This window comes from Panicum virgatum, chromosome 6K (genome assembly GCF_016808335.1).
Source record: "Panicum virgatum strain AP13 chromosome 6K, P.virgatum_v5, whole genome shotgun sequence".
NCBI classification, from domain to species: domain Eukaryota; kingdom Viridiplantae; phylum Streptophyta; class Magnoliopsida; order Poales; family Poaceae; genus Panicum; species Panicum virgatum.
Window position 1 is genome coordinate 14,698,890 of NC_053141.1, and position 72,089 is coordinate 14,770,978.

General features: G+C 45.5%; 3 protein-coding genes and 1 pseudogene across 5 annotated transcripts in view; 3 read left to right on the forward strand and 1 right to left on the reverse strand.

Annotated features, from left to right (window-relative positions):
* The window catches only part of LOC120711843, a 4,210-nt gene extending 3,127 nt beyond the window's left edge, over positions 1–1,083 (forward strand). For both annotated transcript variants that reach the window (XM_039997503.1, XM_039997502.1), the window contains exon 3: positions 576–1,083. The gene's annotated coding sequence lies outside the window, so the exon portion shown is untranslated. The remainder of the gene's footprint in view (positions 1–575) is intronic.
* Positions 1,084–6,161: 5,078 nt separating this feature from the next.
* Positions 6,162–12,266, forward strand: LOC120711845 (uncharacterized membrane protein At1g16860-like). 2 transcript variants are annotated; one of them, XM_039997504.1, is made up of 5 exons: positions 6,162–6,369; positions 9,461–10,426; positions 11,058–11,213; positions 11,306–11,517; positions 11,603–12,266. In XM_039997504.1, exons 2-5 carry the CDS (start codon positions 9,551–9,553, stop codon positions 11,793–11,795), a joined length of 1,437 nt encoding a protein of 478 aa, XP_039853438.1. In that variant the 5' UTR covers positions 6,162–6,369; positions 9,461–9,550; the 3' UTR covers positions 11,796–12,266. The 2 variants fall into 2 exon arrangements, with proteins under 2 accessions (XP_039853438.1, XP_039853439.1); XM_039997505.1 differs by lacking the exon at positions 6,162–6,369 and adding an exon at positions 8,711–8,732.
* Positions 12,267–20,672: 8,406 nt separating this feature from the next.
* On the reverse strand, positions 20,673–25,885 carry LOC120711846 (F-box/kelch-repeat protein At1g51550-like). The gene is made up of 2 exons (XM_039997507.1): positions 25,215–25,885; positions 20,673–21,817 (listed from the first exon to the last, which is right to left on the reverse strand). Exons 1-2 carry the CDS (start codon positions 25,783–25,785, stop codon positions 20,847–20,849), a joined length of 1,542 nt encoding a protein of 513 aa, XP_039853441.1. The 5' UTR covers positions 25,786–25,885; the 3' UTR covers positions 20,673–20,846.
* Positions 25,886–28,654: 2,769 nt separating this feature from the next.
* Positions 28,655–49,571, forward strand: LOC120711847 (annotated as a pseudogene).
* The last annotated feature ends 22,518 nt before the right edge of the window (positions 49,572–72,089 follow it).

Consider the following 72,089-nt stretch of genomic DNA (forward strand, 5'->3'; position numbering starts at 1 on the left):
CACCCTAGGTTTCCTATGATATTTTTTGACATCGTAATTAAACTGTTGGCCTACAGGAATAGGCCTCATGTGTAGTAACATAGTATGTCTTGCATGGATTTTACAGATTAGATATGGAAATATTCTCTTTTTATCTATACGATATGATTCTGCCAGAACCTCATCATGCAACATGGCTGGAGCAAGAATGGCTGCTCCTACATGCTTGGATATATTGGGACAAACATTTTGTCTTACTAGGAACATCGAAACCATGCAAACAGTGAGGTTCTGATCATCAATGCCATGGATTGCAGAGGTGTAGTTATACTTTGCTGGTGACCTGTCGTTGCATGTGAGGTACACCACCAGTAGGATCTTGTTATTGTTGGTGCCTGGGATGCACATTGTGATATTCTCTTACATTTCTTTAACTTCATCCCTGGAGCATTGAGAGCATAATTCTTTAAGAAATGCTGACTGTTTGTCGACTGATTCAGTAGTTGATAGTATGTTACACACCCATGTGCAGTTCCCATTTATTGCTATTTACACAATAAGAATGATATTTCACCCCATAACACCCCATTGTGCAGGGTCCTACAAGAAAAGGCAGTGCAGAGTTTCATGACTCTGCCATAACCAATGTACATATGGATGGCAAGGACCCCATTGCTGATAAACCACTGCAACTGCTACCATTGATGTTGCTGTCCCATCCGTCCTGGAAGATAAACCATTGAAACCACTAATGAGTCGGTTGCAATGCTGTAAATCTGGTCCGAAGCTCATGCGCCAAAGGTTCTGTTTGTTATAATAAGCATGGAGAGGGATGCTAAATGTGTGCTTAGTAGTCCAGTAGGTGGACTCCAGCATAGGCTCTAGTTCTGCTTTAGCCATCCTACGAGGAACAATGTTTGTAAAATTGGTGTAAGCATCCTGCCCTCCTCTGATCTTGAACTGTTTACATGTAAAACATTTTGAAAGTGCTACAAACTGTATTGTTGTGTGGACGGGTATAGTATACGATTATCCCTGTTTCTTTTGTGCCGGCTCTGTACCTGGGTGGCGTTTTCATGTTTGAAACATTGTTTGGAGAGCTCATTCTTTTTTATTGATATCAAAATTCTTGCGCTGTTTTTGATGATAGGGAAACTCGTTGGACTGCTGTTAAAATCATACTGATTTGTGCAGAGCGTGTTGTTGGTGTTGGTTGGTGTAAAAAGGAAACTTCGTAGGATTTCAGGAACGTCGAATGACATTTGCACTATGGAAGAAGCGCGTTCCTTCTGGACTCTGGAGGGAGCTTCTCCCAGACCTGAATGCACCACCCTTTGTTTGCTTGTGGCGATCCATTGCTCATTCCCAGCTTTTATTTGTGGAATCTTGCTCTCAGTGCACACTACCTTATCCCACGAACTATCAATCGCTGTCGCTAACTGAATGCTCGGCTGAGCTCGTGATAGAGGGAGGGAGCTGTCTGTGTGGTGGTCGTCTCCGGTGGCGGACACAGCAACTGGAGTCCTGCAGGCTCATATTACCGAGCGACAGGGTTCTAGCTTGGAGTTCACCAGTCCCACAGGTGCAGTACTAGCATCGTGAAGGTGGCGTTAGGCTGGAGTACTGTTGCGCTCACATACAAACCAAGTCTTGTGATTGGGTGCCAGAACATTTCACATGAGGAAGAAGCTTGCGTTAACAACCTACTCCCTCTGTTCCAAATTATAGGTCGTTTTGGTAAATCTAAATATATAATTTTTGCTACGTATCTGGACATAGTGTATGTATAGATGCATAATAAAAAAGTAGGAGGGAGTGCTAAGGTAAACTGACATTTCACGAACCCGGTCCAGATTCTAAGCTAAACTCTAAACGAGGCCTGGGTCCTGAATCGAATATGTTCATCAAGCTAGCAGCTAGGAACAGAGAATAGCAATCCCTACACATTACCATTATCAGAATCAAACGAGTTTAGGGGGTGTTTAGAAACAGGGACTTCAAAAAAGTCCTAGGGACTTTTTAGTATTTAAAAGTATTAAATAAATATTAATTATAAAACTAACTGCAGAACCCTGGGGCTAAACTGCGAGACGAATCTAATGAGGTATCTTAATCTATGATTAGCGAATGGTTACTGTAGCATCACTGTAGCAAATTATGAATTAATTAGGCTCGTTAGATTCGTCTCGCGAAAAAGCACTCAGCTGTCAAAAAACATTTATAAACAGATTTTATTTAATACTATAAAATAGTAAGATTCCTTTTGATGTGATAGGGACTTCTGAAAAAAGTCCTGGAACCAAACAAGACCTTAGTATACCATACACATGTCATATGCTGCTCCCCCTGCTCGTCACACAACATCCATTTCCAGAAAAGTAAAAGAGATGACAAGGAAACAAAGGACGATGCTTGTGAAGCATAAAGAGCAGTTAGTACCGTCCTGAGTGCACCAAGACCCATCAAATCACCATGTGCCGTGTACTTAAAGAAACAAAAGAGCTCATTAAGTTGTCCAGGAAAAAAACAGGACCATCATGGAGAGTGATCAGCAGCATTATCATCTTCATTCGCTAGAGTCCGTTCGTCAAGCCCGCAACTCCTCATGATTTCAGACCATCGCTTGTAATCTTTGATCCTCCAAATCGAGAAGCCAAAGCCAAAGTTCAAAGATCTTCTTGTTCTTTCTTAACACTCAAGATTGTCCTTTCTTCCTTCTTTCCCCCCTCCTTTTTCTTGGGAATACATGCATATCTTCTGCACTTTACGAGAGTATGTATCTAGTTTGTTGCGGTTGGCATAAGTTGATGCCAAATTAGGTGGCTCCAACCAAAGGCGCATGAGGGAGGGTAGTGTAGGTGGCCCCACACCTAAAGCCATGTGATCCCAAGAACCCTGACCTAATGGCAGCTTGGAACTACCTCCTATTCCTTCTTTTATCCGCTGGTGTGTACATTACATATAGCCAACTGAATGAGTCACAAAGGAAAAGTGTAGATATGTCTGACTAAATGAGAACATGATCTTGGCATTTTTTTAGCTTTGTAGTTAGAAAAGTGTATGGGTCTTAGTAGTTGTGTTGTCCAACTTGTGATTCGGACAAAGGTATATCGTCCCCACAATCTCCCAGTGATATTTACTGGTAGCCTACTCCTTTTTAAAAAAAATATGATATTCCGTTCATTCATGCAATTTATTGCAATAGTTATATGCAGCTGGCAGCCATTATACTAACTAGAATAAATGTGCTAGTGTACCTTGCAACGGTTTGCAAAAACAGAAAACTAGGAAATAGAAATTATATTTTATTATCTAGAGCTGAATTTGCTTTTTTAATTTAAAATGGAAAGCACTGCTAAATTTTTTTTAGGAATGCTCCATTTTTTATTCCAAGGGCGGGTTAAAAGATAACTCGCTCATACAAAAGAGGCGAGGTTTTTGTGGCAATATTGACCTGCCTCTAAAAAATATTTTTAGGGATTGGTGACGTCATCACCCGCCCTAGAAAATGCCCGACAAAAATGTGGCTGCCACCTTCTTCTTCCTCCAGACAACACATTGCTTGCTCAGGGAAGGTGCTGCCCGAGCTGCAAACAACATTTGTAGTTGAAAGAAGCAGGGGCGGGTACTGCATGCACCCCTACAAAGAGGTTTTCACCCGCTCCTAAAAATTGTTTTCGTACTAGTGAAGTTCGGTAGAGTCTAGGCTCTGGTGTGTATCTTTGACCACTATTTTCAATTGAAATATATTAATAAGATCCAATAGTTTTATGAGATTTTGACAATATATTTCAAGAAAATACATGTATGTGATTTGCATGTTTTGAAACAAAATACTTTAATGTCACTCATAGTCAAATTTTTAAATGCTTGTCCAAAACTATTCCAAAACACAAGTATTTTTTTTGTCTAGAGCAAGTAATTCTGTAAAAGGTTTTAAATGGATTTTTACTTCAAGTATGAATTTTGGTTCATTGGATGAACGAGATGATACAACTTTAAGGTTCCCTTTTCTAGTTCAATTTTATAGTAAGAACACTGAACTCCAAGCAACTAATAATTATTTTCCCAGGCAAGTATTATACTTTGAAAATCCAGCATGGACTTATATATGCACCTTTAATTTCTTAATTTAGTACAATGCAGACTATAGGACATCTAATAGTATTTTGTACCTCCTGGGTTTTTTTTCCTCCCCCGGGACATCTCACCTAACTGTTAAAGTTACGGTACTTGTTATTGGACCGAGGTAGACTAGTAGTCGATAAAGAGTGGCCCAACATTTACCTTCACATCCCACTTTCCCTTTAAACCAAATACAACACTATGCTTTACAAATGGATGTCCAAGGATTAGAATTAACAAATTGTCCTTTAGTACTACAACAACATTAAGGCCTATTTGGTCCATGCCCATACATTGTCACAAAGCTCTTTTCCAAACTATGCTTAAGGTAACCAAAAATTACCATGCGGAAGCTTGGTAAATTAAAGGTATGTGTTAGTGTATATGATAAGGGGTGCATATATATATATATATATATATATATATATATATATATATATATATATATAGAGAGAGAGAGAGAGAGAGAGAGAGAGAGAGAGAGAAAATTGTGGCAAGACCTGGTAGTAAAAGAGAACGAAACGAAATGCTCCATTTTGAAAACGTGGGCGCCTAACTTATGGAGTCATAGATTATGGATATGAATCAAATATACTTTAATAGCACATACAAGCATGAGCACCCAAAGAAGTAAAAGAAAAGACTATATCTCTAATCTTTGTTACTAAAGAAGTGAGCAAAAGTTTGTTTGGCCTCATATCCCTAAGTGACGATAAATATTTGAATATTTCACTTGGCAACACAAAATATTTTTTACTGATGTGGACACCGCAGTTGGCCACGCCAGCGGCGCCGTTCCTTTGTTAGAAATAGGCAATAAGTCACATGTATGAAGCACTATCAGCTCGTACCGTTACTAAATTTGACAGGCTAATGCGTCGGTTACTTATCAACATATCAACACGGATGCTTCTTACTTTGTTGTGACAGCATCCGCCATCCGGGGCAGTGGTGTGGTGATCAGGGAGAAGTTTTGGCAGCAGCAGCTCGCGCCTATACCAACATTGCAGATGTGACTATGGCTGAAGGTTTGGCGGCAAGGGACGGTATGCTGCTTGCTACTGAGCAGGGAGCAACAAAAGGTGATACTGGAGGTGGATAATCTGTCGTTGGCAAGAAGAAGGGATTAGAAGCACTATCTTCGGAATTTCGCACAAAATCAGAGAGCTTAGCAATGTGTTTGTTTCTTTAGATGTTTCTTTTGTTCCTAGGAAGGTAATGAGGTTGCTCACAGGTGTGCGAGTATTCCATCGGAAACCATCTCTTTTCTTTCCTGGCACGGTGGAGATTGCTGACCGAGATTGTAATGATTCCATAATTGAATGAAAGCTCTCGTGATTTGCCCTAAAAAACATATCAGCTGGCGATAAGCGAGTCATCCACTACGTTAAGCATTACTTGCATGCATTGCGCAAACAATATGACCTACAACTACTATATACATACAAACAATATATATTCCTTTAAGATCCAAATACAACCTGTGATATCCAAATCAAAATGCAAAACTCATAGTGCATATATTCACTCTATTCGACTGGCGGCTGGTGTTGATTTATTGTGAGAGAAAAATATTACTGGCTGGCTGGTGGCTGGTGCTGTTTGATGTGAAAGAAAAACATTGCTGGTTGGTTGCGGCGAGTGATTTTTATAGAAGCAAATATCTCCACACACCAAAGGAATTGAGCAAAATTTGGAAGGTGATAGATAATTCCTTTCCTAACCCTCTCCCCTCATTGATACAGTTATCAGCTTCTCTAAATCTCCGGGGTTATAAATAGTAATTTTCAAGATTAGCGGGCAGTGAGCCGTTGCAGCGCTGTAACAGCCATGGAATCAGCATTATCTGACAGACGAGCACGAGGGGGTGGAGAGAGAAAATGACTGCAGCGCTAGGATGACCATGTTGGACTGCTAGTGATAGAGAGAGAAAGAGGTCTCCTGCAGTGCTGCAGCTTCCCCCCTCTCTCTCCTACTGTATCCCAATTTATCATTGTTTATGGTGAGAAGCTAAACGAGGATAGTTTTCGATATTTCTTGCCGGTCTCCACCTCCTCTTTACTCTCTCTCTCTCTCCTCTACTCTGGCTGTTTGTTGCGCCTGCCTCTGCGTGTGGGGGGAGCCGAGCGGCGAGCGCCCTTCTCTCTCTATCCCCCCGCCCTCTCGCTTCCCCTACCCCATTCTGCCATTCCACAGCCCAAACCCACCGTCTTGGAGTGGGGGGAGGAGGAAGGGGATAGCGCCGCCGGCTGCCGCTTGCCGCAGGTGAGCGCCGGAGCCCGCACTGTTTCTTTCTTCCTGGTGCTGCCGATGCGATGGACTGCCATTGCTGGGGTCGCTGGGATCTGGGCCGGGCAGCTTGTTCCGCCGGCGCGGTTTGGTTGCCTAGTGCCGTTCGCCGGTCTTGGCGTGTGCGCCGGGATCCGGAGGCCGGTTCTTGATATTTCTTGGTGCGAAGGAGGGAGTGGTGGAGCAGGCGGGGGGGGGGGGGGGGGCGAGTTTGGATGGGTTCCGCCCGTTTCGCTGCGTTTCTTGGGATCTAGGCGTTCTTGGTTCTTGCTCTCCGCGGTGCGCAGCGGTGTGGTGCGAGGGTTTTGCAATGTCGGTGGGATTCGGGGGGAAGATGAGATCCCCAACGGATTTGTCCCCTCGCAGTGGCTAGATCTGTGCAAAGCGTGCGACTTCAATTGCTGCAAATTTTCGATGGGTGTTTCAGGTTCTTCCGACGGTTCACCTTCTGCTGTGTTGGAGTTAGTTGTCCCTTCCGATTGCCGTGGAGAGTTAGGGGCTCCTTTCTTTTTCTCTAAAAAAAATAGAGTTTCGAACTCGGTGTTCTTCGTATGAGTCATGTGCCTGGATCTGGTGCTGGTTTCTGGATCTGGAATGGTGGCATTGCTGCGTGTATGGTGTGATTCCGCTCATGGCAGAACGGAAGCTTGTTTATCTCAGTTCAGTGAGTGTGCAGGATGTGTGCTTGCTTTGCGCATAGATTTTTAGCTCCAGGTTGAGGCTGAAAGCCTGGAGAAATTGGGCTTTTGGCGAGTGGTAGAATTTTCTCCGAGGAGGTGGTGGTGGGGCCCTGGGAGTGGGTTGTAGGTTGTGCATGTGCTGCTGAGTTTGCTTCATGTTGAGATTATGTTGGCATGTACCTGTCAAGTTCTTTGCCCAAGCTTTAAGCTATGCTCGTGATCTAATGGTGTCGGTGGCCTGGTTGTTGTTTAATCCACTGTCTGTGCTGGTTGAAATCATTTGGTAGGCACGGTGTGCTCTTAGCGTGGCATGCACTTTGAGTAACTATCGCTTTCAATTATTTTTTTCGCAGGACATTTAGATGCTTGACTGCGATTAAGGCTGCGCCTTTTCCATTGATTTTGCATGGTTTGGGGTGTTTGTCTGTACTCGTTCTCTTCTTTTGGAGGGAGGTGGATTACTTCATCACAATGATGCGCGTTACCCCGTACTTGTTGCTGAAACCTGTAACAGTGCTGTCAAAGCTATATATTTATCTCAATAAGTGTTTGTTGTGTCTACTTGAGTCTATTTATCTCAATGAGGTGGAAGTAAGGTTTGGGGGTCAAGTGTGTATTTTTCACACCTTTATCTACACATTGAAGAATCTCATTGGCAGCACAACTATACTTTTCCATTATTGCAAAATGCAATCCGCAAAATTATGTCATTGCTGGCACTTAAAATGTATTAATCAATTATCCAATTTTTTTAGGCCTGCTAAAACTCCAATGAGTTAACCAGAGTATTACCCAGTCAAAGCCTTTTAGTGCTCCTAAGTCCTAACCGACAATTGTGCTAGGCTCACACACAACTTTTTCTATTGTTAGCCCAGTTAACACCACCAAATATAGCCAAACAGTAGCTCATTTAAGCTAATCCAGCTTGGAGCCAGACGCAGAGGGAATCAGCACATAGTCACAAAGTTCCCGGGTCGAACGGGTCGAGGAACGGGGTCGAGGGTCGAGACTTTGTAAAATTGTGGTACGAGGGGGTATTATCCCTTTGGAACGAGAACCCGAATTTTGGTACGTGAATCCGTGGCTAATGGGTCGATAACCCTGGGACGGTCCTAAGAGTTGAGGGTCCCGACCCTAATCGATGCCTAGTTTTTGCATCTCTCTTTTGGTCGTGGGTTCGATGCCTAGTTTTTACATCTTTTTTTTTACATATTAGGGAACGAATCACGGAAGGAATAAATGGTAAGCAATTTTTTGCAATTCTTTTGGGGAGATACGGAGGAAAAATCTCCCGCCTGCGGTAGCAAAATTTTTCCAAAAAATAATAGGTACATACAGATACATATTACAGACTACAGAGACCTAGCGTCCTAGCCTCCTCCATACGAAAGAACAGAGAGTAAAAAGAAAAAAAATCAAAACTCAGTAGTCAAGCAGGGGAGCCGTCCGCCGTCCACAAGATCCCCTGGCCGGACTCCGCACTTCGCAGCAATACGGCCAGCGGCTCGTCACTGGCGGGTCGCGGAGGCCTTCCGCCGGCAGGGAATCGACGGCTCGCCGCCGCCGCCGTTCCTGTCGGGGAACCTCGGAGATGCAGGCGAGGGCTGCCGCCGTGGTGGTGGCGGAGGACGGGAGGACTACGATTCCAGCAGCTTTTCCGTAAGCCTACCATCTCATCTGCATCTCGTCCGATTTGAGACCCTGCGAAAACAATCAAGCGAGATCCATCTTAGTTGGGACGGGATCCATCAAATGGGGCGGCGACCCGACTCGCCCCATCCTGAACCTGTGCGGCGACAGGGCGGCGACCCACCATGAATCGGGACGTCGACCCATGTCGCCCTGGACCCGCGAATTGGGACGACGATCCGGGGTCACGGGACGCAGCATCGACCCCGAATTCTGTGACTATGAATCAGTAACGGACTTTTCGATTTGCTATCACACATAGAAAAGTTCTACTGTGCTAGTGCTCTTTTTTTGCCCTTCGTTGTAAACATGGTAATATTTAGCTTAGCTACTTTATATAATATTTGTCACCTACTTAGCTGCAACATGTTTTGGTAGTATTTGTGCTGGCCAGCTTTACGTTACTTATGTAACTGCTGACTCCCAGTTAAGGCTAATTTATATTCTATAAAGCGTGACATCTATGCCATCAGTTGATTTGCACCTTGTACTTCTTGGTAGAACACCATGAGAAGCATCTTCTAAGATCGCTTTAATCTTTGGTAACCCTTCTATGCAGGATGATATTTGCGTCTTCAATTTTTTTTGTGCATTTTGTTGAAGCTGTTCGATCTGGAAGTGTTGTGCTGAAACTGTTGTGCAAATCCCTTTTTTGTGATCAGCGATTTCATCTAGTTACTTTCATTTCCTGTTTTCAGGTGCTGATGCAAGGCTTTCAAAAGTTCAACAATCTCACTTGACGCAACACAATCACTCTGAAGGTATAGTTGGATCTGTCATTTCAGAACATGGGTTCACGGTTTCCATCTCACCAGCTAAGCAATGGCCTCTATGTCTCGGGCCGACCTGAGCAACCCAAGGAGAAGGCCCCAGTCATGAGCTCCTCAGCTATGCCATACACTGGTGGGGACTTGAAGAAATCTGGAGAGCTTGGAAAGATGTTTGATCTCCATAGAAAATCTGGTCCTTTGGGTAATCAACCTTCAAGGAATACTTCATTTGGTGGTGCTGCCTCCAACTCTGGACCAGTTTCTAATGCCGTTGGTCGCTCCAACTACTCTGGTTCCATTTCATCGGCAGTTCCTGGCACTGGAGGATCTTCAAGGACAAAATCTAATTCTGGATCTCTCAATAAGCATGGAGAACCGACAAAGAGGTTGTCTGGCCCCCAATCAGGTGGAGTAACCCCCATGGCCCGCCAGAACTCTGGCCCTCTACCTCCTGTTCTTCCTACAACTGGGCTAATTACATCAGGTCCAATCACCTCGGGTCAGATGAATTCATCCGGTGCTCAAAGGAAAGTATCAGGCCCTCTTGATCCTAGTGTATCAATGAAGATGCGTACTGCCTCTTTCGCACACAACCCAGCTGTCACAAATCTCAATGCAGAAGATGGTTACTCGATTAAGGGCAGCATTCCAACTGCAATAATGTGGTTGGTTGCGTTGCTTTTTGTGGTTGGGTTCGTGGCAGGTGGCTTCATTCTTGCTGCTATTCATAATCCAATCTTGCTCATAGTTGTTGTGGTGATATTTGGTTTTGTTGCTGCACTTATCACCTGGAACATCTGCTGGGGAACAAAAGGTGTGACTAGGTTTGTCAGTCGCTATCCTGATGCAGATCTTAGAACTGCAAAAGATGGGGAGTATGTGAAGGTTACTGGGGTATGTAAAGTACTGATCACTTTGTTTTAATGATATTCAGTTATTCTGTTCATTCATCAGCCTCTACTGTTTTCTATGCAGTTTAGATGTTATCCTATATATGTTTCCTTATGCTACAATTTATTTCCAAAGTAAACTGTTTCTAGTTGGCTTTGCAGTTTGCACACAATAGATTGTTTATATTTTTACTAGTCCTGTACTCTTGTTGCGATTGCATCTCTGGCTAGTTCTGTAAAGCAATGCTTCTCAACTGCACTGACAACTATATTGTAATGTAATGTTACAACCTGTTTCAGTGTAAAGGTATTTTCTATGTAGCCGCAACACTTTAGATTGTTTTCTTTTTTATTTAAGAAATAATTTAGGTGCAAAGAAAACAGAAATGCTACTTTACTCCCTCCCACAGGTTTGATGACTATCAGTGGCAAATAACTTTACTAATACCAACGTGATATGTTTTCCTGTACAAGAACAAGTAAATCATGTTGCAGCGTGTTATGTAATAAGTTTTTCCTATGCATTGATTTTCTAGTTGTTATTGTTAGAAACACCGAATGGCTTTTATGAAATAGCACCTTTTTCCCAATCATTAGTAACAGCCAGTCCTCACCCACCATATTGAACATTACAGGTTGTTACTTGTGGAAATTTGCCCCTTGAATCCTCATTCCAACGGGTTCCGAGATGTGTTTACACTTCCACTTGCTTGTATGAGTATAGGGGTTGGGATTCAAAAGCTGCCAACACTACACATCGCCGATTTACTTGGGGACTCAGGTCAATGGAGGTGAGTTTACTTGTAACTTGAAGTATTGAACAATGCTGACACTCATCACCTTAATCCTCCCTCACCATTTCCCCCCTATGCAACAATGGCAGCGACATGCAGTGGATTTCTACATCTCTGATTTTCAATCGGGGCTGCGTGCACTGGTCAGAACAGGATTTGGTGCGCGTGTAACCCCATATGTTGATGAGTCTGTCGTTATTGACATAAACCCAGACAACAAGGACATGTCGCCAGAGTTCCTAAGGTGGCTGCGGGGAAGGAACCTCTCGAGCGATGATCGGATCATGCGCCTGAAAGAAGGGTACTTTTTTTTGCGTCATTTGCATCCTTAGATCTTATCAAGCAATGGCTATCCATTTCATTTGACATGGCTGTTTGTGCTGCAGGTACATCAAGGAGGGCAGCACTGTTAGCGTGATGGGTGTTGTCCAAAGGAACGATAATGTGCTGATGATCGTTGCTCCCGCTGAACCCATCTCCACTGGCTGCCAGTGGGCCAAGTGCATGCTTCCAACCAGCCTCGACGACCTGGTTCTGAGGTGCGAAGATACATCCGACATGGATGTGATACCAGTCTAGGTAGGGTGCTTGGCTATGCTGATTCTCTGGTTCGGGGAAAGGAAAAAAAAAGATGCCTTGACTTTTGATTTGGTTTTCAGTGGGATGTTAGGATTGAAAGAATGTGCAAATGCAGGGTGTGGTTATATGGGCTAAGTAAGTACAACAATATCAGTGGATGGTCAGTTTACCTGGGGCTTGGTTGTATATTATATTATATGTAATTTTCTCTTCTCTTTTTTGGTTGAGCCATGGGTGATACTTGTAACATGGATGGCTTGATGTCAGTACTACCTACCTACCTACCTACCATGGAGCCTGTTTGGAGATTCAGTGGCTTCTAGTTTATATTATGTTTTTTTCCCTTTCTGTTGTAGGGTTCCAGCAACATCATGAAGCCTGCAATTTCCAGTTTGTACCTATGATCTCCACAAAACAAGGTTCTCTTCACATGGTAGGTATATTTGCAATGTTAAGAAGTCATGTATGTAATTGATTCCTATCTGTGTTGATGTCATGGAGGCAGGATTCCAGTATGATGTGCATGGTACCTGCATATGACATGAGGTATGAGATCGTCTTCGTTGTGAGCTCATAAAAGTGAGCAGCTGGCTTCATTATTTCTGTGAATCTCGAAGGACATCTCTGCACCTTTCTGTGCCGTAACGACCGGCTGGTGTACCACTCACTGTCAACGTTTGGTTAGGGGTTAACAGCACAAGTTGCATTTGATTACCGTTGGACAGGAATAAGGAAACAACCCCGGCTGGTGTACTGCTCACTGTCAACGTTTGGTTAGGGGTTAACAGCACAAGCTGCATTTGATTACCGTTGGACAGGAATAAGGAAACAACCGGGGGTTGCCGAGCACGTAGCTGCTCTGGTCCCCTTTCTGTCGCATCCTGTGCTGCTGTAGCGTCACTCACTGTCACCACCTACCAACCACAACCACAGTTTACAAGGCAAGTCTCAACAAATCTCGGAACAAAAACGATGTGCAAACGGTGTATTTTACTTTAATCAACGAAAGCGACACAGTTTGGTATGGTTGCTTTTTAGGGGGTATACAGTACAAATGGCTCACTTGCTCTTAGAAGTTATCATAATCACGTCATTGTTTACCGGCACGTCACCTTGGATTGAAAGTATAAATACGAAATCGTATGCTAAGTCAAAAATTTAACCCAGGTGAAGAAACTTGACCAACTCATGGTTGCTCCAATGTGGAAGACAAGCTAGGAGAAAAAAGTATCATCAACGGTAAAACCAAATTGACAGGGTTGCATAATTGAACTTTGGACCTTCATCTTAATCCAACAATCTATATCAGCATCAAGTACAAAAAAAAAAATTCTAACATTCCTTTTGTATCCGCCATTTGTCGGTGACATATCTCCTGAGGTAGCCTTTTTTCTGTTCTCTGTGTCTCTAGCTAGACACCTGTCACATTGTCCCCTCCTCTCGGGACTTTTTTAGTGGCTTCACCTCTTTGCTATAGTCCTTCGAGGAGCTGGAGCTGATGACTCAAAAAAAAAAAAGCTTCACCGATCCACGTTGATTCTTAGAAGAGAGAAAAAAAAGTTTCAAGCTACAATAGTGTGAACAGTGCTGGAGCAGGCAGAGCCAGAGCTCCTCAAAGCCGCATCAAGCGTGCCCTTAATTTGCTATCGAAATAGAGGTTTACCTCACATGGCACCCTCTCTGCCCCGCCTCACAACCACCTACCCATCCATCATCCATTTCTCAGCCACCACCTTAACCGGCACCGGTCGCACTTGCCGTTACTACTAGGCCCCTCCAAGTCTAAGTTTAGGAGTTCTCTACAGCTAAATTCTTGTTGGAGAATGTTTTTAAACACAGTATGACCGTACATGCGCACATATATATGTATGCATAACCATCTCAATGAATACACATACAATCCTATTTCTATGAGCACCTCCAAGAGAGGATGAACTGGCAGATCTTGAGATAACATCACCACAGCTGAAAGAATAGGCACCATTAATTCCTAGAATAAATCAAAAAAATACTTCGAGCACTTGTACGAGGAAACCCGAATGGGCAAGTTTCAACGCAAGGAATCTAACCAACTGTGCTATGCCCAGGTAGCAAATAATGGATCAATCCAAACACCTATTATTTATAAATAATTTTATGGATTTTTTTACTTTAAGTAGCTCAAATTACATGATTGTGTAGTTAAAACTTAAGCTAAGGATTTTTTTAGTTTAATTAACTCAGATTACATGAATTTGTAATTGAAATATTTAGTTATCTTACTAGCAAAAATAATTTTTAACCATTGTACATATTTTTAATTTTTTTCCCAAAAAGCCAATGGGAATAAATTGTTTAATATCTTGGTATAACATTTGAACTGAACTAGTTTGTTTCAGTTTGGATTTGATGGATTGCTAATACAGTTATCAGAATTTTATTTAATCCTGTGCAAAAACCCCACTTTCTAGAAACTGTTGTATCCATCCTATAAGGGACCGATGAAATTATGCTCCGTCCACCCTGATCTGCGTCCCCCGCTGAGAGTGTCGGCATGCAGTGCACCCACAGATTTGTACCCAAAATTTCCACTCTGTACAAATCGACGACTCAAAATACGTCTAGCAGATCTACAACTCCATCCAACGGATCGGAATCGTCTGCTTCAACGCGTTGAAGCGCCCACGCCCGCCCCGTCGTCCGCGCGGCTCCAATTCCGAATCCCCCCACCCTCCGTCCGCCTCGGTTCGAAACGACGCCCACCAAACTCGCGAGAGAAAAAAAAAGGCCCGCTTCCTCCGTCTCCGCCTCCGTCGGCTGGGCACACCGCCGCCGCCTCCGCCTCTGCCGGCTGGGCACACCGCCGCCGCCTCCTCCTCTGCCGGCCGGGCGCGCCGCCGGCGCCTCCTCCTCCGCCGGCGCCTCCCCCATCCATCCGCCCTCCTCTGAGCAATCGCCCCCGCCCCTATCTCTGCACCGCGCGCTGCCGCAGTCGCTGCCGCAGATCCGGCCACCGCCGCTGCGCCTCCCTGCCTCCCAACGACCGCCGGAGTTCCACGTGCCGACGGGATGCGCAGCGTCAGGCCCCGACACGCCAAACCCTAGATCTGCGTGGGCGCAGCGGCGACAGCGGCGACAGCGGCAACGCGAAACACAGGGCGACGGGCCGACGGCGTGGAGCAAGCGACTAGGCAGGGCGACGGCGCGGATCTCGACGGCCCCGGCTGGCGGCGAGCTCGGCTCGCCTCCGGTGCGGCCCGCACCTCCATCTTCCCTCCTCCCAGTCCCAGGCCGTGAACGAGCCGGCCGCCGCACCCGCGATCTGGGACCTACTCCCAGTCCCAGGCATCCTCCTTCGATGCGTCCGGTGGAAGACGGTGCCACCGATTCGGATCTTGCTGCCCCTGGCCATCTGCACTGCGCTCCGAGAGGTAACGAGGTGCTTACCTTTGGCAGCTACTTTTGCCTCCCCGTACGATATCTCATAATCGTGCCTTTTCTTTTTCGTCCAATATTCAAACCCTAGCTCGAAATCTATTAAATCTGAACCTGTTGCTGGTCCTCAATCAAGGTGTGGCTCTCTGCCAGCTGCCATGCTGTTGTTGCTGCTCTCTACTTGCCGACACAACCAAGGTGAGTTTGGAAAATACAGAATGTATTTCCAGGTAGCAAAAGAAGGAACCGAAATACAATTACCATGTAGTATTTCAATATCACTGCATCAGCCATTCTATTCTCAATCAATCTGAACTTCAGCATTACTTGTATGGGATCCGCCGATTATTGTGTGACCAGAGCTTACAGCCGTATGAACAGAGCTATATGTTGGTTTCAGGCTTGCTTCATCAAACTGAAAGATACTGCGTGAGATACTGACATTTATTTGTGCTGTTGTTGATACTGACAACAAAATTCATACCAAGCAAAAAATAACTAAAAATATTTGGATTGCATTTCGTAGGAATTTTCTGGTGGATATCACCCTAAACTTTGTGATTCAGAATAATCCCATGTGCTGTTGCTGAGTATATCAAGTGGGACCTGGGTCCAGGGCTCAATCTCAGTGAGTCATTTAGAGCGTTCTTCTGGAGCGCATGTCTTGGGTTGGCATTTAGCAAAAAGCTGGAAGCTTTGCTTTCTTTAAGCCTAGATTTACTTAGCATATACTATGTATCTTTACTCAATGTGTATGAGCCTGTGTTTTTTTGTTGCTTGTTTTTGTCACTAGAACTGGAATCTCAACGTGTCACTCTTATATTCTTGCTGAATTCTGTTGCATCTCATGGAACAAGCAAGTCTTGATGGACCTTGGCGTCATGTTTATTGAAACCAGTGCTAAAGCTGGATGTAACATTAAGATATGCTTCAGAATATAAACTGCTTACATGTCTCCTTTCAGAGTAGTGTGTTTTTGTTTAGGAAGGCCTTTATTTTTCTGCCAGTCACTGACCATCACAAACTTGTGAGCATGTGCTGTTCTGTAAAATTGCTGCTGCACTTCTGGAATGGAGACACTCTCATCAGCGAAGCAGGAAGGCATGGTTGATGTGAACTTGAGGTCCGGCAATGCAAACTCGTCCCATTCTCAGGTAATTTAGGAAGGCATTTTAAAAAAGCATTGTATCCATGTTCTGGAATGCACGCAATTTAGTTTCCATTGATGCTTGGTACTACTTTTTTTTGGCACGCAATTCATAGCTTTGCTTTTTAGTCAATTTTGTCTTGCAGATTTTTTTATTATATGTATGATAATTCTACTTTAATACTGGTTGTAACGAGCAGGTGCATTCTCTTATGGGAGGTGCATTCTCTTATGGGAGGGTCGATTTTAAATATATTAATAGTTGCATAGAGTTTGCAAACCTATGTTTATCAGTTCTTCTTTTGATTTGTTGAATGGATCTGCAATAGGTGTTCTTCATAATAGCCCTATGACATATGTTATGTTTTGGTTGTTTTCATGTGCATGCTTCAAATGACACACATGTTAGCTTTGTGTTCTTTTCAGTAATGCAATGATGGTCCGCATAATGAAAGAATAGATTAGGCTATCCATGTTCTTTTCAGTAATTGTCTTTGCTAAACATTTTTGAGTGGATTAGTTGTGTATTTCCATGTGGAGCTTACCGAGAAGCAATGCGTCTGGGCAGGAAGTCCCCCGATGATGTGGTGCTCAACAACATGCCTTCCAGGAGTCATGCACAGGTATATGCTTTTTTGCCGACCCAAGACCAATCCTGCCTGCCTCTACCTGCCATTCAGATTGGTTATCCCATCCCATATGTTTCATATTTCCTCTTTGATTTGGGTGTAGTACATGTCCACCGTTGTCTGTGGTGATCTACCTAAGGCTCTAAGCACTCAAGGCAAGAGAGGTTGGGCTACCATATTTTCACTTCAGAATAAATCAGGTTAGTGGGTTGTATTTCGATTTTCTCATTGTGCTCTAATTTAATATGCATAATAGGTCTCCAAATTTTCACTTCTGAATTTTTTAGGCGCATTGGCTTTTCCAGGCTTTTATGTGTAATTGGACTGAGATGTAGTAAACTGTTGATTTTGTGCCAGAAACACATGGCAAAGACTGAAGAGGAAATGAGTATAGCAGTAATATTGCTAGAGTTAGTCATGGTATATATTTAAATACTTCACAGGCAGTTCTCTGAATTATTCTTTCCTTGACATCGTATGGTAAAACTTATCACATGTCTGCTCACTATTTGAACAAATGGTTCCAGTACATGTTTTGTTTCCCGTGGCCCAAACCCTAAAACTACCCACATTTTTGGAGATCATGTTTTTAAGCTTCAAGCTGAGCACCTGATGCCTGGTGAAAATAAGGATAAAGAGAACATGCCTCCTCTTGTGAAAGAGGGTGCCATGAGCTTCTGTAGTTTTTGCAGTGAGAAGCTGAAATAAGGGACTAAGGGAGAGATATCTACATCTATCAGTAAGTGATCAAGTGTGGTAAATGTGTGCGTGTCTGAACTTGAGTTTGGCTGTTTGGACCTCATTTTCAGTGGCTGTCGGATGTTCGACACTTGTGTTACTATCATGTATCTGAACCTATGTTTTCAGTATGTATTTCGGAAAGGAAATGGTAAACTATGATATCAATAAATGTTTATTTTGTAAGTCTGCAATTTATCCGTGGCGTTAGCACGGGCACCTTACTAGTTGTATATAGTTCGAGAATTTCTCTGGGAACTTTCTTTAGGATTATTATCAGCACTAGATACATACTCACTTTCAGAATAATGTATAGACTGCTAGCTTCAAGAGAAGTTACTTTGTTTGATAGATTGCCTTGCTCTGTTTTGACATCTACTTGGTTTGAATGGTGCACAATTGTTATTTTAAGAAAATTAGAATGCCTAAGAGGAACAAGGTATCTTTACAACATGAAGTATAAAGGTATCCACTCACATCTTCTATCGACCGAGCTAGGCTCGATTCATAGGTTTTGTCACAATCACATCCATTATGTTTTGTTGTGCCAGAATGGTGTATAAATATAGCAATTGGATCTGTGATGGCATAACTGGAAATGCCCAGCATTGATAATGTCTTGGTGATCGATCTTCTCACCTGAAATTACAGTAACCAAAGGGTGGATGTGAATGCAGAAGTAATAGAAAGCATGGCAAGGGTGTTCTGTCTCACACTAAACCTGCAACAATCAGATTCAAATTCAGTAAAGCATGAGTTACATTGGGTTCAGACATTCGGACAGCATCTCAGGCAAAATATAATTTATCAAGAATGTTACAGAATCACACGGACAAGCTGAGCGCAGGCCTGAGTACAACATTTCCAGAGGATCTGCCTTGCTTTGCTATCGCAAAGTGGATCTGAACATGAGCTCCATATTTTTCTCCGTATGCATGATCGAGCAATCATACTGCAAATGGTCCCTAATCTGAAACAATGCAAACAAATCTCGGTCCCGTTATCGCAGAATTAATGCGCACGACATAGCCTGCATACTGATACACCGTTACAAGTTGGAAAACATCTAGCGGTGGACCCAAGATCAAACCATCCGTGTCTCGCAAAAAAATTGTGCTGTGTGGTGTTGCCAGTGTGACCCATACAGCACCATTAGATCATTACAAATGTCAGTTTCCGTGCATGTGATGACCTAAGGGTTGAACGAGAGAAATGGTCCTCCTGCAGTGCGCCAACTCGTGACTGGGATGCAAAGATCAGAGCAGCTTCAGATGGTCCTGAGCAATCCTCGCGCATTGGACTGTTATGGGCAAAAACATTTATCCCTCTTGTCATGACCATATGAGAGCCCATCAGGTGCACAACAACCATCTACTCCAGATGCTATTGACAGACATTCTTTGGAACGTATGAATCTGACAAAGGAATAAAGATTCAAACCACATATACAGACAGATCGGTCCTTAATGGAAAAGATTACAATGGATCACTGTTCCTTTTACAGATCAGTGACAGGTATGGGCGTGCGCCCATGAGCAATTGACAGTCAGGCACCATTTGGAGCAGGAAAAAAGTCCATTTTTGACCATCCAACTATTGCCCGAGTTTGATTTTGGCCATTGAACTCCAAAACCGGGTATCTTCGACCATCCAACTATCAAAACCGTTCACTTTTGGCCATCCGGCGGTTTTGCAGGGCGGTTTCGCTGACGTGGACGCCACGTGGAGGTGGGGCCCACTTGTCAGCCATCCTCTCTCCTCTTTCTCTTTATTTTCTCCCCCCTCTCTCTCCTCTCTCCCGGTCCCTCTGCTCGGCGGCCCCCTGCTGCCTGCTGCCGCCGGCGCGCCGTCGCCCCCTGCTCGAGCAGTGACGCCGCCCCTGCTGCCGCCAGCGCGCCGTCGCCCCCTGCTCGAGCAGTGCCGCCGCCCCTGCTGCTTGTGCTGCCTGCTGCTACCGCCGCTCCTTGTTGCAGCAGGCACCGCCACCACGTACTATAGCCGGCGCCACCTGCCGCAGCCGCCGCCCCTTGCGGGCCACTCTGCTGCAGCAACGGTGCTGGAGAGGAAGGAGGGAGCAGCGCTGGGGCCGCCGGGTCAGGAGAGGAAGGAGGGAGCGGCGGTGGCGGCCGCCGGGGCAGGGGACGAAGGAGGGAGCGGCGGTGGCGGCCGCCGGGGTAGGGGAGGAAGGAGGGAGCAGCGCTGGGGGCCGCCGGGGCAGGGGGTGCGGCAGCAGTGGGGAGGAAGGAGGAAGCGGCGGGAGGGAGCCGCCGGGGCAAGAGAGCTGTGGCGGTGGTGCCCAGGGGAGGTGCGGCGGGTGCGAGGACGAGCACCGCTGCTGGCTCGCCTGCACGCCGCCGCGGACCACGCCTGCGACGTGGAGCACGCCTCGCCGCGGCGCCCAGCCCCGGCCGCCGTGCCGGCTCCGCGCAGTCCCCGCTGCCCGATTCGCGCGGCCCCTGCACCGGCTGCTGCTCAAGCCCGCCGCCGCCGCCGCCCAGCTCCCTACCACCCCTGCTACGGCTCGCCGCCGTCCAGCTCCGCGCTGCCCCTGCACGGCTCGCCGTGGCCCAGCCACTGCCTGCTGCTCCCTCGTCCTCACGTTCACCGTGCGCGGCCGCGGCTTCCTGGCGGCGCCGCTCGCGCCAGTTGCCCGGCGTCAGGCTGCTGCGCGGCACCACAACGGCCTCGACGCCAGTCCCTGCTCCGCCCGCCGCCGGCCGTCTGAAGGGAGGAGAGAGATGAGAGAGGAGAGAAAGAGGGAGACAGAGAAAAGAGAGAGAGTGGGGGTACCACTGACAAGTGGGCCCACCTCCACGTGGCGTCCACGTCAGCAAAACCACCCTGCAAAACCGCCGAATGGCCAAAAGTGAACGGTTTTGATAGTTGGATGGTCGAAGATACCCGGTTTTGGAGTTCAATGGCCAAAATCAAACTCGGGCAATAGTTGGATGGTCAAAAATGGACTTTTTCCTTTGGAGCATCCTTACATTGTTGAAAAGCTGGGTGACATGGTAGTGGTACTGGTCATTTCAATATTAACATGAAGTTTTTACAAACTACACAAGATGCTAAAGATGAAACCTAGGAAATTTCTCAGATTTACAAGGGAACAACATACACATTCTAAAGATGCAGCACAAGCTCCACTTGATACAGCTGCCCATCAAATCTCAGACCCAAGGCTTCTGCAGGGTGAACAAGGCCATCAACCATTCCACCAAAAATATACACATAACAACCAGAAGTATCTACACATGCCCCATGGAAGGATCGGTAATTTGGGCACTGACCATCGATTCTTAGCCTTTTCCACATCCTTTTAGTCATTTTCTTGGAACCTGACTCGTATTGAAGTAGAGCTGGCGTATCTAAGATCCAAAAGTCATCCTTCCGTCGCCTTTGCGAGTCCTCTCCGCCATACACAAGGACCTTGCCTCCCAAGGCAAGTATTGCTGAATGCCCAACCCGTGGAAAAGGCATTTCACCAAGAGCACTAGACAAGTCATACTTTAGCTCCTTCCATTTTGGGCAATGATCACTAATATCAAACAACCAGACATCATTAAGAACCTCAAATTCTGATCCTCTACCACCAAACAGCACCATGCGTGTCCCACCAATCCAAGTTAAAGAGTGGCCAGAACGAGGTGGAGGCAAAGGCCATGTGTTCCCTATTTGATGCCAACTGCCGGATCGGAGGCCATTTGAGAGATCAAGAAGCCATGTATCACCAAGCCGGCTACCATAGAGCCCTATCCCTCCATGAATCACAATGAACTTATCATCAACGCCGCAGGCTGCATGGGCTCCACGTGGAGGTGGTGCAAGCAGACCCACCTCCAGCAGTCTCCATGAGATCCGCATCCTTCGAGGTTCTTCAGAAATAACTTGACCTATCCATGTATCATTCAAACGCTGGCCCCAGTCAGTGATTCCACCAAACAAGACTAACGTGTCCCCAACTTGAGTGCATGAATGACTGAAGCGCCCACTTGGAATGCCAGAGGCTAATTGCTGCCAGCTAAGTACAGTAGGCGGTCTATTTCCAGCTCCAGTTCCAGCATAAGCCACCCAAGTATCATCAAGGTGGTGACCTAACTAGAGCAATAGAGAACATCAGAAAACTAGTCAGAAACAGAAGACTGGGATAAAACACAATGAAAAAGGTTTTCATAATGGTAAGTGGTAACAAAAGCAGAGAATCATAGCATGTAATAATCCTAATTCCTATCACATAGGAGGAAGAAGAAAAAAAAGGAAAAGAGAACAATAACTACATATATATATATGTATGAAATGTTATGCTTTGATACCACCTGTTAGGTGTAGCGGCCCTAGGACAGATCTTGTATCGTTGAACAGAACATAAGGTTTTATATTGTGAAAACTATCAGGCAGAAGAAAAGGATTGGTAGCACATAGGAGGTAAGATCATTGAAAGTAGAGCTAGAACATAGATAAGAGAATATCAGAAAATGAATAGACTAATTTTCTCCTTTTCTTCTCCTCCGGACATGATACCTGCCCCTTTTATGGGGATGGACCAATGGACTCTAACCCAATTGACATAACTCTTCTGTGCAATCAAATAGAAACCAGGCTCAATCATAGGCCTGGACATCTTATTATAAAACTGATCACAACTAAGAGTTATCTAACTTATCTTCTTATACTTCCTGAACTTCTTGTGATGCTAACATCAGATTCCTGCATACAAACATATCTGTCACCGCCACCATGCTGCTGCATGCCTACATGTTGCCTCATACCTGCCATTACGAGCCAAGCCTTCATCCTCAACATTCCAACCTTTGGAACAAGCAGCTCATCCTCAACATATAGTTGACGCAGTCCTTGGTTGCCCCACATTGAGAAGGCATTGATGGTGAGCAACCCTGGTGTGGCACTGTGGTTATACATCATGGAAGCTATCAGTGACTTGGGCAGGGTCAGCAGTGGCACAATAACATTGTTGTCCCAACGTGTGGTGATCGATCAACAGAGCAACATAGACAGCTCCACAATAACAGAGAGAACATGGCGACGGAACAATGCAGGGGTGGACCTAGCCAAGAAAATGGGGGGCGACCTGCTAGTATAGAAGACTATAACTTCACCGAATACAGCATTTGTCCATTGAAACAAAAAAACTGAGTGGCAGCCTATGCCCTCACTCAGCCCAACGTAGGTCCGCCCCTGGAACAATAACAGCATTTTTTTTTCCTGTCTGGTAGCGATGCAGATGAAGATAGCGCACTGGAATCAACAGTTGCATAGTTTGTGTTGGTCCCTTGGTCAATTTAGTAACATGGTAGGTGCAGCATCATGCTGTCCCTCCTTCAACTTGTTGCTTTGCACTGCATAAACTTCACACCCATAGTTCTCATCCAGTGAGTTCCTTTTTTGAGTTAAGCGGGATTCCTCCCGTGTCTTGATCATGGAAGAGAAAGCAGCACCTCAATGTCAAGCTTCCAGAAGGCATCATAGAAATGTTAGCCTTGGGGCCTTCCTGAAGCTTGTGCCTCATCAAGGAACAAAATATTTAATGAAGGTTGCAACCCTTGACCTCTCATGACATGTTTCAGTGGTCCCCATATAACCATAAGAACTAAAGATTTAATGACGCACACTCATCGTCATAGCACATGTAGATCTTAACGCAGAGAGTACCATGTCCACCTCTTGCAGAATCCACATAGTATGCATAGTGTCGAATATTTGCGGATTGTCAACATCTACTCTGTAGCAAAAGCAATGGTGTTTGATACCAAATGATGTGAACCTTTCTCATAAGGGTTACTCCCGTGCAAAGCATAAGTGTCGTGATTTGAAGGAGCAGCAGGTGGAGCATGTGATAGCTTGACCGAAATGCATAGACAGGCACCATGAGAGAGCAACAACAACCACAGCGAAATGCAGACAGATGCAAATGGTACTGGATTTGGATCTAGGCAGTTAAGGCCAGGGTTAGTATTGGTTTTGTACCAATATATTGAATCTAGGGAGAATAATTTTCCTTGAAGCACCATTCTTATTTCTACAGCTATTATTAGGATCTTGACTCTTAGATCAGAAGACTACTGTCACAGGATCAGGGACTCAGACTCCTTTTAGACCAACGGGCACTATTTCTTTCATATTGGTTGGAAATGGTCTTAATCTTATAGCACAAAAGGTTTCTCTTTCAGAGTAAAATAAAATTGTATCTACATTTTTCTTTAACCTACTTGACAAAGCTACAAAGATTGTATTCAACCTACATGTCAACACCAACAACCAATCAGGAGTTCAGGACGACAGAAGTAGTGCTCACATTTAAGTAGAAAGAGCAACCTAAATTTTCAATCTGGAATAACCAATGCAAACTCAAAAAGTAAGCTTAAACAATAGCCAAAAGGACCACAAAACACAATCAGTGCATCAATGTTGAAAAGTATAGCTTCCAGCTAGATAGAACTAAAAGTAGCCATTTCAGGTAATGCATATGAAGTACTACTCTGCTACAAATCTTGAATACTGATTTCCTATACCCACACGGTTCATGTATTACATACCATAGTCTTAACTAGATTAACAATTAGACTTTTAAACTAATTATAATAATTAGGTAAAAGATAATATCCTCCAAATCATCAAAAGTTCCTTCAAGTCCATTATTTCTGAGCCCTACTTCATCAAAGATAGGTAGATAACTAACCTTGACGAAAGAGGAAAAGAGGTTTTAAAAGGGTGGAACATTAGGAGGAGACAATATAGGTTATGGAGAATTCAACATTTTTTTTCTTGCTTGCTCTTGAATATAGGTTAATAACCAATGCTGTCACTCAAACAAAATACTCTGAAGGAAAGAAACCAACTTGATTTGTAAGATATATAGTTCCAGCTAATGGACTATTTGTATTTGATCCTTAGGATTCAATTGAAACATGAAAATAAACTCCTAAATTTTCCAAAATATCTTCTTCCTACAATTATGATGTACAAGCCTGTTGGTGAAGTTCTGCCTGACGTGCTACACTACTGCATATACCATGATATGTTACAGTAACAGGATACATGATACGTTGCATGAAGGCTCTCTAAACAATTGCAAGTTTACCATAACTATCAGAATTGTGCGAGTTTCATAATTGATGAAGCAATTTTTTTTTTGGAGATACCAGTGCAAAATTCAGTACTACATGTTGTACTTTCTCTGAACAGATCCCATGCCATTTTTTTAAGAAGGAAAAATGAATCAAGCAAATTGAAGCACGAACTAAACACCTGCAACACATACAAAGATTCTGCATATAATTTGCAGACTATAAGTAATCACAGCCGAGTCACCAGCAGTTCATCATGCCCAACCTAGTACTCTGCCCCAGTGATCGAATTTCTCCTAGTGAATCGATTCACAGAGCGCGCGCACAAAGCAATCACCGTTTCGACCTTAATGAACCAATTATGTAACAAGAACGAAGTGGTGAAATGATTTGGGATGCAAATTACCTCCCTCGCAGCCACCGCCGAAGAGCACAAGCCATCCAGCGACGAGGTTGAGCGAGTGCGACGCGCGGGGTCGCGGCGAGGCGCCCCTCACGGGGACGCGGCGCGCGGACAGGGCGCCTAGCCTGGCGACCTCGGCGTAGACCCTCCTCCAGGGCGCCGGGGGCACCCCGCCACCGCCACGCTCGCGCTCGCGCCGGCGCTCGGCTAGCGCGGCGGCCGTGCGGGCGCCCCAGTCGCGGCGGCACAGCGCCTCCCAGAGCGCGTCGGAGGAGGCCCAGGCCCGGAACGCGCGGCAGGTGGCGGCGAAGGAGAGCACGGCCTCGGGCGGGAGCAGGCGGAGGACGGACAGCAGCTGGTCGTAGCCCAGCTGCGCGACGGGCGGCGGCGGCGGCGAGGATGATGATGATGATGGTGCCCCCGCCTCCTCGTCCTCCATGCGGTCAGCGCCGCCGCAAGCCGCCTCTATGCCCCCACCGCATCCCATCGCCGGCCATGGTTGTCGCCATTTCTTGGCCCTTCCCCTCTTACGGCGCCATGATTCTTGGCTTGCTGGTTCGACTCTATACGCCATGGTTATCGACTTGTTTTGTGCTCGACTCTGCTTGGATCCTGTGAGAGCCGAGAAGTGGGTCTGTGGTGCCTTGGCTAGTGGAGGAGAAGCTGATTGCCAGGAGGAGAAGCCGGCTTGCGCTTGTGGTGGTGGTCATCACCTGGGCCATGGGGACAAAATGTCCACATGCTAATTGGTTGTTTTCAGAAGATTAATAAGGTTCCTAATTGTAGTTAATCATCTTGTTAGGTCATGCTGATTGAATGCTATGCCGCGTTTAGTCCTATCATATTCAAAATTCCACCAACACATAAAAATTGATTTTTGGGGTTCCCAATTGAGATCCAGGCACCAACCAGTTTTAGTTTTAGAATCTGTAGAATACTAGAATCCTTTGATGCTAGAATTGTAAGGTGTGGTGTTACGCTCGCCGGTGTCAGTTCGTGACTCTGCGATTCCTTCTAAATTGAGCTTGAAATCCGATGGCGATGGTTTTAGTTTGGAGGAGGAAATAATTTGGCGGAATTTGGCGCGTTCCGGTGGCAGCCAGTGAGGATGGGACAGATTTCTTGTTTCTAGAGGGAGGCGTGGGGCATGGCGTTGATGGCTTGATGCATGCCCTTGTGATAACGAAGCTTTCATCTCCATCTGAGGACGGCATTTTCTTCTGCTCTTATCACAAGGCTGAGGCAGCAAACGGTCAATCAGACATCACCCTCTATCTAACCCCCCCCCCCCCCCCGAAGTTCAGAAACGTGTTTGTTTTACAAGCTAATCCTGACCAATTCCTACACCCACAACAGAAGAACCCCATACTTGAATATACTGACAAACACAGAGTTTACACAGTCACTGGCCAAACGTTGTTATCAAGCGAGCAGAATCACGTGTCTTGCAGAGAAACCAGGCATTACTGAACTTTCTCTCACATTGGTATGCTCAACAAGCAAGCAATGGTACTGTAACAGATGTTACATCTGGTGCTTGCTTGTCCAAATTGATCTTCTTCGCCGTTACTAGATGCTGAGTGTTCTGTGACAGGGAGAGCTTGACTTGAACTCTTGTCAAAGTTTCAGGCTTTCAGCTCTTTGGGTATAGCCTATTTTGCAGAGAGGGCCTGGCCTAAGCCTCGGCCCATGGGGTAGATTAGGCCCATGATGCCAAGATTTGCTCAAATTTAATGAGATATATGACATGTCATTTGTTACTATTATTAAAATATTTTGAAAAAGTTATTTTTACCTCCTGAATTTTGAGCTGAGTCTGCATTTCCTTCCAAGACAATTAAACCGTCCTAAACTCATCGGTCACGTGACCTGGCTGTTTTCTCGATCGTTTTCTCTTTTGCTTTTGTATTTTTTTTACTGAATCTTTCAAAAATTATAGTAATAAAAAAATTATAAAATTAAAAATTCAATTTTGTTGGACTAATAAAGTAAATCTATGCAGTGAACATATGATATGATATAATTTAGTAAAATATATTATTATACTTTTAGATATATATACTTTTATATAATTAATTTATAGCACAGTTTCCGTGGTCCATGAAATTTTTATGGTGGGCTAATAATTATATGCTTGAGCTTTAATAAAAAAAATTATGCTCATTGAATCATTATATACTTGAGCAAGTGAAGAGTCTCCGATATAGTTTGAAATTAAACTCCTGGATCTATAACTTAGGCGTACATAATCCAATAGGCATAAAATTTTTATTACAGCTCAAAGTTCAAGCATATAATGATTATCCCACCATAATCGAACCATGAAAACTACAGCTATGAATTAATTATAGAAAACTATACTCCCTCCGTTCCAAATTATAAATCATTCCAAGAATCTTGGAGAGTTAAAGATTTTCAAGTTTGACCAAATTTATATAACAAGATAATAACATTTATGATACCAATTAAGTATCATTAGATTCTTTGTTAGCTATATTTTCATAGTGTACCTATTTGATGTTATAAATCTTTATATTTGTCTCTATAATTTTGGTCAAACTTTGAGATGGTTTGACTCTTCAAGATTCTTAGAATGATTTATAATTTGGAACGGAGGGAGTACATATCTAAAACTATAATTTTTACTAAATTGTATCATATCATATCATATGTTCATTGTATAGATCTAATTATGCGGAGTCCAATAAAATTGGATTTCCCATTTTTTAATGTTTTGTCATTTACTATGATTTTTAGAAATTCAGTCAAAATAAATATAAAAAAAGGTGAAAAACCATCCAGAGAAGGTCACATGTCCGATATTATGAGGCAGAGGAGTCCAGTTAGACGGTTTCATTAGAAAACGCGGATTCAACCCAAAGTTTACGGATGTAAAATAAACTTTTTCCAAGTATTTTCGTTAGCAAGAATAATTGGGTGAATAAATTAACTGCAAACTTAATTTGATAATTAGCAAGAAAAGTATACGCGAACGGATAAAATTTGTTTCAATATTGACCATTGTCCTCATGTTGTTTAGGTCACAAATCGTTTCTTCTCTTCCTTCCAATGTATTTTACCACTAGTTGTGTCACTCTCGAGTGGTTCCCGGCCCCTGGACTCACTGAGCAATGCCATGAACTAATTTTATTTTATTTTCTCATTTTCTTTTCGTAGATATTACAGTAATTTGAGCAGAAATTACTTAGTACAGCATTACCGCATCACGATTTTCCGTCCAGGCGGAGGAAGTCGGCGACATATGATATACAAATCATCTTTGTATTCAAACTATATTCAAACTAAAGAAAGTCCAATTCAGACCACCGGATCAAAATCCAGAAGACATGACGGGGAATTTAATTTTACAATTAACCGTCCGCTTTTAAATTCACACTTTTGCGAATCCCCTCTCACACCCACCCCTGTGCCCCTTATCTTAATCCGGTGGTCCAGTACGGAGATGGTTGCCGAGAAAGTCCGGCACCTTTAGGCTCCCAATTTCGCCGGAGGCGGGCAGGCAGCGTCCCGGCGATCCCCGTAGACCGGTCCAGCCATGGGCCGGCGGTCGCAATCGTCGTCGTCGTCCAGGGCGTGGCGCCATCTGAGCCCGTGGTACTACCTCAAGCGGCCGGCGCGCCTCGCCTTCCTCGTCGTCGGCCGTCGCCGCCACTTTCGCCGCCTGGGACCGCCTCTCCCTCGTCCGTGACTACGAGGTGCGGATGATGCCCGCGCCCAACTCGATCCGAGCTTTACCGGCGGGGATCTGGCTGGTTCCCGTGCGAGCTCCTTGGTACCTGAAACGCGAAAGGTTTACTGATAGGTGAAGGCATTGGTTAAAGATTGGATTTTGTTGGTTAAAGACTCATTAGGGTGTATATTTGGCATTGACTGCTTACAATTTCAATCAGCATGATCTTCTGTTTCATCAGCTGTTGTACAGTTGCATTATTTTGATACATGGTGCTTTGGAGTGAAGTAATGCATAGTCCTGTGTTAGTATTTCTTCCCATTATGCAGTGAAACGTAGGAACATGTGAACTTGCCAATGTCTATTTGGAATGATAGTTATGATCTTTTAGTTTGCTTGCAGGCTGAGATATCCCAGTTGGACGAGGAGGTAAATCGGTTGCATGACCAGGTACATATATGTGCACATTTAGCTACAAATTGATATGCGCTTTATGAGTGAATTATATCAATTCTTTTGTGGTGAGGTCAACCCTTTTAGTCTGATGCCACTTTTATGTAGTTAAGAATGGCGGGAATTTATCTGAATGAAAATCCAAATATTGAAAACATCATCAAGAAACATCATCTACAAGATGACCCTGTCAATAATGCGAGGAGAGAAAAGGTTAAGGAAGCTATGCTTCACGCTTGGAACTCATATGTAACGTATGCGTGGGGACAGGATGAGCTCCAGGTTTTTCTTTTTCACCTGTACTTACTCGGATATCTGCTTCCTTTTATGTTCTACTCAAATGAGCTTTTAAATTATTCTAATTTTTTCCTTTTTTTCCTTTTTGTACTCAATTGTTCAGCCGCAATTGAAGAGTGGTCTCAATAGTTTTGGTGGTCTTGGGGCTACTCTTGTGGACTCACTTGATACACTATATATAATGGGATTGAAAGAGGAATTCAAGAAGGCTAGAGAGTAAGCTCCTTTTATTCCTGCCATTTATAACTATAAACAGAACACAGCTTCATCTCGTCCATGTACAGGAAAGTAGATTGAGTTTTAATCTTTTCTGCGTGGCTAAGTATGTTATGCTTCGTCTTTTTGGTACCACATTGTCAGTTTACCCATGAATTATACTAGAATATAAGTTTTGCTGGCCCAACATGTGGTACAGCTAAGCAAGTTCTGCACACTGGAAAATACATTCCTTGTTCGAGAGTTCTCCATGCAACCGATGTTTCTAGTGGTATCCAAGCTGCCAACACATGACCTTGCGTTATTGGTTATCACTTGCTTGGATGGGTAAGACAACCAATCTTGTATGTGGTACTGTGCGTGAAGATTTTAAGACCAAGTCATTTAATCTACATCTGCTGCATTGCATTCCGATTGAATTTTAACTGCAGGATTCAAGAATACAGATTTTGCAAAGTGGATTAATGTGTGCACTTTTATTCTGCACTTCCTTGGACTGGACAAATAATTTCTTGTGGAGTTTTGATTTGGTGTATCATCTCTTTCATTGTGAATGTGTGCATAGCATGGTGGTAGATCCTCCAGTTGGGAGGCTACCGACTAGCTCTTGAACCCTCAGTTTTCGCATAAAAAGAGTTCCTTCACTGTGTAACAGCTTTCAGAGTTATACCCGACCGCGTTCTGGGCTGCTGGCCTTTGGGACCTTTCTCAGCCCTTGTAGTGGGTCTTTCCTATGTCCAATGCATCAGGGGGAGCTGGGGAGGTCTTTTACCCTGGGAGGTTGAGGGGTTTTTTACCATCTCTTTCATTTTTATTCAGTAGTCTAACTCTGTTGCTTGTTTTAGGAGGCATATCAGATTGCTGTAGTGCAAAGTGTGATCACAAACATTCCAGGCCATTAGATTCACAAACACCTAGAAAGTTATCAGCCTCTTGAGCAACTGTTCACATGGTGCAAAGTTTTATGCTTCTTTTTGCAGTATTATTATGTAAATCAGTAAATAGCATCAATCCTAAGGCCCTGCTGCCTTATTGTTTTTTAATAGTGTTCTTATGGATTGCAACCTTTGTAGGCCGTGCATAAGTCTCCCTTCATGGTCTATGTATGACTCTTTTCTTCTTCTATCAATACAATGATACGCAGCTCGTATTCGAGAAAAAAATAAATCTCCCTTCATGGAACAGGACGCTCTAAATGTGGAAGTACTCTATTGTGTTATGCATCCTAGCATTTAATTTAGTATTGGGCCAGATGTTACCATTGTTCACTTTTATCATGGTCAGTAATTATGGCAATAACTCTAAAATAAGTACATATGGGCATACATCAATATCCCCTGCTAGTATGTGCATGCATTTATTATTGAAAGTAGGCAACACTCGCATGTTATGTTACTTATCAGTTATCACATATTTATAATCTAATTAGGATCTCTTGGTTATGACAGCTGGGTTGCAGAATCATTAGACTTCGACAAGGATTACGAAGCAAGTGTGTTTGAAACAATAATAAGGTGATGTGTTTGAAACAGCAAGGATTACGAAGCATGTTTCCATAATCTTTTGTTTTTGGATCTTAGCGTGCTTGTATATTTATTTTGGGCTAAGTAACTTGTGTTATTAATTTGTCAAAGCTTGTACTCTTGTTGATTTATGTTCAGAGTTGTTGGAGGTCTCCTCAGTGCATATGATCTGTCAGCTGATAAAATATTTCTCGAGAAGGCAAGAGACATCACTGATCGACTGTTACCTGCCTGGGATACATCATCTGGTATCCCATACAATAGAATCAACCTAGCTCAAGGCAAAGCCAGTAATCCTGGATGGAATGGTGTAAGGCACTACTTTTCCATTTTCTCATTGCTGTAGTAGTTTATAAGAACTGCATTGTAATAGCAATATGCTTTTACATAACTGGTGTAAGTTAATGCTTTTCTTTCTGCGTTTCTCTTTATTGTATATATTTTCATTTATTCAAGTTTACCTGTTGTACCAATATTATTAGGAACTGATGTTATCATTTAGTTATGGAATTTCAGCTTGCCTTTTTGGGTGTTGGTGGATAAATTAATTTCACCTATTTTACAGGGCAACAGTATACTTGCAGATTCAGGCACAGAACAACTTGAATTTATAACCTTATCTCAGAGGACTGGAGATCAAAAGTATCAGCAAAAGGTTTTTTGCACTGCCATCACATCTGGATTGTACAGGAAAATCATAGGAATCATGCTTAGTTTCTTCATTTTGTTCTTGCTAGTTGTAGTAAAAGTACTAGATACCTATTATGAAGGACATAATGATTAATGATAGACTTTGTGGTCAGATACTGTATTCATGGCCTTGTTTTGCTGAGTGCTATTTACATCAGGAGTTGGTACATATGGAGCTAGAGTGCAAGCCAGTTTGGCTAGTACATTCGGAAAGAGGAAGAGTCCAATTAAGTCAAGTTAAATTAGGGGTCAATTAAGTTATGTTGACCTCTGGACGTATTGGTCATTTTATATGTGTCAACTGTGCAATAGATTAAATCAAGCCAGAAAGGAACTGTTTTCTTGTACTCTTCAAATTTTATTACAGTCCTTTTTATCTCTCCTCTACCCCATTACCCTTTTCGAATTACTGGTTATGTACCAACTCTCAGGCCTAAGCCCTAAGCAGTCAATGAACATTGACATCAGTATCAAGCACACCAAACAGCAAAAGATGGCATGATCATATGTTTTATGTTGTTTCAGCTTTAGCCTACCAATTGTATACCAACATCATATTTATACTTGGAAGTTTCTCAAGCTATTTTTTTCCATCTGCACAATTTATAACACTTGGCCAGATATGCATGCCACTGCCATCGTCATTTCGTTGAATTCTACAACGAACAGTACAGTTACTCTGTGCATAGTGAAACACTAACCGATGATGGTTCTCAACTAGTGTTTATATGACCTTCATTTTTCATTCATTGCAATTCGGTTGATATGCTTAATAATCATCCATGGCTGTTATTAATCTTATTATGGAAATTTCATTGGGAGCTATGTCAAACTTTAGGTGGAGAATGTAATAAGGCAATTTCAGAAAATATTCCCCAGTGATGGTTTACTTCCTATTAATATAAATCCTCATTCGGGGGCTGTGAAATCATACTCAAAGATCACGTTTGGTTCTATGGGGGATAGGTATATGATCATTTGTCTCAACTCATTGTCATCGTTCTATATATTTTCTAAAACTTGAACGTTTGCTTTACAGATTTCTTTTATATCTAGGCAGTTTCACATTTTCTAACTAGATTAGTGTGGAGTTGATTTTATATCTAACTACCTTATGCATGTTGCAGTTTTTATGAATACTTGCTCAAGGTCTGGATACAGGGTAACAAAACTGAAAGTGTCAAACATTACAGGTTCATTATTATGATCATCCTGAATTCACATAGTTTATTATCAGTTATGTTGGTCGAAGATTTACAAATTCTGACTTGTGCAACCATGTTTTGTACCATTGCTATCATAGGCAAATGTGGGAAACATCAATGGAAGGCCTGATAAGTTTGACAAGGAAAACTTCTCCTTCTAACTTCTACTATGTGTGTGAGAAGAATGGTGATTCATTATCTGAGAAGGTAAAGAGTCTCCTAGTCACTGGGTGTCTGGGTTGTTCTTAATAGTTATCTTATGTGTCTCTCTGAAGTTCTGATTTGTTCAGCCTATATAACTAGAACAGATGGATGAACTTGCGTGCTTTGTGCCTGGTATGCTGGCATTGGGAGCATCAGGCTATAGACTGGAAAAAGCAGAGAAAATTATGAATCTTGCAGAAGAGGTGATCTTGCTTTCATCACCATATGCATTTCATCCTGAATTTTTAATGACATATTTCGAACAGTTCTACAAATTTTGCCATACAATCCAACATATTTCTCTCTGCTTTTCTTCTTTTTGCCATAGGAGCCTTTTGCCTATTCATAATCATATCGCTGTTCCTAATCATTCTGTTACTGCAACTCCTGTCAGCATCAGTTTACTTCTAACTGTAAAAAAGTTCCTGAAATTGACCTAGGATGACGCAGTGCACTTGAGCTTAGACCTTAGAGGCTTCACCAAAATTTTATTACTTTTTAGATGAATGTAATGCAATGAAACTACTGCTGCCAGCTTTATACTGAGTTAGCCTGCTAAAGATGTTAGTAGTGTATATACTATATTCTACTGCTCAAAGTATACTACCATTTTTCGCGAACGTGCCTGAGCACGTATTTCATTAAGAGGAAAGCAATACGACCATTACAGACCTTAATAGACAGAGGCTAGGCTATTAAGGTGGAAACAAAGCCACCACCAAGCAAGTGGCAGGCGACCTGAAAAACAAATAAGAGAGCAAGGAAAACGGGGGAGACACGGGCGACTCCACAAACGTAAACACGACCACAACTGAAACCTGCAAAAAGATACTACAATGCCAAGAGTGCAAGGATAGGCAACACGACAAAGGTGGCAAAGCATCCACCCAATCCACCAAGACGGCAAAGCATCCGCCTGAAACGATCACCAAGACGACGACGGTGGCAAAGCATCCACCAGAACAGGGCGGCAAAGCATCCACCCAATCCACCAAGACGGCAAAGCATCCGCCTGAAACGATCACCAAGACAACGACGGTGGCAAAGCATCTACCAGAACAGGGCGGCAAAGCATCCGCCAGACAACGACCAATGCAAACCAGACGATGTTGACGATGCGAGCAAAGGCAGGCGCAGAAGCAGAAACTCTCCAGAGAGAGCCGACGACCACCACCCGCAGACGACCATCGCCAGTTGAGCTTCCAAGACGACGCCTCCAGGGAGGGAGCGACGCCACAGGCGCCGTTGTCGTCCGACCAAAAAGGTCAAGGCTTTCGCTTGGAAAGCTCACCGGAGAGGAGGGAAGAGGTGGAAAGGATGACGCCTTCAAGAAGGTGAACGGCGCTCGCAGGCGTAGTCGTCATTGGTCTGCAAGGAGACCAGGGCTTTCGCCTCCACCTCATCCTCCCAAGAGCCGAGGGCCGAAGAAACGCCGCCACAACACAGGAGAGCCCGCCTTGTCAGACCCGGGGCAGCGGGACTGCTCACAGGCGTAGAATGTTCTAGAGTAAGGGATAGCTCATGGATGTACCTTACCTCTTTTGTAACTACCCGAATAAGGCATAGAACTAGCTGCAGTACAAAGAAAACTATCCGATCATGTTGTAGAAGGACTCCAACTATACTCGGCTAGGACTTTCCATGTAACCCTGTTTCCCCGGATATATAAGGGCGGACAGGGACCCCCTCGAAAGACATCTACACCTAAGGCAATACAAACCACCACACAGGACGTAGGGTATTACGCAACTCGTGGCCCGAACCTGTCTAAATCTTTGTGTTCCTTGCACCATCGAGTTCCAGAGCCGCCGACCCCTACCTACAAACCCTACTGCTAAGGGTATCCCTGAGCAAACTTGGCGGTAAACACCGACAGCTGGCGTGCCAGGTAGGGGACTCGGAGAGTTCATCGGCAAGTTCGATGGCCACTTTCGCTTTCAGCACCATGACGCCTCTCAGAGGCGCCACCTTCATCTTCGGCTCGTGGGTCTGCGTCGCCAATGGTTCAGGCGGCTTCGATAGCCACTTAACCAACTCTCCCACGCTGAAGAGCTCCACGTCGGAAGATTCCAACAAGTTCGCCAGATCTCGTGATCGCGGCGTTACGTTGCTTCCCGACCTCGCCAAGGAGATTGAGTCGAAACTCGGAGACGACTCGAGTTCTACTCGGACTCAGATTGATCTCAAACCGAATTCTACTCGGATTGGGACTCTTCTTGCGCAACCCGTCTTTGGTCTGCGCAATTCGTCATCTGCTTACAAACAGATGATTAAATCCATCTATGAAAGTAGCTTGGATCACCTGCTACGCGTCGAAAATCTCTCAGTCACCGCCAGTCGGGAGGCACCCGTTTTCGACGTATACCCAGATCCAGCCGAGTCACCTCAAGACAGCCTGGAATTTATCACCAATGCACTGGCTAAGATGCAACTCAAATCTTGCCCAGGCTACACTCTCGCAGAACTACTCGACAGCCTGCGGGAAGTTGCCAGCATCGAGGATCTCCCGTTTCAACACGGCACTCCCCTCGTAACTGAGAGGGAAACTGGCTCAGGCGGAACCGTCCTAGCTGATTACGAATCAAACCTGGAAAGCTTCTCTCACGAGCGTTTGGTTCCGGTAATGATCCAGCCCGGGGATGCTCCAAGCATCCATGATCCAAACGAAGCTTTGGATTAGATCTCAGCAGACAATCTGACCCAAGACACTCCAGCTGATGATGACGAAGTCACTCGTACAGCCCGCAGGGAAAGGAATCAACGCAAAGAAGTGCGCAGGACTCGTGCGGCCGAACGTGCTCATCTCCCGCCACGCAACCTCAACAACGAATTCAACAATGCTGCAGATCCTATCTTCAGAACACCAATCGCCGCAATGACAGAAGCAACCCTGCGACTCATGACGCTGTCCCAGAATCCCGAGTTGGAACGAGTCATAAATCTCACCAAAAACGCCGTTGAACAACTCGAGAGACAGAACCCCCTGTCCTCGCTTCACGGTACGCGATCAAGGGCTACTGTAACAGCAATACCTCAAGCAAGTCGTACCCCAGGAGGCCACCAGCGTCAACAGCAGCAGGAACAGCAGAATCGAAGAAACCAAGAGGATCAGAAAGCTGCGAGTAGTCATCGCCCCAGAGGTGGCCAACCACAAGCAAACCAAAGCTTCTGGCCCTCAGCCAAACCGCAACAACAACAACCGTGGGAACAACAGGGAAGAGGTAGCCGATTCCATTATGGACGCACGGGACATCATCAACGCAAGACGCAGAGCGTAACTTGCGGATAACTCCGACCGCTTCCAAGCCCTGAGCAAGGCTTTCGACAACATCGAGTACCCGAATGATTTCAAGCCTACGAACATCCAAAAGTATGACGGTAAGCAAGACCCTACTCAATGGTTACGATTATACTCGACCGCTATTAGTGTTGCAGGGGGAGACACCAACACCAAGGTCCTCTACCTCCCGATGGTCCTGGAGCCCGCACCCCCTCACGTGGTTCGAAAGCTTGGCGCGCGAGTCAATTCACTCGTGGGAGGACCTCAAGAAGGCGTTCGTCGACAACTTCCAAGGGTCGCTACACCGAGTAGCTACTCGCCACGCCCTATCCATGATCAAGCAGGAGCAAGGCGAGTCGATCAGATCCTACGTCAAGCGCTTCTTCGACACAAGAGCTACCATCCCCAACGTCGTCGCCGACGACGTCATCGACTACTTCCAGAGCGGTATCACCGCCCAGTCACTATACCGCGACTTTGGGCGTAATCGACCCAAAACGGTGGTAGATCTACCCGACATGATGCAGCGCTGGGCTGACGAAGAGGAGCAAGAACGCAGTCGTTTCCCCTGCCGCAACGACGACAACAATGGGAAGCGCTTCAACGACCGTGGAGGCCCTAGCAACCAGCGGGATCCAGCGCGCAAGCGCAAGCCTGACGATACAGTCGGCACTATGCATCGCACCCTGCATGGTAAGAAGTGCGACAAGCCGCAGGATCAGTTCGACAAGATTCTCCACAACAAAAGATGTCCAATCCATCCCAAGAGCAACCACTCGATGTGGGAGTGCTCGATCCTGCGCAAATCCTTCCAGTCGGCACCTGCAGCTGCTCCAAAGAAAGAACAAGATAAAGATGATGAAGACGACAAGAAAGATCGTGATGGTTTCCAACAGCCGCAAAACGTCGTCAACGTCATATTTGGAGGAGATCCTAGCTTCTCCAAGCGAGCTCAGAAGCTCCTACTCAGAGAGATCCTCTCAGTCGAACCAGCAATTCAGAGGCCACTCAAATATAGCGAGGTCCCCATTACCTTCTCCAGGGAGGATCAGTGGACCAGCTTCTCTGAACCTGGAAAGTTCCCGCTAGTAATCGATCCAGTCGTTCAAGGCTCCAAGCTTACTTGAGTACTCATCGACGGCGGAAGTGGGCTCAACCGGATCTTTGCAAGCACATTGGTAAAGATGGGCCTCAACTATATGAGTCTGCTTACTCCAAGCAAGGCTCCGTTTTACGGCATCGTCCCCAGGAATTCCTCTACACCAATTGGCTCGGTTACTCTCCCAGTCACGTTTGGTACAGAACAGAACTTCCGGACAGAATATATCAAATTCAAAGTAGCCGACTTCGAATCCTCTTACCATGCTATCTTGGGAAGACCGGCACTAGCTAAATTCATGGCAGTACCGCATTATGTTTACCTGCTCCTCAAGATGCCAGGCAACACGGGATTCCTTTCACTACGTGGAGACCTCCTCAAGTCTTTTGAGTGCGACAAGGAATCAATAGATCATGCCTCCACTATCTGGGTTCCTAGCTCTGTCAGTGAAATACTTGCCGCTGCAAAGGAACTCTCACTAGAGTCGATGCCTTCTAAGAAGCCAAGGCATTCATCAGTTAAACCAAGTGGTGACGTAGGCACCAAGACTATCCAGTTGCAAGAGGGAGACGACTCTAAAACAGCCATCATCGGAACAGTACTGGGTTACAAATAGGAACTCGAGCTCGTCAACTTCCTTAGGGCCAACTGAGACGTATTCGCATGGAAACCAGCGGATATGCCAGGGGTGCCCAAGGAGTTGATCGAGCATGCCTTGAAAGTCGACTCTAAAGCCATACCAAAGAAGCAACGGTTACGACGTTTCTCACCGGACAAGCGGGAGGCCATCAAGAAAGAGTTGGCAAAACTACACGCAGCAGGGTTCATCAAGGAAGTCTACCACCCTGATTGGTTGGCCAACCCTGTACTCGTCCAGAAGAAGAACAACAACGAGTGGAGGATGGGCGTCGACTACACTGATCTAAACAAGCATTGCCCGAAGGATGTGTCATGTTATCCTTCCTCGACTGCTACTCAGGGTATCATCAGATCGCCCTAAAAGAAGAAGACCAAATCAAGACGGCCTTCATCACCCCTTACGGGCCATACGCCTACAAGACCATTTCCTTCGGGTTGAAGAACGCTGGCGCTACCTACCAGCGTGCGATATAGTTGTGCTTCTCTGATCAGCTACATCGCAATGTTGAAGCCTATGTTGACGACGTCGTTGTCAAAACGAAGACCCAGGATCAATTCATTACTGATCTGGAAGAGACCTTCAACAGCCTCCGAAAATTTCGCTGGAAGCTCAACCCAACCAAGTGCGTCTTTGGTGTACCCTCTGGAAAACTACTCGGATTCATAGTCAGTAACCGAGGAATTGAGACTAATCCAGAGAAGATCAATGCCATCATGGCCATGGACGCTCCAGCTACCATCGTTTCTTGTTCAGGCTTGGCGAACGGGGATTACCCTTCTTCAAACTCCTAAAGCGACAAGATAAATTCGAGTGGACTACAGAAGCCGCGGAAGCACTCGAGAACCTCAAACATCATCTCCAGTCACCGCCGATTCTAACAGCTCCACTACCCGGAGAGGAACTACTCCTCTACATTGCTGCGACTACCCATGTAGTCAGTACCGCGATAATAGTCGAACGCCCGGAGGAAGGCCACGCTTAAAGTGTTCAGAGACCAGTCTACTTCATCAGTGAAGTACTCTTAGAATCAAAGGTTAGATATCCATCAATTCAGAAACTTCTATACAGAATTCTAATCACCTCCAGAAAGCTTCGGCATTACTTCGACGAATACAAGATCTCAGTCATAACCGACTTCCCATTGGGGGATATACTCCACAATCGGGATGCCACTGGACGAATCTTAAAGTGGGCAGTTGAACTGGGAGCTTTGGAAATCAACTTCAAGCCAAGAACAGCAATCAAGTCACAGGCACTAGTCGACTTTTTGGCTGAATGGCAGGAAAATCAAATTCCAACACCACAGAATATTCCAGAACATTGGTTGATGTACTTTGATGGCTCACTCAAGATCGACGGAGGCGGTGCAGGAGTTTTGTTCATCTCCCCCAAGGGAGAACAATTGAAGTATGTGTTCCAAATCTTGTTCAATGTCTCCAACAATGAAACTGAATACGAGGCATTGCTACACGGTCTCCGACTAGTAGTACCTCTCGGCATCAAGCGACTACTTGTCTACGGCGATTCTCTACTCGTCGTTCAACAAGTCAATAAAGAATGGGACATTAACAAGGACACAATGGACGCATACGTTGCAGAAATCAGAAAGCTCGAAAACAAGTTCTCAGGATTGGAAATCCACCATGTCGATCGCAACAACGTGGGAGCCGATGTCCTCTCCAAACTTGGGTCCACCCGAGCAGCTGTCCCAACAGGAGTTTTTGTCCATGAACTTCACTACCCATCAGTCAAGAAACAAAGCCAACAAACTACTGACACGGAGGCCCTGGCCACAGTCAGAGAAGTGTTGATGATTGAAGAAGATTGGCGGACTCAGTTTATCGACTTCATCAAGGAATTCAAGCTTCCACCACATGTCGATCACAAAAGCACTGAAGCTGCTCGCATCATTAGGCGTAGCAAGGGTTTCGTTCTCGTCGGCGACAACCTATACAACCGCTCTGCTTCCGGCATCCTCATGAAGTGCGTTACCCTTAAAGGCCAAGACATCCTCAGGGAGATACATGAAGGAGTTTGCGGCAATCACGCCGCGTCAAGGACTCTAGTCGGCAAGGCTTACAGATCAGGATTCTTCTGGCCAATAGCTGTTTCAGATGCAGAAGACCTTGTCAGACGATGCCCAGGCTGCTAATTCTTTGGCAAAAGGACTCACGCCCCAGCACACAACTTGATAACAATCCCTCCATCATGGCCGTTCGCCTGCTGGAGTTTGGACATGATCGGACCTTTAACCGTCGCTCTAGGAGGATTCAATCATGTGCTGATAGCAGTCGACAAGTTCACCAAGTGGATCGAGTACAAGCCCATTGTCAAGATCTCATCAGATAGAGCAGTGGACTTCATCTCCGATATTATCCATCGGTTTGGTTTTCCTCACACCATTATTACAGATCTTGGCTCCAACTTCACGTTTCAATCTTTTTGGGATTTCTGTGACAACTCCTGCATTGAGGTCAAATATGCTTCAGTGGCTCATCCTCGGGCAAATGGACAAGTTGAGCGCATCAATGGTCTAGTACTCGATGGCTTGAAGAAAAGACTCTGATGCCAACACCAAGAAAGGGGGCAAATGGATCCAAGAACTACCTCATGTAGTCTGGGGGTTGCGAACCCAGCCTAGCAAAGCAACTGGACAATCTCTTTTCTTCTTTACCTATGGGTCAGAGGCTATACTACCCGCTGATATCATGTGGAGATTCCCAAAAGTAGAAGCCTATCAAGAAGGAGAAGCAGATGAAGTTCGACAACTGGAGTTAGATTCAGTCGAAGAGGCCAGAGTCAACGCCTTAACTCAATCGGCCAGATATCTTCAAGGTGTCAGACGCTATCATGATCGCAACATCCAGCAAAGATCTTTCAACATCGGAGATCTAGTACTTCGCCGGATTCAGGATGAGACAGGACTGCACAAATTAAATTCCAGATGGGAATGTCCCTTCATCGTAACTAAGGTTACAAGACCAGGTTCATACAGAATCACTGATGCAGATGGCAATGAGGTACCGAATTCCTGGTACATCAAGCACTTGCGCAGGTTTTATCTCTGATCCAAGCAGCCTAGTGTTGTCAGTTGATTTCTTTAATAAAGCAAGGGTTCTTAACGCCATATCGACTACATTAAAAGGCAATCTCTCTATCTGACAGCATCACCAGATCAGGATAGCTTATACAGTTTTTCCATCAGAATAACTACACAAGCCTCATCCTTGCCCTCAATGTAAGGGCGCAACCTACTCGCCTAGCTCGAGAAGGTGTTTGGATACGTTTACTAGTTGTCCATCTTGGGTAACTCGACGGAGTCCATCCTAACAAGTCAACTATGAGGAACTCCAGTCTTGTTGTAAAGTCAAAACTACTCGCTCGCTCGAGTACGTTATGGATACTGCTACATTTTGTCCATCTTGGGCAACCCGACGGGGTTCGCCCTAACAGGTCAATCTTAGTAGTTACTCCAGTTTACAAGTTAGACATCTTACTCGGCTCGCTCGAGTAAGTTTTGGATATCTTTCTAGCATTTACATCTTGGACAACCCGACGGGGTTCGTACCTAACAGTTTTGCCTTAAGTATTACTCCAGTCCTTGGTTAAAGGACACCTTACTCGCCTTGCTCGAGTAAGCCTCGGATATCCCTATGACATTTACGTCTTGGGCAATCCGATGGGATTCGTGCCTAACAGTTTTGTCTTACGGATTACTCCAGTTCTTAGTAAGGACACACTACTCGATTGCTTGAGTAGTTTATGGATACTTTTACAAATTTTTCAAATCGGGTAATCTGAGGGGACTCACCCAAAATGATTAACTTTAAAGATTACTCCATTCAAGTATTCTACTTGACTAGTTCATATTTATCCTACGGTATCCGATCATGCTTCTGAAGACACACCAACAGGATACGAATTATGGACAACGACAAGAATCAAATGAAGATTATAGGAGTTGTTACAAGCAGTCTACTCTGCCATGTTCTTCTGAATTTCCTCCGCAATCACTTCTGATTCCTTACAATACTCTCGGAATTTCTCATCCGAGCAACTGGGAGCTATTCCTTTAGCTATCGGAGCTAAATTAAACTGAGGCAAGTATGACTTGACAACTCCTATCATGTGGGTTAGATAATTCTTGGAAGTAGGCGTCATAACATCAAAAATTTTCTGGGGAGCTTCTTCCAAACGCTCCACCAAGGACTTGCTACTTGACGACTCTTCTTCAGTATCAACCACACCCACAAGAGCTTGAGCTGCTGCTATTAGTCGGTCTTCCGGAGAACCTGATGGGAAGATATTTCAGAATTTGATATGACAAAGCAAAATCAAGACAAAAGATCGAGTGCTTACAGGCTTGGGCAGTCTGCAATTGCTTTTGCAGCCTGGAGTTTTCTTCTTGAAGCTTTGATCTTTCTTCTTCAAGATTCTTAATCTGGCGCTTCATGTCACAAACCACCAGATGATGCTGCTGACTTGCTTCATAAAATTTATTCCGAGCAGCAAGGGCTTCATCCAGTCGTTTGGCAATCATGGCCTTTTGCTTCTCTTAAGATCTTCCGATTGTTTACAGTCTTGTATAAAGCATGAGACTTCAAGAAAGATCGATTGGCTACATCCTGTTACATCCCAAGCAAGTCTGGTTAGCCATCAATAACTACTCGACAAAGACAAGTAGCGGCAAAAGACTCACCTTCGTAAATTTAAAGCTCTATTGCATACAATCTGCGAGCTTCTTCATGTTGTCTACAGTCAACAAAGGATCATCGAATAACTCTTTTCCCAATTCTTTCTGAGTTGACTGAGGCATAGACTAGAATGGTACCAGTCGAACGGAAGGACCTTTCGACCCTTCAGCCTCATTACTTCCAGACCCACCAGCATTGGAGGCTCATTCAGCAGCAGCTGGAGTATGTTCAGGTGCTTCAAGGGTTGGCTCGCTTGGCTTTTCAGCTGTGTCTGTACTGGGCAAACTGACAGCTGGGGTTTTGATCAACCCAATTACAGGAGACTCGGGCTGATCGACTAGTTCCCTCTGAACCACTCGACACCCAGTTGCTTGAATTTTCTCATACGCCGGAAGATGTTGGACCCTAGCCAAGCAAGATTTTGAATAAGACAGCTGAGGCAACGAGGATAAAATCAACAAAATATTATATACTTACTGGCCGGCATCGAGACGAGGAACTTTTCTCTGCAACATTGATTCGGGAATCGCCTTTCGTTTCTTGTTGTCTTCAGAATCAGCATTTACAGAAGTCGGCGGCATACAATACTAGGATTTATAATTTTTCTGCAGAAAAAAGGCCAAGAATTAGTCAGAAGATCACAAATGGCTAACTACAAGTACTCGACATGGCCTCCAAAACACGTACCCAGGCATTCTCGGGAGGATTTTCTGCTGAGAAGAGTGTTGGAAACGACAAAGACTTGTCGAAGTTATCGAGTACTTTGCAGCATCTCTTTATTACTTCAGACTGAGCCATCGGCTCTGAGGACATCCTAGTGGGATCCTGCGTACCTTCATATCTAAAGGCAGGATGCTTTCGCAGCTGGAAAGGCTGCATCCGGCGACTGACAAACGAGAAGACCATATGATCTCCAGTGACTCCTTTCTTCTTAACCATGGCTATTGCACGAAGAATGGCTTCAACTTGCTTGCCACCAGGTCCTCTACTCGACCAGCTTTCCTGGACTTGCGGGGCACCAGCAGTCCTTTCTGGAAGTGGGGATTCAAAGTTCCCAACATGGAACCAGAACTTCTTCCATTCGGCTCCTTTACTCACCGGATCATAAGTCAAGTACTCGCCTCGGTTCTCAGGGCGGAGTACCAATTCACATCCCCCGACGACGGCGGGATTGGTGGCATTAGGGATTGGAACAAGGAAGAAGAAATGTTGAAAAAGGTGGAAATGAGGGAGAATTCCAAGGAATGCCTCACAGAAATGAGTGAAAATTAAAAGATGCAAGATGGATTGGGGAGTGAGATGGTGTAATTGAATTCCCCAGAACTGAAGCAGTCTATAGAAAAATTCTGACACAGGAAAAGTGAAACCACGTTCTACAAAATCGCGAAACATAATGGTCTCAAGAGTACTTTCCATAGGGTAATCTTCTCATTCACTATCGCGCCATTGGCTCATGCCCTGCTCTTGGAGGAGACCCATATTCTCCAACTCCCGGACCAGTGATTCAGACATCCTACTTTTACGCCAGCCTGTGGACATATTGCGACAGTTTCCTTTTCAATCTTGGATTTGTTCTTCTTGGGAGCCATCTCAAAGTCACAAGTTTTGGCTCGGGGGCTACGAGAGGGGCTTTTGGATTTTGACTGAGAAGAGGCGAATGTGAATCTGAGTTTGACGGCGGCCAAGAGTTCAAGGGGTAAAACCCTTGACACTTTTCAACCGGCTTTATACGGTCTTCAGGGGCAATTTTGTGAATATTTGGTATGCCAACGGATTCTTTCCTTCTCAGTGAAGTTTTCAGTTTTTGCCACGAGTTTACATTGATTCTTAAATCTAAATGAAAGGATTTAAATTCAAGACTCGGGGGCTGCGGAATATATGTATGAGAGATTTATTTTTCAAATTTTTTGAAAAATAAAGAAGAAGAAAAAGACTGAAGTGACCCTCAGCCTGATTTTACGATTCAACCTAAGACTCAGAGGCTACTCCATATGGAGCGCGAGTACTTCACGTACCATATATGATCAAGATTTTGGGGCATGAGCACCTCACAGTCTCGGAGCAAACGGAAGTACTTGAAGGACTACTCGACGTACCTGAAGCAAGAACCAGAAGCAACCAGAAGGACATTCTGACTACTTGAAGTACTCGAAAACGCCCAGCCAAGTACGCGACGCCTGCAGGACTCGGCTACGAAGGGCTTGGGGGCTTGTCAGACCCGGGGCAGCGGGACTGCTCACAGGCGTAGAATGTTCTAGAGTAAGAGATAGCTCATGGATGTACTTTATCTTTTTTGTAACTACCTGAATAAGGCGTAGAACTAGCTGCAGTACAAGGAAAACTACCCGATCATGTTGTAGAAAGACTCTAACTGTACTCGGTTAGGACTTTCCATGTAACCCTGCTCCCCCGGATATATAAGGGCGGACAGGGACCCCATCGAAAGACATCTACACCTAAGGCAATACAAACCACCACACAGGACGTAGGGTATTACGTAACTCGCGGCCCGAACCTGTCTAAATCTTTGTGTTCCTTGCACCATCGAGTTTCAGAGCCGCCGATCCCTACCTACAAACCCTACTACTAAGGGTATCCCTGAGCAGACTTGGTGGTAAACACCGACACGCCTGCCGGCCAACAGAAACGAGCAGCAGACACGAAAGCGCGTGTGAGACAACGGCCCGTCCCGGGGCGAGCGGCGGCGGAGCGGCCACAGGCTACGGCCGCCAGAGCCGACAGAGGCAAAGCACCACATCCACTCGAGACACCAAAGCGCCGACCGCACGCCCACCAAAGCGAGGCGCGGCAAAAGGGGCGGCGGCCACCAGACGCTGGCCAGGGGGCGATCTCCAGCAAGGGAGCGCCGGCCAGCAGTGGCCGCGTGCCCCGGCGAGGGGGGTCCGGCCACCGGCGGCCGCGAGCCCCGGCGAGGGCCGCGCACAGTGAGAGGGGCGGGCGGCCACTGGCGGCCGCGAGCCCCGCCAAGGGAGAGCCGCGCACAGCGAGGGGAGGCCAGCCATCGGCAACCGCAGACCCCCAGCGAGGGAGTGCCGCCCCCGGCCAGGAAGGGCAGGCCACCGGAGGCCGCGAGCCCCGGCAAGGAGTCCACAATGCACCAGCGAGCGGAGAGCCAGGCCCCCGGTGGATCCCGCCGAGGGAGCCCAGATCCGGCAGAGTGGACGCCGGATCCGGCGGCCGGCGACCGGAGGTGGCGCCGTAAGGATCCAGGTTCACGAGGTCGGGGAAAAGGGAGTGAAGGAGTGAGGGAGGGAGGAGGCAATCGAGCCGACTTAGACTCAACTGCCGGCCGCCGCCGCCGCCCGGCCGGACGCCGACGGCGGCGGGCAAGGGGAGGGGTTGTTGGGGGCGCGGCGTCGCCCCCCGAGTCGCTTGGAGGACGACGCGGGAGTGTTTTTTTTTGGGGGGGGGTATTAAAGTATACTACCATAATAATTGCACGATGATTATACTGGACAAATTATTTATCAGAAAACAGTGACCACAAACCTGTGAGGCCCATGTTTGACAAAATAACATGAGGTGGCTAGTAAGATTCCCATTTTATGCAGAACTTGTGTCTTTTGTAGCCTTTATTCTCTCCAAATTTCATGTTCTTATTTGCCTTCTCTTTATACTCTCTTTGATGTAGCTTGCGTGGACCTGTTATAACTTCTACCAATCAACTCCAACAAAATTGGCTGGAGAAAACTATTATTTCCATGGCGGACAGGTTTCCTTACAACAACATAGCTTTTTTTCCCAAGCAAGTTGGGGTAGGCTAGAGATGAAACCCGAAAGAAATAAGTTCGAAGTTTAGGCACATTGATAGCTAGTCTCCAAGTGCTCCTATCCAAAACTATCTCTTTAGAGATATTCCAATCCTTAAGGTCTCTCTTAACCGACTCATCCCACGTCAGTTTACCTCTATCCCTCTTTACATTATCGACCCGCTCAAGAACCCCATTACGCACCGGCGCCTCAGGAGGCCTTCGTTGGACATGTCCAAACCATCTCAGCTGATGCTGGATAAGTTTCACCTCAATTGGTGCTACCCCGACCCTATCCCGAATAACTTCGTTCCGGACTCTATCCCTCCTTGTGTGCCCGCAAAACCACCGCAACATCCGTATCTCTGCTACACTCAGTTGCTGGACATGTCGCCTTTTTGTAGGCTAACATTCAGCACCGTATAATATCGCCGGACGAATTGCTGTCCTATAGAATTTGCCTTTTAGCTTTTGTGGCATCCTCTTGTCACAAAGGATGCCAGAAGCTTGCCGCCATTTCAACCAGCCAGCTGAAATTCTATGCCTAACATCTTCATCAATGTCGCCATCCTTTTGTAGCACCGATCCTAAATACCGAAAAGTATCCTTCTGGACCACCACTTACCCATCTAGACTAACGTCTCCCCCCTCATGCCTAGTCGCGCTGAAATCGCACATCATGTACTCGGTCTTGGTCCTACTAAGTCTGAACCCTTTCGACTCTAACGTGCGTCTCCACAGCTCTAACTTCCTATTAACCCCTGCCCTACTCTCGTCAACTAGCACCACATCATTAGCAAAGAATATACACCAAGAGATCTCACCTTGTATATCCCTTGTGACCTCATCCATCACTAAAGTAAATAAATAAGGGCTCAATGTTGACCTCTGGTGTAGGCCTATGTTAATAGGAAAGTCAGTGGTGTTGCCATCACATGTCCGGACAAACGTCGTCGCATCCTTGTACATATCCTTAATGAGGGTAATGTACTTAGTTGGGACTTTGTGCTTCTCCAAAGCCCACCACATGACATTTCTCGGTACTTGTCATGTGCACTTCACATAATAGGATGCTATTGGTTTTGTACCTAGGACATGGTCGTGGGCACATCATGGAACATCCTTAGGCCGGAGACTATTGAGTCACTCATGTATGTGTGGCGCCTAACTGGGAATGAAACATACCAAGATTGGGGCTGGGACATATTCGAAGCATTTGAGAAGAATTCCCGTATAGAATCTGGATATGTTGGTCTGAAAGATGTGAGTTCTCATCATCACCAATATAGTTTCCATCATATCAAATGCTCTAACTTTATATAAACCTTGTTGAAATATTTGGGTCTTTAGGTGAAACTGGTAAGAAAGATGACATGATGCAGAGCTTCTTTCTGGCAGAGACACTCAAGTATCTGTACTTACTGTTTTCCCCGCCATCTTTTATCTCCTTCGATGAGTGGGTCTTCAACACTGAAGCCCACCCACTGAAAATAGTCACAAGACATGACAACGAAGGCAGCTCAGGTGATGCAGAAGGTAAGGGTACCGTTGACTCCGTGATCCAGCCACTTGGAAGGAAGCATGGAAAACCCGAATAAAATTTAACTAGTGCAAAGTACAGGGCATTTGCTCATGCCATCTGATCTATATCTGCACGACAAGGGAAATCCGTCTTGATGGAAGTTCAGGATTCAAATGGATAAAATCACACTTTGGCAGCATCTGGATGAAACTAGAGGTAGAATTTGGTGGTACAGTTTGGATACTGACCTTGTGGCACAGTTGAGTACAGAAATGCAAGTCTCGGGTTATTACATTATAGCAATTTATTCTGCCGTATGCTGTATCCATTTTCTTGTGTGTAGAATTACATCCAGGTCATGCTATATGACCACCAACTTGGACAGGTGTACTAGCAGGAAAGCAGATTCTCTCTGTATATTATTTATGCTCTGCCAGGACTGATACAGATGCAGCTTTTATATGTCGCGAGATTTTTGCTTTGGCTACCTTCTGAACAATGTAAAATATATAGTGACCTCCAAATGGCAACACTTGGGAAGTTAGAGATGCTAGCCATGCTGAAGTTGCAGACGTTTGTTAGTTACATTACATTTATTTCTTGAGTTGTTTGGTTGAAGCTGAAGTTGAAGAAGAGGAGCGAGCTGGAGGCAATGCCACACCTCGAGGACTACCGAGTGCGATGTCACCATTATCACTGTGTTGGGAACAACAAACAGTTTGCGAGATCCAAGTGCCACCCACGGATTTATCTTATGATGTTGGAAAGTTGCTATAGGGAGAGGAATTGCAGGGGAGTTCTTCCGGCTCCCAGCTACAGTAACAAGCTGCAGTACACATGGAAGTTGTAAATGTTAGAAATAGTTCTTTTGTTGGACACAATCACACAATAGCAAGAACACAGGTGAACACCAGGATATGGAGAGGTGAATTCTTTCTGGATTCTTTCACTTTCTCAGCGTTACAACTGATGAAAGGGACATATTTATAGATGGAGTCTCATGAGTACAAATGTATAGTGTATGAACACTTGAATTTTTTTCTCCTCTTATTAATTTGGCCAGCATTCAAAGTCTTTATTCATATACTATTTTTTACTTTGAATTATAATAGTAAAATTATTTTTAATGTTTTTTGACAAATTTCCCCCTTACTCCATCCATTGCTCATCATTCCATTCCTGCAGGCTCTACAACAAGACAAGAGTACAAGTACCTGTTTCGAAGTGCCACCTGCACGATGGCAAGGCGGTTTTTTCTTTTTTATATTTTTAAAAAATAAAAAATTTAAAAATATATGTCCGTTTTGAAATATTTCAAAAATACCCCCGGTCGCCCCCTCATAGGGCGACAGGCCCCAATTGTAATTTTTTTCTTAAAATTCGCAATGAGGTCCCTGGCAAAAAAAGGGGCCTGTCGCCCCCCCCCCCCCCAACGGGCGACAGGGGCCTGTCGCCCACCCAAGGGGCGACAGGGGCCTGTCGCCCGTTGGGGGGGCGACAGGGTCCCTCCCCCCTATATAAGCCCTGGCCGCCACCCCCTTTGTCATTTCAGCCTAAAAATTCAGGAAAAAAGAGGGGTGAGGAGAAGAAAAGCGGCGAAGCTCTGCCGAATTGCGTACTTGTGATCTACCGGTAACTTCCGTATGAATCTATTGATATTGTATAAAAATTTAATTTAATTAGAGGATTAGCTGAATTAGATTTGGTGCTTTAGAATACTCGTTTAGTATTACAATTTCAGTACTATTACATACTTGTTTTTAAATTAATTATGATTTAGAATAGAATTATGAAAGTACCTTATTGATATTGCAGCATAAGGCAATGGCTGCCTCCAATTGTGGAGGATTTTCATGGACCGAAGAAAAATCTAGTATAATACTTGATATCATGACCCATCTTATTATCAGTAAGAAGTTGGATCCGTTAGCGAATGGTACGATAGAGATGGTGTTGTCCAAAGTAGTAGAGTTTAAAGATTTCACATTATTTCGAGGTATTACGACGTAAGATGTAAAGGGACACCTGATAGAACGTCGGAAGATATACATGAGAGTATGTGAACTAGCGAATCATCCTAATATCATTGGATTCTTACAAAGTTCTTGTAAGATATGGATGCGGCCAGAGGTGTATGAGATGCACATTAAGGTAATTCTCATTCAGTTGTAATCACGTCCGTCATTTCGAATCCATATTTATGAAACAGTAACATTGTTTTTTAATTATATGCTAGGATTACCCCGAGGACACGGAGTTAATTAACAAAACGATACCAAATTTCCGTAAAATGGTATGTATCTTCGGTGGTGGACTTATGCCGCAAACTAGACGAAGGAGGCGGATAAGATCTTCGGGTGATAGTACTTGGCCTGCGCAAGAACAGATGCCCAGAGGTTCATCAAGTCATGTTGCACCACCTGCAGCACAAACTTGTGTTAATTGTGATGACGACATGGATGACTTCATGCCCCCAAACCATGGCCTCCAACACATGATGTTCCTACCCCTGTACATGAACCTAGAATCAGAAAGGAGACAAAGGGAAAGGCAAGAGGTTCGTCAAGTCATGTTGCACCACCTGCAGCACAAACTTGTGTTAACTGGGATGACGACATGGATGACTTCATGCCCCCCAAACCATGGCCTCCAACACATGATGTTCCTCCCCCTGTACATGAACGTAGATCCAGAAAAAAGAGAAAGGGAAAGCCAAGAGGTTCGTCGAGCCATACTACACCATCTGCAGCACCACCATCTGTCAACTAGGATGACGACCTAGATGATTTCATGCCATGATCTATAACATATGATGTTCATCGGTTTAAGATGTATTCGCATTTAGTATTGTTAATGTTGTATTATGCTTGTATATATGTCTCGTACCTAACTTGCATTCACTGGACATGTACATAATGTCGAGTTTGAATCGTACTTAGTCGTAATGGAGCATCGAAGTATAAACATGTCACTAGAATACTAAAAAGCACACATGTAATTAATATAACGATAAGAAATAATAACTAAGAAATGCATTACATAATGTGAACCATCAAATTTTACATCATAATACAATGATAATGAAACACACATCACACATGCAGTGGCATGGAAGAACCCGTTGCAAACTACGGTAAACAGATTCCGGACTAACCTAACATGCCTTAGGTAAATTTAAAAAAAAACAGAACAAACACAACGATGCAGCATGTCAGTACCACTAGGGTAGTCCTAGTAGCCGTACCCCCACGTAGCAAACTGCGTTGAGCCTGCTCCGCAGTATCCACCCATTGCAGGTCGTGCAGGCGGTGGTGCCGGAGGCGCAGGGCCCTTCTTGTGACAAGGGCAGTTGCAGTAAGGAATAGTGCATGGTTCATCCTGTGAACCGGCAGCATTGCTGGTATCATCAACTTCGTCGTCTTTGTTACTCTCGCTCACTTCCTCATAATGGTTCACCTTGCATTCCAGATCAAAGATCTTTATCTGGAGGTACTCGATGAACTCCTGAACAGAATCAATTGGTGTAGGATCGACCCACCTAGTAAAACCACAGTTTTCTGGAGCATCGTAAGACTGCAAAATAAATTTCATGTAAGGTATCTAATTGAAGATAAAGAAATGAAAGAACCCCCATGTGTGTGGACATTTAAAGAAACGCCGACCGCCATCCATCCCGTCGGTGCACATCTGCACTAAGCAGTCCTCACCATGTCTACATTTTGGTCATGGTTCTCTACGGTTATCGTATTGTTGAAGAGGAGTTTCATTGGTAAATTCACTCTTGTGCTGTGGCGGAAACTCAAACACTGGTTCCGGAAAGGAATCAGGTCCAAGAGGCCCCTCCCATATTATGGGGTCTCCCTTTCTTCCACCTTTTCCTTTCCCAAAACCGTAGTAATTCTTCCCGCTAGACCCACCTCCAGACATTGGGTATACAATGAGCTTTGGTGTTTAAGTGCTGCTGGGAGTTCACAAACTTCGGAGTATTTATAGGCGCACAAAGGTCTGATACCCAGAGTGTGGAGTGTAAATGCACCTAAAAAGCCTACATGACAACACAGTGAAGAGGCTAGCTGACCTAACACTGAAAAGGCTAGATTCGATTCTCGAAATGACTACTCGATGCATCTCTGTGCATGCAGACTCACAGCGCTGCATTGATGCCGCTCGGTCGATCGCGCCTAGATGCCGCCTTCCCCACTACACGCCACAGACCTGCGCTGTAGAATGACAGGTTCGTCGTCCTCGCCGAAGAGACTGCTTTGAAGGTGAGCTGGAGTGGTTGCCGTGTTGTCACATCTTTTTGAAATGGTGGAAGGGCACTGCTAAACATGTTACGTATGTCTGGGCAAAGAATGCGACATTTGGAAAACCCGTGATAGCCGTGCTGAGCAGTGGCAACCTGTGATCTCGTACTCGCAGCTAGATACACTATGGTTCCTATTTTGAGCTATTCGAGCGTGTAGTCGTCATCATCGTCGGCAGGATCTCGGCCGCTAACTCCTACCGCACCTAACTTGTCTTTCAATAAATCACGGAAAAAATTCGCAAGAACTTCCCTTATTTCACGAGCATTATGGAACCCACAAACATAACAAGTTCACATCAATAGTATGTATAGAAACAAATGACAAGTAAACTAGCACAATCATAAACATCGGATACAAATAAGCGGTCCACAGCTATCTCATTACAAATAAACATCAGATATATCTAACCACCCCTAGGGCGTCGGACCCTCTTAGCCCTCTGCTGGGCACGAACATGGCCCTCGGAGTAGGTGAGAACATCCGGAGACCTCACCTGTCGCTCAGGACGCGCAAGGGGCTGCGGTGTCTGCTGCTGAGAGATCCCAAGTGGTGCTCCTCCTAGCTGTGAATACCCCAAGACATCGGGGTCACCTTGCGCGGCAGGCTCTTCTGGATTCAAGCTGTCGAAGTCGTCTAAGGTGAAGGTCTCGTTATCTGGTCGAAAGGAGAAAGAAGAAGGTCCGGCGCCCGCATCAGGGTAGAATCCTATGCAAAAAATGTGGATGTTAGCGTACGCTCGTATATTTCGTAATGACATGTAGAAACCGAAATACGAAACATAAACTAACCTGTGTAGACCGGTATCTGTGGCCCCGGTACCATCCCTGGATACGGTCCGCCAACTGGTGCTGTCCCTCTAAACATTCCAGTATGGCCGAACGCAGTAGCTGGATCGTATCCTGTATGTGATATTAGTAAATATGTAGGAACACTTGATCTAATTTGAAGAGATATGTACGTTACCTGCACTTGGGAAGAACTGCGACGTCGGCCCGTGCATGGTCGACGGACACGGGAACGATGACGAGGCCTGGAACGACCCGTGGCTGTCTTCGTACTGCACACGGCTTCCCAAGTTGTGCACTACCTGACGCAACTGATCACGCTGCCTCGACCATGCCTCTGTCTGCTCGAACTGGGTCATTGGGGATCCGGCACGTACCCTCGTCAGGTAAGTCGAGCAGTCCGTCTCCATCATGTTGCAAAGGCAAAACTGCATCCATTCAGTAAAGGTACAGTTAGAAACGCATGAATTATCTTACGAATATGAATATATATATATATATATATATATATATATATATATATATATATATATATATATATATATATATATATATATATATATATATATATATATATATATATATATATATATATATATATATATATATATATGCAAATATGATCAAGAGACTCACCACGCCAGCTAGTGCCTCCACGTGGTGTCGGGCATACCCATCCTGAGGCCTCGCCTGGTGTGGCTGCGGGTGAGTGTCAACATAAACCAGACGAGCCCGAGTCCGGGGTAAGTACCAGGTGAGATAAGCCCTAAAGGAGCTGTCTGTGTGTGGTCCTGTTGGATGGACCAAGTGCTCGTCTGCCTGTTCCCATTGGTCCACCCACGGCTGCATCTTGGGGAGCCAATCATCAGAGCACGGCAAGCCACTCCTTGACAACCTACAAAAGTGGACCACAAAGAATCGTTAGATTCGACACGAATGTATGAGCCAAGTTCATTCATAATTAACTGTGGTCCTGGCGACTGACAAGCTCCAACGCGGTGGGCACCGGAAACTCCTGGCGCTGCCCAAACTGTCTCCTGACTCTCCAGGGGCAATATGCCTCAACCGCGATGTCATAAACCAGGACGGCGGTAGTAAGCCACAGGCTCGCATTCGCGGAGCAGTGCGAAGACAGGCCTGCTGGTGCACGGGTAGCCACAGCCTCTGGGCTGTAAGGCTCCCAGACAACGTCCTCGGGCGTCAGCATGTCGAGCTCTGAAACAAACTCAGGATATGCGCGTCTAACCTGCGCATGCGCCCAGGACCTCTGCATTCCGAATAAGTAAAATTTCCGATGCGCTAATACATCATGTAACAATGAATAACAAAATTAGATTTGTTGCGAACGTACCTGACGCCAGATCCAGATAGTTCCCATAGTGGGCCTCTCGTCCTCCTCGTCGCCGTACATGCCCCCGTGGTAAGGCTCGTGGCTGACTATGGGCCGACCAACGGCTAGTCTCTCGTACGACCAAAGCTGTAGCAGTAGTGGGCACCCTGCCAGGATAGTGTTCCCATGTGTCTTCATGCAGCCGTCGCAGAGTCCACGTTAAGTGGCTGCAAGTACCGCCTCACCCCCAGCTGTAGGGCGGTACGTCCTCTTCCCCATCCGCAATCTCCCGTGCATACGGAAGGAGAATCCTATCGACCGAGTTGCCATGAGTGTTGTTGAACATGATGTAACCAAACAACCAAAGTAGGTACGCCTCCAGCGATCTGGTCACACTGTACTCGTCGGCATCCGCAGCCAATAGGGCAGGCTGCATAAACAATTAAGATTAATGGTTTCAACTGTCAATGAAACATGTGAATTGTAACAATTAAATTTATATATGGAATGAATACGTACTGTAAATTGTAGGAACCAGGTCTTCGAAGGACCTGCTGCTCGCGGGTGCGGGTTGATCGGACCTGCTTCTTCCACGCGGTCAACCAGGGCAAAACGGGCCTCCAGCTCATCCTTCCATGAGGCCGCCACCACACGCAGCCTCCCCGACGGGAGGCCGAGGAGGTAGGCCACATCCTGCAGCGTAGGAGTCATCTCCCCACACGGGAGGTGGAACGTGTGTGTCTCCGGCCTCCATCTGTCAACGAGCGCCGTCAGGAGGGATCGGTCGAGCTAAATAGGCCCAACCTCGACAAGACGGCTCAGAGTCAGTAGACCGGCCTCACGTAACCTGCAAAAAAATAAAATTGTCAAAAACAAGGAATACCGACGAATACATAAGTGATAAACAATAATATTTCATTACATACCAGTCACACCAATCGTGGTGTATAGAGATCGCCTCCCCGGGGGGACGAGGACGTAGCACCTCTAGGGCTCGGTGCTCAACAGCTGCAAAGTAAGACCTGTGGCTCGAGTCGATAACTGAGTCTAGCAAGGAGTCCATCTCCATACCTGCATTCAAAAATATATGAGAACACATAGGTAAATATATATTTCATACAAACTGGACACATAGGTACAATAATACTTTATTACATACCTGCAATATTGTAAGCATCTAGGCCCTCAAGGTATGTTTCGGTGATTAATGACAACCATTATTGTGACTAATGAGTTTGTGCAGCTTAATAGATCATTATCGCTCATTTGGTCATATGTCAAAAGAGACCCCTCAATTTCGGTTATTCAAAAAGGCGATCTCGGTATTCAACTCAATATTTGTCAAGACTAAGGATCTTTCTAGTCCTAAGTGTCATAAGGTTGAGAAGGACACTTAGGTTAGTATAGGTTTTATAGTTTTGTAGTGATCGCACTATTAAGAGGGGTTAAGGCCAAGTAACTTGAGCATGGACATGGTCAATCAAAAATGGATGCACACTATGGTCACTCAGGTTCCTAGAAGTTCAAATAGGTGGTTTTCAACTTATATCTCAAGAATATTTGGATTTCATTCAAGACTCAAATCAGAAAAGGCAAAATCAGAAAAAGTCTTTAACACCGGTTTAACCGACGCTTCAAATTTTCTATACGTCGGTTAAACGAAGTCAGCAGAGTCTGGACAAGTCAATACACTGGTTAAACCGACGTGTTTGAATTTAACGTCGGTGCATTAGTCCAGAGTTGGTTTTTCCAGGGTAATTCAAGTTCTATACATCGGTTAAACCGACGATGTTTGAATTGGAACGTCGGTGCAATTGGCCAGTGAGATGGTTATTCTAGGGATTTCTGAAGTTGTTCTCACCGGTTAAACCGACGATGGTTTTGTGTTAACGTCGGTGCAGTTGTCCAGAGACTTGGTTTTTCAGTTGATCAGTGGACAACTACACTCACTGGTTAAACCGATGATACGTCGGTTAATCTGCCCAAGTTGTAACGGCTAGTTTTCAGAAGGGGCAGTTTACATTCATCGGTTAAAAACGACGATGACTATTGGAGGTACGTCGGATTAACCGGCGCTACGCAGTTTTCTGGCAGCTTTTTCTCCAACAGCTCTATCCGTGTGAGCTGCCTATATATACCCCTCCAATGGGTCATTTTGCCACTCTTGACACCAAGCAACATCCATACACTCATACTATAGTCAAGAGCCACCTTGAGCTTCATCTTCCACATACTTGTTCATTCAATCAATCAAGAAGCAAGACTAAGGATTTGAGTAGAGAGAAGCTTGTGTGCATCCGTTCTTGGTGATCGGTTCTTGCTCAAGTGAAGGCCCTAGCTTGTTACTCTTGGTGATTGGCATCACCTAGGCGATCTTGGTGATCGAGGTGTTTCTCGTGGAGCTTGCCAAGGATTGTGGGGGCCCGGAGAAGAAGATTGTAAGTGGCTTGAGCTCCACCACGCCGGGATGGTGAACGGAGACTCTTAGTGAGCGCCCAAGTCTCGGTGACATGGGAGGTGACAAGACTCTTTGTGAGTGTCACAACGTGGATTAGGGGTGTGTGCCAACACATCGATACCACGGAAAAAAATCCGGTCGTCTCTTGTCCATTCTCTTTATTCAAGCATTTTCTTTCATGCAATTTATTCATGTGCTTGACTTAGAGATCATAACTTAGCTCTACCTTACTAGGCTTTATTTCTCGTTATCTCTCTCTTAGCTTGTGTAGGTAGTTTAGTTATCCGATTGGTGAATTGGTGCCTTACTAGCATTGCATAGGTTAAGGTTGCTTTATTGTGTTTTAGAAATTGAAAAGGCCCAATTCACCCCCCTCTTAGTCCATCGATCCTTACAATTGGTATCAGAGCCTCATTGCTCATTTGGATCATTAGGCTTCACCGCCTAGAGCTATGGCCAAGATGGGTGGCTCACCGCCTCACTTCGAGGGAAAGAACTTTGCCTATTGGAAAGTTCGCATGGCCGCATACCTTGATGCGATTGCCCCCGAAGTTTGGTTGGCAACTAAAGTGGAATGCAAAGGCTAGAAATGCAATTTTCGAAGCCATTAGTGAGGAAGTCTTTGCTAGAGTAAATGGCATGGACTTAGCAAGTGATATATGGAAAGAGATAATTGAAATTCATGAAGGCTCCACAAAAGTCCGTGAACAAAAATATCACTTGTTTAGAGCAAAATATAATTCTTTTAAAATGCTTGCTCATGAAAATTGCAATGATATGTATTCCCGCTTGAATGTCATTATCAAGGACATTAATGCTCTTGAAGTTTCTAAAATTGACAGTGGCTCCATCAACCGCAAGATTCTCATGCTCCTTCCGAAGCCCAAGTACAATATTATCAATGCTATACTTCAAAAGGAGAATCTTGATACAATGGAAGTAGGAGAGCTTGTGGGCGAAATTCGCGCTCATGAAATGAGTATCCTTGGTATGACCGAAGAGCCAACAACAAGCAAATCAATTGCTCTCAAAACCAAGGCCAACAAGCACCGCAAGCTCAAGATGGTCAAGCAAGAATCTAGCTCAAGCACTGAAGAAAAAGATCATCATGAAAGCTCATCCGATAATGAAGAAGATGGGGAACTTGCTCTCATGATGAGAAAGTTCACACGCTTGAGCGACAAGATAAACAAGAAGGGTTACAACTTTGACCCCAAAAGAAGGATGTTCCGGTATAGGGAAGATGTCAAGTACAAAACATGCTACAATTGTGGGGGAAAAGGACACATCTCTCCCTATTGCCCCAAGCCGGACAAGAGAAAGAACATGCTACATAGTCACCATCGCCCTCACAAATGAAGAACCATCGCTACCTCCACCTCTAATGTGCCTCATGGCCAAAGGTAACTCTAAGGTATGTGAGAGTGAAGATGATAGTGATGATGAGCTTGACCCCAATGAGTTTGCTAACCTCATTAATGAGTATACATCCGTTATCAAGAGGGAAAAGGAAAAGTCAAGGTTCTTGAGAGCACTCATGCCAAGTTAGAGCTTGCCCACTCCGATTTGCTTGGCAAGTACAATGACTTGCTCAAAAAGCACAATGAGTCACTTGTACTTGCTAAGCAAGTTGAAGAGAGCCACAAAAAGCTTAAACAAGAGCATAGGGAGTTGGCTCACAAGTATCAAGAACTTGAATTTGCCTATGAAGCAATTGACCCAAGTCTTGAGAACTTTGCTCATGAAACTATTGAGAAGGTCAATGCTTCTACTTCATGTGATGACCTACTCATTAATGCAAATGCTACTAATGCTTTGCCCAAACTTGTACCTTCTAGGGAAAAGGAATTGATGGATCAAGTGGCAAGCCTCAAGAGTAGTGTGGAGAAGCTCTCAAGAGGAGAATACATCCACAAGGAGATTCTCTTCAACAATGCCCGTGACTATGGCAAGAGAGGTCTTGGTTCATTTCCGGAGCCAAACATAGCTACTACTCCTTCTCCGGAGATCAAGATTAGCTTCATCAAAGAAGTTGGTTCATATTGCCAACATTGCCAAGTCACCGGGCACCACACTAGGGAGTGCACTTTAGCATCACGTCCTCTTCCTAATTTACCCAAGAATTACTCATCAATGTTTCAAAATAACCATTTTCTCTTGAGTAAAGTGAAGGGAAAGGTGAAGGTCAAATTCATTGGCAAACTCAATAAGGAGTCAAAGAAGAAGCTCCCCAAGCAACTTTGGGTCCCAAAAGCTCTTGTCACACATGTGCAAGGCCCAAAGCTTGTTTGGGTTCCTAAAACTCAAAAGTGAATTCTCATGTGTGTAGGTGAACTACAAAGCCGGTGGAAAACATTGGGTACTTGATAGCGGTTGCTCTCAACACATGACCGGCAATGATAGCATGTTCACCTCTCTTGAAGACCCCGGCGATCATGAACATGTCACCTATGGTGATAACTCAAGGGGGAAAGTTTTAGGTTTGGGTAGAATAGCAATCTCTAAAGATTTATCTATTTCTAATGTCTTGTTTGTAGAAGCTCTAAGTTTTAATCTTATTTCAATTGCTCAATTGTGTGATCTTGGACTAACGTGTACCTTTGACAAGAATGGTGTTGTAGTAACTCTTGAAGAAGACAAGTCAATGGTATTCACGGGGTTTAGGCACGGCAACATTTACTTGGTTGACTTCTTTTCAAAGCAAACAAGCACCATGACATGCCTCTTCACCAAGTCGTCTCTTGGGTGGCTTTGGCATAGAAGAATTGCTCATATTGGCATGAGCAACCTCAAGAAAGCCCACAAGAGAGGGATGATCACCGGCTTGAAGGACATTACTTTTGACAAGAACAAGTTATGCAAAGCATGTCAAGCCGGAAAGCAAGTTGCAACACATCATCCCATCAAGACGATGTTGTCTACCTCCAAGCCGCTCGAGCTACTTCACATGGATCTCTTTGGTCCAACTACATACAAGAGCATTGGTGGTAGCCTCTATTGCCTAGTAATTGTTGATGATTTTTCACGTTACACTTGGGTTATGTTTCTAGGCGATAAGGGCGAAACTCCGGAACTCTTCAAGACATTTGCAAGAAGAGCTCAAAGGGAGTATAACTCCCCAATTGTGAAGATCCGGAGTGACAACGGCACCGAGTTCAAAAATATGAAGATTGAAGAATGGTGCGATGAAGAGGGCATCAAGCATGAGTTTTCCGCCACCTACACGCCTCAACAAAATGGAGTGGTGGAAAGAAAGAACAAGACACTCATCACCCTAGCAAGAGCAATGTTGGATGATTATGGCACGTCCGAGAAGTTTTGGGCGGAAGCAATCAACACGGCGTGTCATGCATCCAACCGAGTGTATCCCCACCGACTCCTCAAGAAAACTCCATATGAGCTCATCACCGGGAAGAAACCAAATATATCCTACTTTCGAGTCTTTGGTTGCAAATGCTTCATCTATAAGAAGAAAAGGCTCGGTAAGTTTGAAAGTAGATGTGATGAAGGTTTCTTTTTTGGTTATGCATCAAACTCCAAAGCATAAAGAGTATTCAATCAAACCTCCGGGTTAGTTGAAGAAACATGTGATGTGGAGTTTGATGAATCTAATGTCTCCTAAGAGGAGGTTGTTGGCTATGAAAATGTAGGTGATGAAGAGATTGATGAAGCTTTGAAGAATATGTCCATTGGGGATATCAAGCCGGAAGAGGTGCATGAAGGCAATGATAAAGGGGGAGGACCTTCCTCATCTACACCAAGCACCTCTACGGTGCCCCAAGTGGATGAAGATCAAGAAAAAGATGATCCACTACCTCAAGAAGATGTGCCAACACCAACACCCCAAGTCCAAGAACAAGAAGAGCAAAGTGTTCCACCACAAGCACAAGTCACCCATGATCCACCCCAACAAGCATCCACTCAAGCACTAGTGAAGCATGGTCGCATCTCCAAGGATCATCCAATTGGTCAAATCATTGGTAGTCCTTTCAAGGGAGTAAGAACTCGCTCTAAGCATGCTTCATTTTGCGAACATCACTCGTTTGTTTCTTGTATTGAACCCACTAGCATAGAGGAAGCGCTTGAGGACTCGGATTGGGTGATGGCCATGCAAGAAGAATTGAACAACTTCACCCGCAATGAAGTTTGGGTCCTCGAAGCTCCTCCGAAAGACAAGAACATCATCGGCACAAAGTGGGTCTTTCGAAACAAGCAAGATGAACATGGGGTGGTGATAAGCAACAAAGCGAGACTTGTGGCAAAAGGGTTTTCTCAAGTCGAAGGTTTGGATTTTGGTGAAACTTTTGCTCCGGTCGCAAGACTTGAAGCTATCCGCATCCTTCTTGCTTACTCTTCACATCATAACATTAAGTTGTATCAAATGGATGTGAAAAGTGCTTTCTTAAATGGCGTTATTAACGAACTTATTTATGTTGAGCAACCTCCCGGGTTTGAAGATCCGAGGAATCCTAACCATGTTTATAGGTTGCACAAGGCACTCTATGGGCTCAAACAAGCTCCAAGGGCTTGGTATGAGAGGCTTCGTGACTTCCTAATCATGCAAGGCTTCAAGATCGGTAGGGTGGACACAACGTTGTTCACAAAAGACGTCAACGGGGATCTTTTCATTTGTCAAATTTATGTTGACGATATTATCTTTTGCTCAACTAATGATTTACTAAGCCATGATTTGCTACCATGATGTCTAGGGAATTCGAGATGTCCATGATTGGCGAATTGACCTTCTTCCTTGATTTTCAAGTCAAACAAATGAAGGAATAGACATTCATCCATCAAGAAAAGTATACTAAAGATATCTTGAAGAAGTTCAAGATGGATGAGTGCAAGCCAATCAAGACACCCATGGCAACTAATGGGCATCTCGACTTGGATGTGGACGGTAAACCGATTGATCAATCCCTCTATCGTTCTATGATAGGGTCTTTGCTTTACCTTACCGCATCTAGGCCCGATATAATGTTTAGTGTGTGCTTGTGTGCCCGCTTTCAAGCTAACCCAAAGGAATCACACCTTTCGGCTGTGAATAGGATCCTTCGGTATCTCAAGCACACCCCTAGCATAGGCTTGTGGTACCCCAAAGGCGCTAGCTTAGATCTCTTGGGATACTCGAATTCGGATTTTGCCGGAAGCCGTGTGGATCGCAAGAGTACCTCCGGGGGTTGCCATTTGCTTGGGCGTTCTCTAGTTTCTTGGTCGAGTAAGAAGCAAAATTCCGTGGCGTTGTCCACCGCGGAAGCGGAATATATAGCGGCCGGTGCATGTTGTGCCCAAATCCTATATATGAAGCAAACCCTTTTGGACTTTGGTGTGAAACTAGATAGGATACCACTCCTTTGTGACAATGAAAGTGCCGTAAAAATTGCCAAGAATCCGGTTCAACACTCTCGCACAAAGCACATTGATATTCGCCATCACTTCTTGCGTGATCACGAAGCCAAAGGAGACATATCTCTTCAAGGTGTGAGATCCGAGGAGCAATTGGCGGATATCTTCACAAAACCATTAGACGAGAATACTTTTGTTAGGCTAAGGAATGAGCTTAATGTGTTAGATGCGGCAAACGTCATGTAAGTTGCCATGTCATATAGAAAAATGCATACATATAGGACACTTGTCTAACCATGGTAAGATAGTGATGAGCAAGGGTTTAGCTAGAGGTGGTGGCCCACTTGTTTTCCTCTAGGCTTGTAGAAAGGCTCATCATGAAGAAGCTTCCCGTGGGTTCAAACTTGACAAGTAGAATTTAAATTCTTACTATGCATTTCTTGTCATATAGATGTGCACTTCATGTTTACCTTACTTTCGCATGTGGTTGTAGCTTGCATTATCATTGCATGCGTAAGGGTCACAAAGGAGATCACTTGATGAAAATGAGACTTGTTTCATTTACAAGATCTTAATTCATGAAAAGTGAAAAGAGCAAAGTGTTAGGTGCGTTATTGCCTAGTGAGCAATGTCATGATGAGTTTGAAGCTTTCTATCTTCAATATTCCTATGACATGGCTCATACATTTTATTTGGCGCTTTGTCTCTCTTGCGGTTTTTCCTTGTGTTTGAAAAGAAAGTTATTTAAGCTAGTGTGCTATCCTATTTATTTTGAGGGGTAAAGTCGCCTATGCAAGTCCATTAACTTGAGTTTATTTGAATCTTATAAGTTTATTAGACTTAGCATAGAAGTGTGAGCTGAGTGAGGGTTTTTGGCTTCACCGGTTAAACCGACGCTCAACGGATCTATACCCATCGGTTTAACCGGCGTTACTAAGTTGTGTGTCAGCTCAGTCAGTTTCAGGCGTTCAACCGACGTATACAAAAGTGACAGCATCGGATCAACCGGTGAACATAACACAGTTTTGACCTGTCAATCAACCGATGTTAGCATCAATCAACCGGCGAGTTCAATTAGCATATCGTCGGTTCAACCGGCGTTCAGATAGATTTCTGCAGAAGTCTCGGGTGAACTGCACCGATGCAATCAACCGGCGCTCTAAACCTAGGCATCGGTTTAACCAGCGTTAAGGAAAAACGCGAGCCCACTTGTCATATATGTGTCTCGCTCGGGCCGCCTTGCAATCTTTCCTCTGTTTCGCCCGGTTCTTCCCGACTCACGCCGCCGCCGCTCCGCACCCACCTCCGCGCCGCCACCTCTCGCCGTCGCCGCTCCGCCACAGCCGCCGCACGCTACAAGCTGCACGCGCCTCGCATCACCGCGCGTTCTCCACGCCGCCGCTCATCCACGCTCGCACCACCCGCTTGAGCCGCCCTCCTACGCCGCCCGTGCGCGCCACCGCCGCCACGCGCCGCCGTGCGTCTCAGCACCGCCGCCACGAGCTCAGAAATGCTCCTGCACCACGCGCCGCCCACACAGCAAACACCCCACGCCGCAGCCGCAACCGCAGCACCTTCTCGCCAAGCGCTCGCCAAGTGTTCGAGGTTTTGCCTATTCGAGATGGGTGGCGAGAAGAGGAAGGGGTAGGAGGTCGTTGTGGAGAAGCCCGCTCGCAAGCGGACTCGTGCAGAGAGAGAGGCCGAGAGGGCCGAGATGGTGGCCAAGGCCGCCGAGGAGCAGGCGTCAGGCCGTGCTCGCCCGTTCGCGATCAGGGATCCGCCAGCCAGGGGCAGGGCCAGAGGTCGAGGTATGGGCAGAGTCAGAGGTGCCAGGGCCACTAGAGCCACGACTGAGGCAGCAGCAGCAGAGTCAGATCGTTCACTTTCAGCTGCAGAGTCAGATGCAGATACAGAGGCAGAGCAGTCTCAGGGGCAGAGCACACCAGAGTCACCGACACTACGACGTTCTGGCCGCACTCGGCAGACGTCCCCAGCAGGAGACACTTCGCCAGCGACCGAGCGTCGCACTAGACCGAGGACGCGAGGAGGTCACCAGCCACAGGAGCCTCGCAGGTCCGCAGCAGCAGCAGCAGCTCGTAGAGCCGAGGCCCTAGAGGCCGAGCGCGCAGTGTTCCGTATGGACACAGTTGTGCGTCTGGAGCCAGGTGTGCTGCTCCAGAACTTGACCAAGGCCAATGCGGCGAAGGTCAAGAGGCTCAGGTGGAGTGTTCAGGAGGAGGACTGGTTCCCCGTGACCCGTGACAGCAGGGTCGACCGTAGGTTCTGGACACTTCTTCAGGCCAGTTTCTACGAGACCTACCAGAGGCGGGGCCACAGGATCTTCCCACACAGAGTGCTTGACTGGGTGTCTCTGAGGACAGCCGCAGGGGGAGCAGACGTCAGAGAGCACTTCGCTCACTTCAGGGGCCTGCCCAGGTTACTCCAGATTGAGCAGAACAGATATATCGAGGATTGGGTCAGAGTCTTCTATGCCACGGCCTGGATAGCACCCGAGCGTCGAGCAGTACACTTTGTTTTTGGAGGCCAGGTCTTTGGTCTGTCGAGAGCGACGATAGCAGGGATACTTGGAGTTGACTTGGTTGACGTCTCCCGAGGGAGTGCAGATCCTCCGCGCAGAGCGATGATTGGCGGGATTGCACCTTCTCACGAGGCGATCTCTCAGTGCTTCCGCCAGTCGTTCCCTGCCTCCTACGCCAGAGTTCCCAGCCTGCTGACCCCAGAGGCATACGCAGTACACATGGCACTCCGGAGGACCTTGCTACCGAGGAGTGGCTACCCAGAGGGGTTTACAGGACTGCAGCAGCTCCTGCTTCTACACATCCTCACTCACGAGCCGTTTGATATTGTTGACTTCATCTTGGCTGAGATCGAGGATGTTATCACTGACGGGATGGGTGTTGTGCGTCAGTTTCCGTATGCTCACTGGATCAGCTATATCTGTTCTATGATCGTGCCAGCTGAGTCACCCGCCAGTGCAGTCTACCGTCAGGACGAGGCTCCCCGGTTCCCAGTCTACCGTCCGACAGCACCACAGGACCGGAGGAGAGGCAGACAGGCCGATAGAGCTGCCATGGCACAGTTGTCACCAGAGGCACAGGCCCGTGTGGCACAGGAGGACGAGGCACTGTTAGCCGCCGAGGCACAGCTTCCCGGAGGAGAGGATGAGATACACTGGTCTGAGCTTGAGTCAGACACCTCCGAGGACGTGGAGTACTTCCCTGCAGCAGCCCCAGCTAGTCACGACCACGAGGCAAGGGGGTCCAGAGAGCCAGCCCCAGAGTCAGCCGCTGCTGCTACAGTCTCTGAGTCCCAGGTGTCTCAGCCGTCCGAGCTCACCGCACTTCTACAGCAGCTCGTGACTCAGCAGAGAGAGGACCGGCTTGCACAGGAGGAGGCCAGGAGAGCCCATGAGGCTTAGCTTGCTGCTATACAGAGAGAGGCCGCCCGAGAGCGTGCTGCAGCAGAGGAGCGGTTTGTTGGCCTTATTGATTGAGTATCACAGAGGACAGACGCTCAGTTTCAGCAGATGCAGCAGGGGATGATGGCGATGTTCGGGATGATTACACAGCTCTACACTCACACCGGACTCGCCCCGCAGCAGCCAGGACAGCCAGGCCTTCAGGGCATTGGAGCACCTCAGCTTGCAGCTACTCCAGTTCCAGCTCCTACTACAGCTCCAGCTACTACAGCGACACCGGAGACCACGTTCTCGATGTCAGCACTTCTTGGTTCTGTCGGTCGTCTGCTGTTCTCACCACTGCCAGCGACTACACTCTTCCAGGACTCACCGTCGACAGTCGCTCTCCCCGTCATTCCACAGACACTACTTTCAGGGGGAGGTGGAGAGGTGTCCTTACTTCAGCAGTCGACACAGCCGGCAGCTTCAGCACTCACTACGTCAGATGTTGACACTTCTTCTGCTGAGGCGGTTACCACGTCTACGGATCCTCTCCCAGGCAGTGCTAGCACGAGAGCCTCTACCACAGCTACACCCCCAGTCACTTCAGATCCAGCAGGCAGTTCTGACCAGCAGCTCCCGTCTGTCACCGAGGGTACACCGTCCGACGACGATGACCCGGACCGCTTCCTTGCCGTGCCACGACAGCCGGATCAGTAGCTCGCCTTTTTGTTGCTTTGTTGCCAAAGGGGGAGAGAGTCAGGGGGAGTTGGAGTTAGGGGGAGGGTAGAGTTAGAGAGAGCTCGTAGTTATCAGGACCTTTGATTCTTTGTATCTCTTTTGGTGTTAATTCATGGATATGTACATTTGTCGCTTGAGTATGCCGTGCTTTGAGACATATCTATGGATTTCATTTGAGCCGTTGAGCTCTTTGGTCCTTTTTCGAGTTTGCTTGTGTTTATCTTGTTTTATCTTTCTCGCTCTCTCGCTATTTATGTTTGTGTTGTCAAAAATCACCAAAAAGGGGGAGATTGTAAGCATCTAGGCCCTCATGGTATGTTTCAGTGATTAATGACAACCATTATTGTGACTAATGAGTTTGTGCAGCTTAATAGATCATTATCGCTCATTTGGTCATATGTCAAAAGAGGCCCCTCAATTTCGGTTATTCAAAAAGGCGATCTCGGTATTCAACTCAATATTTGTCAAGACTAAGGATCTTTCTAGTCCTAAGTGTCATAAGGTTGAGAAGGACACTTAGGTTAGTATAGGTTTTATAGTTTTGTAGTGATCGCACTATTAAGAGGGGTTAAGGCCAAGTAACTTGAGCATGGACATGGTCAATCAAAAATGGATGCACACTATGGTCACTCAGGTTCCTAGAAGTTCAAATAGGTGGTTTTCAACTTATATCTCAAGAATATTTGGATTTCATTCAAGACTCAAATCAGAAAAGGCAAAATCAGAAAAAGTCTTTGACACCGGTTTAACCGACGCTTCAAATTTTCTATACGTCGGTTAAACGAAGTCAGCAGAGTCTGGACAAGTCAATACACCGGTTAAACCGACGTGTTTGAATTTAACGTCGGTGCATTAGTCCAGAGTTGGTTTTTCCAGGGTAATTCAAGTTCTATACATCGGTTAAACCGACGATGTTTGAATTGGAACGTCGGTGCAATTGGCCAGTGAGATGGTTGTTCCAGGGATTTCTGAAGTTCTTCTCACCGGTTAAACCGACGATGGTTTTGAGTTAACGTCGGTGCAGTTGTCCAGAGACTTGGTTTTTCAGTTGATCAGTGGACAACTACACTCACCGGTTAAACCGATGATACGTCGGTTAATCTGCCCAAGTTGTAACGGCTAGTTTTCAGAAGGGACAGTTTACATTCATCGGTTAAACCGACGATGACTATTGGAGGTACGTCGGATTAACCGGCGCTACGCAGTTTTCTGGCAGCTTTTTCTCCAACGGCTCTATCCGTGTGAGCTGCCTATATATACCCCTCCAATGGGTCATTTTGCCACTCTTGACACCAGGCAACATCCATACACTCATACTATAGTCAAGAGCCACCTTGAGCTTCATCTTCCACATACTTGTTCATTCAATCAATCAAGAAGCAAGACTAAGGACTTGAGTAGAGAGAAGCTTGTGTGCATCCGTTCTTGGTGATCGGTTCTTGCTCAAGTGAAGGCCCTAGCTTGTTACTCTTGGTGATTGGCATCACCTAGGCGATCTTGGTGATCGAGGTGTTTCTCGCGGAGCTTGCCAAGGATTGTGGGAGCCCGGAGAAGAAGATTGTAAGTGGCTTGAGCTCCACCACGCCGGGATGGTGAACGGAGACTCTTAGTGAGCGCCCAAGTCTCGGTGACATGGGAGGTGACAAGACTCTTTGTGAGTGTCACAACGTGGATTAGGGGTGTGTCCAACACATCGATACCACGGAAAAAAATCCGGTCGTCTCTTGTCAACTCTCTTTATTCAAGCATTTTCTTTCTTGCAATTTATTCATGTGCTTGACTTAGAGATCATAACTTAGCTCTACCTTACTAGGCTTTACTTCTCGTTATTTCTCTCTTAGTTTGTGTAGGTAGCTTAGTTATCCAGTTGGTGAATTGGTGCCTTACTAGCATTGCATAGGTTAAGGTTGTTTTATTGTGTTTTAGAAATTGAAAAAGGCCCAATTCACCCCCCCTCTTGGTCCATCGATCCTTACAAATATTTCATTACTACATATTACAAATAATGAAATACAATTGTGGATCATGACACCGAATGCCTTCCACGAGCAATTCTCGCCGATGCTCGTCTGAACGTAGGAGGTGCTCCATCTCTGGGATTTCCGGAAGGACCGACGTCAGCAGCATCGTGAAGTGCATTCTGAGGACACTTCTTGTAGTTGTGACCCAATGCTCCACATTGGCTGCAACGCTTTTGTGCCTTGCTTGCTTCCGACTCGTCCATACCATTCCGAATACGACGTGTCTGACGGCGGCCTTTGCCTTTCTTAGTGGCTGGATCCGGAATAAACATCTTATTCTCATTATCCTGAGTGAAAGGCCCCACAATTCCAATCCCGTATACCTCATGTCCCCAGGTGGATACAGCTGCTTCCTTGCTGAAGTACGGTGAAACAAATACTCCTGGCTGCAACGCAGACTCTGCACATGCCGCAATGAGATGGGAGCATGGCATATGCAATAACTTAGGCTTCATGCAGGAGCAGAAGGTTTTGCCATCAACTGTAATCAAACTCTCCTGTACCACCCTATCTCTACGAATACCACGACCACTTCTATCCTTGCATAGAACCTCAAATCTATGCTCCATTGTACCTGTGGATATGACGCGGTGCAGTTTGGCCTTTTCAATCTTCTCTTGCATATATTGTGTCACTCTTTTGCAAAACTGAATTTGGGGGTTGCTGATGTTTATGCTTGCAGCCGTGTAACGCTCTCTGAAGTACTTTATGCACCCATACATGATGAACTCAACAATTCCCACAAGAGGAAAGGCACGACAAGAACGCATAACCATATTGAAACACTCTGCATGGTTCGTTGTCTGAATACCATACCGTATTCCGTTGGTATCATAAAGGAATGACTATTTCTCCTTAGGTGCACCTCGAATCCAGTGTGAAAATGGCTTCTCAATTGAATCCGTAGCCTCTGCAGCCTGACTCGTGCCTGCTCCTGATGCCCTTACCTTCACTAGCTCTGCAGTCAACTGATCAAGCATCTGCCATAATGTATTGAATTTTCTCTGTTGATTTTGGGTGCACAACCTCTTAAACAGGTTCTTAAGATCCTTGTTCTTGAAGTGGTCATAGAAGTTTGCATCCATATGACTAATGCACCACCTGTTTTGGACATCGGGCCATAATGGAGGCGTTGTCGCAGTTCCACGTTGCAATTTCAGTATTGATTGCAGGATACCTGGATGCCTATCACTAATAAGGCACACATCTGGACGTGCAGCAACAACATGAATCTTCACTCGTTCAAGGAACCAATACCAACTGTCTATGTTCTCATTCTCAACAAATGCAAATGCGAGCGGAACTATTTGGTTGTTGCAATCTACACCGATTGCGGTGAGTATCTGACATTTATACCTTCCAGTCAAAAATGTGCCATCAATGCAGATCACCGGAAGACAAAACTGAAATGCTCTAACACAAGCACCTATGCAAAAGAAGGCTCGTTGCATAATTCTTTGTCCCCTAGTCACGGCTGGTACAAGGTATGTGTCATAAAAACTTCCAGGATTTCTAGCACCAACCTGGGATAACATACGAGGTAGGTTATCATATGATGCCTCGTATGTGCCGAACCGCATCTCGAACACCCTTTGTTTAGCCCGCCATGCCTTCAAATAACTGATGGTGTACTGGTAAGTCTGCTCAATGTGTCGAACAATTATTTTTGGCTCATAATTTAGGTTGTCCATAATAAACCCATACATTTGCTTTGCAACAAAGTCGCATGATATATTGCGATGCGAGGGAAGAACTTCTGACAGCAAAAAAGTGTGCTCGGTGACAATGGAACATTTCCAGTTTGACTTCCATTTTCCCTTGAATGCATGTACTCGCCATGGACATCCAACATTCACACACTTCACCTCATATTCTTTACTGCCAGACTTTACGACTCTGAATTCTCGTTTCAATGATATTGCCCATAGTCTCACAGCATCTTTTACGGCTTCAATGTTTGGATATGTTGCACCTTACACTACCTCATTCCCTCTGTACTCCCACTCCTGATTTCGTACATCTTCTGCGACATGACTGCCAAAACCATGCTCCTTCCACTCTTTTGGCAATGAGTACTGCTCGTCATCAGATGAGCCCTCATATTCTTCCATCTCTATTGCGGTTTGGTCTTCTGCCTCCATCTCGTCCACAATGCTATGTGTCCTCTCTCCCTCATCAGCAAGGCCCTGTGGTCCCATGTTTTGGTTCTCTGTCTCTTCTGACTCATCTTGCTCAACATAATTGGTCTCTCTTCGAATACTCGGAGTTCCTTGATCTGCACAATGTTGGATTTCATTTTGTGTCTTCTCCCGAATTTGAACAAGAATGGCCAGAGGCCACCCACGCTCTAGAGCTGCTTGCATGTACTTCTGCCAGTCATCAGTGCTGTGTATCATCATCAATTCCCATAATTCACTTTCTACCTCCCAATTAACAAGAGACTGGACAGTTATCACATGTGTCAACGGATCAACACGGAACCCTCGCTGCAGCCACTTACATATGGAACCAAAACTCCTTTCCAGAGGTTTATCTATGCCGCTAGATGTGCACTTAAAGGCAGAAAGATCTACTCCATTTGGCCCATACATAACATTGTATTCACCATAAAATACTTGAAACTGCATCTTGCTCGACATATCTGTATATCACATAATACTTATCGAGTTATACTCTTTACTTCACTACTTTATTCAATAATCCGTAAAAACTAAGTATGAAATTCAACTACAACGTATAAGTATTCATAACTACGTGATGGCACTCAAATTCTATACTGCATATGTCAAATTCTATTCTAAATCATAATTAATTTATAAACTAATTTACTACTACGTAACTACAAACTAAAGTATCATTAAACTCCTACTTAAATGGTTCTACTATACCACTAATTAAATTAAATTACTCACCCCTACTTAAATTACTCCTACTTAAATATGTAGTTCTTAAATATAACAATATATAAACTAAATGTACTAACCTGCAGATCACAAGTGCTGAATCCGATAGGGCTTCGCCGCTTTTCTTCTCCTCACTCCTCTCTTTTTTTTGGATTTTTGGTGGAATTTTCGGGCTCAAATGAGGAGGGAAGGGGAGGGTTGGATCTTATATAGGGGGGTTTACCCCGGTCGCCCGAGGGGGGGGCGATAGGCCCCCCTGTCGCCCGAGGGGGGGCGACAGGC

Bases quoted from the DNA above. Each gene is read 5' to 3' on its own strand.
- LOC120711845 (XM_039997504.1), top strand. From the start codon at position 9,551: ATGGGTTCACGGTTTCCATCTCACCAGCTAAGCAATGGCCTCTATGTC. The intron at 11,214-11,305 runs GTGAGTTTACTT...CAACAATGGCAG, and splicing joins GGGGACTCAGGTCAATGGAG to CGACATGCAGTGGATTTCTA. The intron at 11,518-11,602 runs GTACTTTTTTTT...TTTGTGCTGCAG, and splicing joins ATCATGCGCCTGAAAGAAGG to GTACATCAAGGAGGGCAGCA.
- LOC120711846 (XM_039997507.1), bottom strand. From the start codon at position 25,785: ATGGCGTATAGAGTCGAACCAGCAAGCCAAGAATCATGGCGCCGTAAG. The intron at 21,818-25,214 runs GTAATTTGCATC...TGCTCTAGTTAG, and splicing joins CGGCGGTGGCTGCGAGGGAG to GTCACCACCTTGATGATACT.